The sequence below is a fragment of the Macrobrachium nipponense genome, chromosome 39, assembly GCF_015104395.2.
Source record: "Macrobrachium nipponense isolate FS-2020 chromosome 39, ASM1510439v2, whole genome shotgun sequence".
NCBI lineage: Eukaryota > Metazoa > Arthropoda > Malacostraca > Decapoda > Palaemonidae > Macrobrachium > Macrobrachium nipponense.
Window position 1 is genome coordinate 1,255,749 of NC_061099.1, and position 72,089 is coordinate 1,327,837.

Sequence of the window (72,089 nt, forward strand, 5' to 3'; positions counted from 1 at the left end):
TGGGGACTATTTCGTCACTGGAGCAACTCGTGAAGCTGAGAAGACTTCAGACAAGGACACTGTAGTTCTTTCTCAAGGTGAACTGGTGCAGGAAAACTCGGCCAGATTCAACATTTTCCCTATTGCCAATAAAAACAAAGTGGATCTCTCTTGGTGGCTTTCAAGGAAGTATCCCTTCATCATCTGAACCCCATCCTTCAGTTTTATGCAGACACGTTGGACTAGGTTGGGGAACCCTGTTGGGAGATTGGAAAGTGTCGGGAGTTTGGACAGAAGCTTAAAAAGCACTCTTGTCAATGTCAAAGTTGTATCATGTCAAAGAGTTGCCAGCAGTTTACCTGGGCCTTCAGGAGTTCAGGGAAGGATGAATGTTCAGGCAGATGAACTCAGCAGGGGTCATCAGGTGCTTCCATCAGAAATGACGTTGAATTCAAGATTATGCTGTAACCAGTGGACGACTTAGGGAAGACTGTCGATAGATTTTTTTACCACGTCCTTGAACAATCGTCTCCAATTGTTCTACTCCTTGGGATGATCTGGGAGGTCATCAGCAAAGTCAGGTTACATCAAAATGTTTTATCAGACCTTAGTTGCTCCATTCAGTCCAAGGAAGGATTGATTCCTGGACCTTTTTCATGTTGATAGACTTTCCTAGACTCCTTCCTCTAAAGAAGTCGCTGCTCAGACAACCCCATTTCCGTCGTTACCATCAATGGTTGTCTGCTTTGGCCCTGACAGGTTTTGGACTGTCAGGAGCCTTGTCAGAGGAAAAGGCTTTTCTCACAGGGCTGTGGAAGCTATTGCATGATGGGGAGACACTTCTTCTGACAAGCTTTACCAGCCCAAGTGGAATGTCTTCCAATGATGGTGCAAACAAGCTTAAAGTCTCTTCTTCTGGGACCTCTTCAAGTCAAATAGCAGACTTCCCTCTCTTATTTGAGGTCCATAAGAAAGTTGTCTCCCTCAACTATTAGGGGAAATTGAGCCTTGCTCAACTCTGTTTTTAAGCACAGGGGTCTTGATCTTTCCTCCAACAAAAATCTTTCAGACCTAATTTAGTCTTTCGAGACCTCGAAAGTTCCAAAGGATTGTGTAGCTTGGAATTTGGATATCGTTGTGAAGTGCCTTTCTGACACTCCTTATGATCTTCTGCATACGACTTCATTGAGAAATTTAACAGACGACGCTGTTTTTAATAGCTGGAGCGTTAGTGAAGCATGTGAGCGAAATTCACGCTACAGACGAGAGTGGGATTCGCTCAGAGAGATGCAGTCTGTTTTCTGGCTTTTCAATTTCTCGCTACGAACCAGAATCGGTCAGATCCTTGACCTCATTCTTTCGTCCTGAAGAACCATATGGACTTTCTCGGACTGGAAGAGGAGGAGAGGCTTCTCTGCCTTGTAGGAGCTTTAGAGTGCATATTACCTTTACAGGACAGAGAAAATAAGAGGACCTTCATCACATCTATGGTGTTCAGTTAAGGATCCATCTCGCCCCTTGTCAAAGAATGCTGTTTCTTACTTTTTTAGTCTTTGATAATTGAGGCCCACTCTCAAGTCAAAGAAAAATCTTTTCCACTTATCAAAGTAAAAGCTCACGAAGTGAGAACTGTCACCATTCAACATTTTGAAGATAAAAGTCAGTGCTCATTACATGAAGAAAGTATAGACTGTGTTTGAGAATTGTAGTACTCTCAGAACTTTATCCGTTGCTGGCAAGGTATTGGGAGAGGCAACATACGGGGTTATCTGTCCTAATTTTCCGCTTTGTGTCAAGGTTGTTCGAATCCTAGGGAAGTTTAGGGGGTGCTTGGTACCTGGAGTGCCCTCCTGTCGTATTTTTTTAGCATAGAGGGTATTCATTTTTACAACTTGGTGAAGGTGACTCTATTGTTGGTTGTTTTTTAGTCTGGGTTTTGCCCAGGGCAAGGGCATTATTACTTTGTGGTTCCTTGTTTAGTCAGCGGTAGAGCCCATGACTTCAAGGAACATGCCACTACTGTAGAGGTGACCCATGCTTTTGGTACCATTCTCTCTACTAAGTAAAACGAGCACCAACTAGAGTCAGTACTCGCCTGCAGCTGCTCACTTACAAGTCAAGGTATGACAAGTATATGCTCTGTTCTACCACACATTGCCTTTTTGAGAATTCTTTATTTTCAAGAGACATTATTTCCACATCCCTCCACCTTTCAATATGTAATCAGCTAAATAATTGCTTGGTAAGACGTTTGAATAAAAATGTATTTTTATAAGAAAAGCAAGTTTTATTTAATACTTACTAAGCAATTAAATAATGGTGCCCTCCCTGCTCCCCACAGATGGAGTTGGCAGCTGAAAGTCAAAATTGAGAGGTGCTGAGTTGTCATATCTGAGTACCAGAAGTGGGCGGTTACTTGTCACCCACAGTGGTGATGGCGGTGACACCGCAAAAGTTTTAATTTTGGTCTGCTGCGGTAGGGAACTAAGAGCTATGTAAATGCTGGGAAGTATTAAAACTTGCTTTTATTATAAAAATACATTTCATAAGTATCCATGAAATGAAGTACTACTGCATATTAACAATCTTCATTGCTTCTTACTTTGTTGAACAGTTTGGTGTTGTGTAACCTCAGGAAGCCATGAAGTGAAGTAAAGTAAAAGTTGAAAATGTTTGAAATTTTTTTACCCAGAAAAATTGGTAGTTCATAAAGATAGTTATTCACGGGCTTTTCCTTTCAGTGGTTCCAGTACCAAATCCTATTGTTAGAAGTTTACGTTTTTATAGGCTCTAATTGATGCAAGATGTTGAATATACAATGGTCCCCCTCCCCCCCGCAAATGTTTAGAATCTGCAAATAGTTGGAAGCCTTATAAAAACTGAAAATGGCCTATTTTGTTAGGTAAAACTCAGGAAAACTCCACTAAAAATTTCAGTACCTGGTTTTTTTTTTTATAGTTTTGTCACAAAAGTGCATTTTATGATGAAACTGATAAAAAAACAGGGATTTCTGGATATTTCTCATAGAAAAATACCGCGAATAGGGGAATTTCCTGCGAACAATGGGTAGATATGGTCCAGAGAGAAATCCGCGAGTCTGCGAATCGGGAGAACGTGAATACGGGGGCCCACTTTAATTTGAATTAGGTACTACTGCTGCATACAGTATTACAGTACTGTATTGGGTTTTGCTCAGCCAGTCATCATTTTTGTCCTATTATACTACTAAAGGGCAATGAATTTTTGTAGAGAACGCTTGTTGTGATCTTGTCCACTGCCGCAACTAATTGTTAACCCAATTTCTTGGAAAAAGAACAGGAAAAAACATTTTGTGTTCTATATGTACTGTGAAGCCTGGGGTAACCATTTTGAGATATTTGTGGTATGGTGTTTGTTGATAGTTATCATTAGAAGTTGTTGGTTACCATATTAGTATTTATATATAATATGCTGTACAATACTTGAAATGGCCATTGTGTGGTCAATTGTGAAAGTCAAAATGCAACTTGAGGCTTACATATGAGTATGGCATGCAAATATGTGGTACTACAGTGTCTAATGGAAATAGAATGCAAGTGTGACACCTGCTGATATTTAATTAGAAGTTTTTGCTATTCATGAAATTTTTTTATTATTATTTTGCCAATAAAGGCAGCCATTTTTAGAAAACTTTTGTAGTTTTCATCATGATGTTAGTTATCAGGAAAAAAGGCAAAGAAACTTTATCATCCTGGGCCCTATATGTTCGAGATGTTATATATTGAGAACTACTAAATACTATAGCACTCAAAGAACTTCTAAATACTTAAGCACTCGTGATGCAGTCTTTTTGTATGCGTAAGGTCTGTATAGTAGGGCTGTATAATTCCCAAAGTACCTTTAATTGTAGCATGGTATTTTTGAAGCCCGATACTTCTGCCATGATTTTGTGATCGTATTGGTTATATGAGAACTGTCATTTACCTGCTCAGGCATTGAATAATGCAGTCATTTTTTATGTATGCAACTTACCAAGTACAAGTTACATAGCTATAGTTTATAAACCATAGCTGTGTAACTACTTGGTAAGTATACTTAAAATCTTATTGTATTATAAAAATGTTATTTTTTTGTAGTACTTTAGATGTAAAGGAGATTATTTGTATTCACTGTGCAGAAGTGAAAAATTTGTACTGTATTCCTTTTGTAGTTGCGAGATAATTCCTTTGAATATTTCCTTAGGGGTCTTGACAAAGTTTGGGCAACGTGAACCATTAATGGTTATGCAGGGTAAACCTTTGTTGTTGTTATCATTATTTTTACATACAGATTTACATATTGTTATTCATGTTTCCCCTTTCTGCACTGAACCTTTGACAGTTATGATGATAGAACTTGGGATGTAAAAGTTCTGTGGTTGGAAACTTAGGTTCCAAAGTACTACCTTACTATTGCAGTGCCTCTCAAACAAGACCGTGAAAAAAAAAAAAAAAAAAAAAAAAACTAAGTATCTCATCTCCAGCAAAAAGCAATGGAGGAATTGCACCAGTCCATGGATTATTCAGCTGAAATTTTAGGTCAGCTACGCTGTTGCTTATCAATTTATTCTAGCTCATTGAAAGTGGTTTGGGAAATAATGATGGGAGTATAGATCAGTAGTAATAATTTTGCATTGCATTACTTTCAAATTCCAACTGTCATGGATGGGCTTTCTGTTAGAGTACATAACATTTTTTTTAAATTAGTGAACTGCTAGTCACATTTTCACATAGATTGATGAATTCGCATGAGACTACTTACCATTAACTTTCAAGGCAGATTAAAGCAGTGTTCCTGGAGATGAAACTAGGAAAATTCATTCATTGATTTGAAACTGAGTCAGACTGTTCAGATGCCCCACTTGAGATATGAATTTGATTTTAGCTTTTGTAGACCCAGACTCATGCTGTTATCTAGCTTGCATTTTCACATTGTATAATATTTTGTCTTTCCAGACCTGTGACTTCATGTTTGATAGGAATTTGTCCTTGGAATTAGTTATGGGCTTGATGTACTAAACTGTGCCATTATTATGGTAATGTAAAAGCAGTTTTAGTTAAAATATATTTAGTGTTGAAATTTTTAAGTAGATATTTAGGAAATATTCAGTAAGGGTTTTTTTTAGATTTAATGAGGGAGTTTGACAGTAATACACAGCTTGAGAACATTATTGTAGGACTGCTATAGAGAGATTACATAACAATCTTATACTTCTTCTAATGCTTGTGAATATATCTGTTAGTTTGGTGTAAGCATTTCATATCTTAAACGACTTGAAAATCTTTGAAGATCATTTATTATCCAGAGAGATTTTTCCACAATTCAGGTTTTGTCTGTTCCCGACTTGTGCTTTCAGGCTGATCACATTCTTGTTTAACAGTATTTATCTTTGTTTCATCCACGTAAATTGTGGTACAGTATCGCACTATGTTCAAAAAAAAAAAAAAAAAAAAAAAAAGGAAAAATGTATTAAAATGACAAGTTTAGGTTAGCTGAAAACAAATTCCCATAAATTGACAAAACTGTCAACAATGTAGCAGAGATACTTTATGCATTTTTGTTCATTGTACAAAACTAAGATATTCAGTGATATGCAGTTGTAAGTTTGTTGTTATTTATGACAGTCATCACAGAGTAAAGCGAAAGAAAAGTGTTTTTTCTTTATTGAAAAATTGATGCTTGACACCTGAGGTGCTTGCAGTAATTTTCTTTGATCAGTCATTGCAGTTTTATTTCATGGTTGGAAACCGATTTCGCAGTCATTTTAATGCTGAATAGTTTTCTTTAGTTTAGTAGGTGTTAAAGCAATTGAAATCATCCGAAATGCTTCCTTGTCTATTTTTCTTGTTACAGAGTAGAATTCTAATAACAAATAAGTGGAAATGTGCAATCAAAAGTCCAAGTAGTTCATTCTGTATCACAAATGCTCTGTAAAACTAGAAAAAATGTAGAAATATTGTGATTTTCACAGTCTAAAGCTCTTGGTACTTTAAAAGTATCAGTGATATTTACAATAGAGAGGGATTGTCATCTGTATACATACATGTGCTGTGAATTTATCGTCCATTTTAAAATGAAAATTAAATACAAGACATTAAAAAAGAAGGTAAATAAGAGTGTTTTCATAACACCAAATTCTTCTCTTATGTCCCTTGATCATCTCATGGATGTCCCTTAATCATGTTTTGCCTTGTTGCTATGGACAGGATATACCTTGTCACCTCAACTCTTACTCCTAAGGATTGAGAAGTCTTTCCTGTGCATGCCCAGACCTGCTCATGATATTCGCATCTCTGCTTGCTCTTTACATGCCATAGTATTGGGAAGGTAAATGAGTTGGTTATGGAAAAATGGTTTTTTTCACAACCCTGTTAATCATATGTTGTGTGATAGGCAGTTTGTTCTTGTGAGTCGGTGGGTGTTGTTGGAGATGAGTTCTGTGCAGGCAGTCCTCTGTGAGTAGACAGATAGCCAAGGCCAATAGAGCATTGACCCACTGTCAAGCCTTGCCCCAGGATGACTATGTCTTGACCAAAAAATCAAGGGAAAGGTAATTGTGTACGTACTAGTCAAAATATGGAACTGACTGAAATGCTTCAAAGAGGCCAATGATAAAAGAAGTAGTTTTAGTCATGGGGAGTAAGGATAAAGTTGGAAGTGGCTCATAAATGGGTCTGGTCTGGCTTTGTAAAAACAAAAGCTAAATCCTATCTAGAAGGTTTCTTGAATTAACTGAGGATGGGTTGTTCAAAGTACATAATGAATGTTATCTGAATTAACAAGATAAGCACTCAAGCCCAACCAAACAAGGTCAGAAGGTCAGGGCTAGAGGTGAAGGATATGAAGGTGCAGAGAGCTTGGAAGGTGTGTCCCCCCTAAGAGAGAGAGAGTTGCATTTGAAAAGAAGTAAGGTATCCATTAGCAGGGGAATCTGAAAACATGAGTTCATGGCGCACAACTCCAAACTCTTCTAAAGTAAAGATAATGACTAATTAAGAGACCAATTAACCACATATTGTACACAAGGAGAACACTGTTAATCATGGCAGGAGGGGATGCAAGTCGTGTGCAAATTAAATAAAGCATGTCCGGTCAGACCTTGACAAATATGCTTAGATATGCCAGAGTATTGCAGGTCAAATCATATAAGTACTGTATACAACACTTACTGGCCCACTGTTGTGGCAAAATTTAGGAAAATTAACAGAGAACCAAAGGAATATCCTGTCCTAATACAGGGCAACTTATGATTAACAGGATTTTAATGAAACAAATGCATAAAAAAAATACAAAATGTCATACCTTGTCGCTATTTTGCTACTAGAACGTATGTGATCCAGTATAAGGATTTTTGGTACTGCTGTGTGCGTAAAAGTATTAAATATTTTCCCTTGGATGGCTCTTTGTAATTGATATCAGTAAAAGTTTTATTAGTGAATACATAATGTTCTAATAAATTAATTGAAGTGTAACAAACACAATATGTCACATGTATAATAAAACACTTGTACATATAATGTAATCTATGGCGAGCATCTCGGTAGTATCGTTCACGTCATGTGATGATAGATTGACAACATAAATGGTGAATAAATTGAGGTCAGAATTCATATGATTTCTCAACAGATCATCAGAACCTCAAAGGATCAAAGCCAAAATTATGATATTTATGGCATTGTCTTCAAGACTTGTCTCAGCATAATTTGAAAGTAATACCGTTACAGGTAGTTAATAGTTTGGTGTTCCATAACTTCTTGTAGCACAGAGTGAGAGTAGAGTTAGGTTATAACCTTCCTAAAGTAATGTAAATTACTTGATGAATGAATTATCTCAGATTGGATCAAAGCATATTGTTACTTGACTGTATCACTGTAAATATTTGAAGTGACGTTGGTTTAGTGCAATTGCATGTAGTGGGTTGCTGGCCTGGGCTATATAAATGCACAAAGTTTTCCTTTCTATTGCAGGGGAGTCACAGCACTACTAAAACTAAATCCTTTGAGAAACTTCCATCCACCCTTTACTGCCCTCTCCGATTGGAGGTATTTAACATATTTCCGACTTCTAGAAAGTTTCAGCCTTATCCATTCAGCCCATGCAGGAAACAGATGTCGTTTATATCTTTTTTTCTCGTAAAGTACTGGTTATCATTGAATGAAATTAAGATTGAAGTGTAGCTTAACAATATTGTGCTCCAGTATATAGGATTTCAATTGAGGTATCATTAGGTGTTGAGAATGAAAGTTGTGCATTTAATGTTGTTTGTGTTGTACTAAAGGAAATTGAAAGACAGCGAAGACTTAAAGCAACTTATTAGATAGCATGAGATAGACATGCTTTCATTTACAGCTAATAAATTTTCACAACTTTTTCTGAACAAGTGGTTATTGAGAAAAGACAAGCTGTTGTTATTATTTACTGTTTATTAGTTTTGCTTATCTTCTTATGTTATGCAAAATTTTCCTTTTGGTTTTGGTGGTGTCAATGACCAAGTAAGCATTATTGGAGTTCAGCTGTTTAACCCCTTTTTGTGTCTGATATCATCTAATTTCTTTGTCACTTGGCTTAATGGTCTTTATTTTTATAGTAAACCTTAATTTCTGATATAAATGACAATCAGAAACTTTTTCTTTGTTAAACTTTGTGTTGCCCGTTTATAATGCCTGCTAGGTACTGTGCTGTATCACATTCAAGTATCTATTACTTAAATAGATTTTTTTTTTTTTGCTTTCCGATGGTTCCATCGTGCGTTGGCTATGCTCTAATAACTGTATATAGGAAAGCTAATCAACTGTGCCCAGTTTCATACATATTGCTTGCTAGCTATAGGTTTAACAAGTAACCCACACCATTATACCATTTCACTGAACTAGATATATATATATATATATTATATTATATATATATATATATATATATATATATATATATATCTATATATATATAGTATACATACTATATATCTTTTTCCCATTTTCCTTGCTCTGTGTTCCTAATGTTGAATTAAGGTAGGGCTGTTATCTTGTAAAAGTCATTTCTGAACGTAGAGCACCTGACTAGAAATTGATGCAGAGACTCTGTGTACATATTGCAGATGGATAAAATTATTGTTTTTTAAGGTGTGGCCGTAATCAATGTTTATCATTTTGATAATCGTTTATAACTCCGATTGATTCTGTAGCTTGTTACTTGTGAGTTGATAATTCTATATGGTTTAGTTGATTTCCTCCTTAGTGACAAAATGTAGTATGCTACTTGGCTGCAAGTGATTTTAATGTCTTTTGGAAGTACTACACTGTGTAAAAATTGTCAGGTTGAACAGAAGTAATCTATGATAGCTTGATTATACAACAGTGTGGGTTGGTGGTCAGATGCAAAACTTTGACATAAGGGATAACTGGAAGTGGAACTGAAAGTACCAGCATGCACCTAGAATCACTCATTTACAACAGTTAAAATATCATGATTTCACAGTTATGATGCATGTTACAGATATTTTGAATCTGATTCCTGTACAGTAATTTTGTAAGTTGCATAGCATTGCTTATTCCTTTGTTAGCCCTTTGAGAAGCAAGTTAAACTTTTGGCTTAAGATTTGTAGATTTTTCTGTTGAATTATAGATGCTCTTGGATAGAATTGCACGTTTATATGGAACCCCTTGGGAGTACTGTTTGAATTGTTTGATCTTCAGTGCATTTTGTCTCACTCAATTTGAAGTGCACCTTTTTGAAAAATTTTGAGTTTTTATTTGTTTAAAGAATCTAGAGACTGAAGTATTTCTCAAAGGGTTAATGTTAATTATTTTTCTCCCTTTGTAATTTGGATCCCGTGTCATTTGTAAGCTTCAGTGTTATTTCAGAATCCTATCTGTTCTGGCTCTTTTTCTCCTTTTATTTTTACTTTTGTTTATAAAGTTTTCATACTGAATTTAAAATTTCATTTATGTTGCCGTTTTTGTTTTTTCATACCATTGTAACTCATGGTTAATATAGATATAGGTTGGGAATTTGTAAACGACTAGAAAACCTGGACTTTAATTTTTCCTGTATACCACTCCTTTTGTAGATGTTCGACTGCATATCTTTAATAGACTAAGCGGTTAAGCCCACGTAGAATGTTGCAAAATGTGTGTTATTCCTTTAAGATTGCTTCAGATAATTGGCAAATAAGAACAGTTATTTATTCATTTTAGAGCATATTTTCTATTATAAGTAATAAAGGTCTTTGGAATGGAAGGATTAGATGGTTGTATGTGCTTGTATTTCAGTGAATTCATTCACAAGTGGATGGATTTATTTGGTCTTAATGAAATATCTTTACCCTTTACTTGAAACAATAGAAAGTGTGTGCGCGCGCGTGCATGCATGTGTGCTCTGTGTGTGGTTACATGTCAAGTATGAAATTCATGATATAAGTTAATGTCAGCTGTTTGATCCATTCTTTCTCTTTGGTCATTAACAAAAATGCAGTGTGGGGGCTGTACAAATAGTAATTTAAAGCTCATTGAACCAAGTGTGGAGAAACACAAGAACATAACCCTGGTGAGAGCTTCAAAATGATTGTGTGATGAGGTTCTGTTGGGTAAAGCAAAGGAGAGAATGAAGATGATGAGATTGAAGGGGAAAACAGATTGAAGAAGTGACACTACTACTACTATACTACTACAACTACTACTACTACTACTACTTTTGGGCTTGTATGGATTAGTGTGCAGTAGTATATGTGACAAGGGTGGCCACACTAATGTTGTGTCTTCTTCTCTCTTCTTATCGTTTTTACAGGTTGGCCCGACTCACAATGATCGCTTGTGTTCGATCCTTTTGGCTGATGCCCATCATCTATTGCTGCGTCCCAGACCTCCACACTACTTAGGGCAGACATTTAAAAACCTTTCATTAATAGAGCTTTTTTTTTATTTATTTATTTATTTTTCACTTTTTCCTCATGGACAAACAGTGCTGGTTTCATTTGACAAATCATAGTATATCCCTCTCACTGCATAGAGATACAGTATATAAGAAAAAAAGTTTTGGTCATGTGGAAAAGTTGTTCTATTTAGACGTTACTACATCCTTCACAAAGCAGTGTTTTGCCACAGGCATTTTATTTATTGGTGCCCTGTTGCTTTGTGATGGTAATTGTTTTTGTTTGTTTTGTTATCTTTGCAGATATTGGCGAATGGGTCAACTTTGAGTGATGCGTGGTGCACCTGCCCCAGTGTGTACAAAAATAAAGGGAATTGGATATGCTAGCCTATGTTTGTAACATAAAGACCCAATAAGAAAATAAAGAAGTGAGAGAGACTTAGGTTTAACAGTTAAGAAATGGATTCTTAGACTAAAGATAGATATACCTACTACCTTTTTTCTTCATGATTTGCTAAATCACTATAGTAGTCCACAGAACTTCGTTTTGGGCTGAGATTTTGATGTGGAATGTTAAGAAGTTAATGTGGGAATGAGTGCGTTCAGTAGTGTGTCAGTGGCCGCCGAGTGTTTTTTATATTCTACTCTTTGCAGAACACAGGTTGAGCAGCCTTAGACTACTCCACAGAGTACCTTGAAGACTTACGACGTAAAATGGCTAAGCCCCAGTCTCAGTTGTTTCAACTGTGACTGGCTCATCCTCATAATATAATATATATTTATATATTTTCATTATCATGATATTTCAGTGCCATTGTCACTAAACTCATCAGTCATAATACGAGTCTTTCATAGTATCAATCTACCAACCAAGCAACCAACCGATGATAGTATGATATCTCTCTTGTGTGAATATGTGATATGCCTGTTCTTTTTTTCTTTGTCATTTCATGGTGTAAGGTGGGCAGAAAGGCCTCAGCGACAGGGAGATTCAGCGGCTGACCGTTCGGCAGTTAGCTGGGGCTGCTATTTCGCATTGTAGCCTCCCCAGTGCAGTGGTAATGGTTTTCATTAAGGTGCACCTGTAGACCTGTATACTATACTTGTCTTTTGGCAACTGAACTCATATATTGATATCGTCAAAGTTTTTTTTTTTTTTTTTTGGTCAAGTGGATTGATTGGCTGTCAAATATATATATATATTTTTTTTTCACCTGAGGGTAGTGGGCTTGGTAGAAAATTCATATGGACCTCATATGAAAATGTATTTGTGGGTTAACAAGCCTAGTGCGTTTATTGTAGTAAAGTATTTTTGTGCTGTTTAAGTGGTTATAGCTACTGTTCAAGCTGAAGTATTGTACTTTTTGCCAAAAGACAGTCTAGTTCGCTGGGATATTGGAATAGGTGTGGCATTTGTTTCATCTTTTTTGTAGAATGTTTCATTCTCGATTCTTCTGTCTCTCTTAATATTACAGCATAAAATAATATTCATTTATCTTTTGTGAATGGGCAAAACCCAACACATGTAGCCAGTCCCTTTTAGGAATAAAACAGGGAATGTTGTAGATGAGAAATTGACTTTGTCTAGGCTTTGAAAGGCGTCAACATTGGATGCAATGTTGTCATCATCATTGTTGTTTAGGGAATGGGATTGCTCCTTTATATACATAGTGGGAAATTGGGAGTATCCAATTATAGCCTTTGGCCATTTTCATCCTGCATTTTTCAGATTTTGTGGAAGAATGCATTTGTTTATTGTTGATACATAGCTGCAATGATGCTCTTTTTTTATGATATTGGTTGTCCAAGAGTACTTTATTAAAATATTAGTATTTTATATTCATTTTATTACTTATATGTAATACAGATGGAGTTTTAACTTAAGGAAAGTTGTGTGAACTATACTTTTTTGTTTTACAGGACTTTTTGAAATTTTAAGCAAGGTTGAACAAGTGTTTGAGAATAGGAATTACTTTTTAAGTGATGTTATTACTTGGCACAGGTATGGGGTGCGCAATCAGCTTTAAGCCTATACATCCAACATATCAAGAAAGGAATTACGAAAATTATTGTATAACACTTTATCTTTTCTAATTTTTTTCTAAGTAGTGCAGTCAATTGACAATATGTAAGGATCAATTAGTGGTCCAGTACAACCCATTTTATTCTGTTGTCTGTGGTGTTTGGAGTTATTTGACCCATGAATAGCTTTTTCTGCCAACAGAAATGTTACTTTTTCAAGTTAATTTTTTTTAAGTGTGTTCAAGACCATGTGTTTTCATAGGTGGTTCAGTGATGTTCTGCTGACATTAGTTTATCAAGCTTTAACATTTTGCCCAGTCTCACACTGCTCTTTAACAGTTTGCATTCCCAGTCCAAGAAGAGCTCTTAGGGGAACAGTTAGATGTGTTCGCCCTTTAACTTTCTCGAATTTAAACCAAAGACTTCATGAGTTTTGCCTTCTTATTTAGGATGTTTGAGGCATTTCTTATCATGGTAACATTTTCTCAAGGATTGGCCTATGTAGAAAAATGGAAGATATTAATTTTTCAGGATTCTTGTAATCATATTATTAGGACTTAGAGTGAACAGGACTAGACACTATTCTTGAAATGTGAGTGCCAAGATGTCTAACTTGTTACATCTTGTCAAAGCTCTTCTGAAGTATTTGTGTGCTGAAGACAATATGGAATTGTATATATTTATTTTGACCAGTCTACAGCACTGCATATTGTTGCCAAATATTCTACCCATTTTTGTTTGGTCCTCAATGGTAATGCAGTGTTTCAACTTTACGTTTTGCCATCTTCACTTATGTGTTGAAGACAGTTATAACTTTTCTTGTATTTAATTACCCTACTTTAAAAGTTCACACACACTGCCTACCTGTAGCTTCTTGGAGTTGTTTCAGTCAACTCCATTAATTGTTATGCATTTTTGGTTATGGTTGTGTTTCCTAGTCCTATTAGTTTAGTGTTTGCTTCCTTGCAAGTTTCATTATGCTAGAAAGTGTCTGAAATCATTTTGTAGGTTCTGCCAAAATGTCTTTGCACAGGTATTACTGCGACAGATTTTTAGTAAAATTTGTTTTGCTGATTCCGTGTACTGATTTTAAAAGTATAATTTTTAAATGACATGTTCAGTCCCTATCTTGTTTTATTTGAAGATTACAGTAAGACAAAGACATATAGTTGTTGGTTAAGTGTAAAAAATTATAAGACTAATTTAAAATATACGAGTCCTGTGTTATCGTTTATCGTAAGCATTGGTCGATTTACAGAAGCTGTTGCCTGTTAATAACTTCACTTGTGATTTCAATTCTTGATATTCTTGTTCAGCCATAGGTTGGATGTAAAGGAATATTAAAACAAGCACCTTTTAAGAAATCAGTTGTGTTCAAGTGTGCTTGTATATGTGTATATTTTTATTTATTTATTTATTTATTTTTTTAACATAATGGCTAAACTCAACTATTACTACTGTGAAGTAATTAAAAATTACAAACTTTGAAAAATTTCCACATCTGTAATTGCATGAACTCTCCCATACCTTGGATGATTAATATGTAGGAACTACTGGTCTGGTTAAAGTATATTCTAGTGGTGTTATAAGAATTTTGTTGAGTTTCATTTTGAAGTTTGCATAGGTTCTAGTCAACAAGATTTTTAATGCGAGTCATGTTTATTGATTGTTTCTTGGTACTTCCTTCGTTGAGATGCCTGTGGGCAGAAAGTCAGAAAGTAGGGAGATTTCAGAATGAAAGATGCTCAGTTTATCCAGATTTCTTTATATTGCTGTATCTTGCCTGTTGTACATGAGTGTTGGGATAATTCCATTGCCTTGAAAGTGGAATCGTCTTAACATGTACAAGACATTTTAGGATTCTTGTACTAAGTGTATTGGTTCCTGTCTTTCCACCATTTTCCGTTTTGCAACTGGGTGTTTACATGATTCCTATGGGCAGGCTATATGTCAGTGTTGTGCCCAGTTTGATACAAACCACTAATTCCTGACCTTGATTTGACAGAAGGAGCCACTCGGTCAAGGTCACCTGTTCAGGATGTGGACCAGTCGGGAAATCTTGTGTTGGGTAAGTAGTCACAACTTTTTTTTTGCCACTTGACATTGATATCTAATGTGACAGTAATTTTAGGTCCTTTGTTCGTGTGGTTAACACTTATTGTTTCCATTTTTAGGTCAGGGTGCCAAGAAGGATGACATGGTTCACCTATTAGGCCAGAGCCTGCCTCGTCTTTCATCAGATCAGAAAGATGCAGTTGCTAGAGCGAAGAAGTATGCAATGGAACAGTCTATACGTCTTGTTCTTATGAAGCAAACTTTAGCTCACCAGCAGCAGGTCTGTGATGTGTGTAAAATATTTTTTAATTTTTGCTTAACTTTTTTTTTCCTTTTGAGATGATTAAATAACCAGTCAAATGCCCCAAGTGACACAAGTTTGGGGGAAAGGTCAGAATGTTAGGGAACTAGAAAGTGGTCAAAACTGTAATGTCCCAGAAAACCTCTCTATAAAATGGGAGAGAACTAATGCTTAGAGGTGAAAGAAAAAATTGTAATGCTAGAATTGCTCGATTTAGCACAACAAATATGGGCTAAGGCTGCTTAGCAGGCATTATTTAATTGCTTGAGAGATGTGAGGCAGCATTTTTCATCTTGACAGAAAATAATAAATAATAGCCAAATGTGAAGTAATATATTCAGGGTTTTTGACCTGAAAAATTGGTTTGATTACATGCCTTCTCATGAACAAATGTAGCACCCTTGTTGTATTGACAAATCTCTGCTTTTTAACCTGATGAGGTTAAACAGCGGGGAAGAGGAGAGTGCTCAAACCTTGAGGGTGGTCCTGACAATGTATGAGGACATAAGAAGCCTCGTAGCTCACCACAAGAAGAATGGGTTGGGTAGTTACCACCTGATGATGTTTCATTGGCAGGCTTGCGTGTGTGAGGGGGTCCTTAGCTTTTCTGCCGCTTCTGTCAGGAAGACATTAGAAAGTACTCTATATGATTATGAGTTTGTTGTAAGAATTTTCTTAAAGTTTGTTTGGTTGAAGAAAGTTAATTTTATATTTCAGTAACAAATTATTAGCTTTATATGCCATTAATGGCTATGAAATTATGGAAATGCTACTTTGTTGCACTTTTCGTTGGATATATGCTACATGGAAGTTGATCGTCATTGAAAAAGTACATTATAAGGAACTTTGTATGGGATAACAGAAACATGGATAATGATTACATTCTTTATATGCTTTTATCACATCTTGCAGTATATTAAGTACTAGTGAGAACAATTTTAGTCTGTCATGGCGTATTTTTTTTTTTTTTTTTTTTACAGCAAGCCAAATCACTACAACGTCACCAAGCGTTGGTTTTGATGTGTCGTGTTTATGTCGGCAGCATCAGTTTTGAACTTAAAGAAGACACGATTAGACAAGCATTTGTTCCATTTGGGCCAATCAAGTCCATAAATATGTCTTGGGATCCTGTCACTCAAAAACATAAAGGGTAATTATAAAATTTATTTGTTTCTGTAAAGTGCACTTAATCTTATATCTGTCCATGCAGTTTTGGTGTTTTAGATACATTGTACACTTGTTGATCATCTTTATGGAATATTTTTAGGTTTGCTTTTGTTGAATATGAAATGCCTGAAGCAGCGCAGCTTGCCCTTGAACAAATGAATGGTGTTATGATCGGAGGACGCAATATCAAAGTGGGAAGACCATCTAACATGCCACAGGTTAGTACGTACATATTAACTTTTGAAGGTCACTCGCACCTTATTTTCTATAATTTTAAATTGGTGATTTTAAAGTGGAAATGTGAATGGATAATATCTTTCTCATTGCCATTAATGTAGTGACTTAGAGAAGTTTTAAACCATCTATTATCTTCTAAAAAGAGATATGACAAACAGTGATGTATCGTCAACACGCAGTGGAACACATCAGAAGACAAGGAAATCAACTTTTAATTTATACAGATGGATCAAAGACAACACTGGAGTAGGAGTTTCAGCATTCTCAAAAAGATAAATTAATCAAATAAATCTTCCCCCAATATCATCAGCTTATACTGCAGAACTCACATCCATACAAATAGCACTAGACATAATATCTGAGAAGAGAGTAATTTCCACCATAATTTTCAGTGACTCACAAAGTGATGTCAACACTATAAACAAATCTCCAAATCATCTTGTGCAGGTAATCCAAATAAAAATCCATCAACTTCAATCAGGACTATTAATAAAAATATGGTGGATTCCAACACATATGGGAATTGAAGAGAACTGAAAAGCAGATACAGCTGCCATCAACAATTACACATGCCCCAGTATCAGACTGGTAAATTCATGAATGTCATTGTCTCAAAAAGAATGAGTTAAAGAAATTATATTAATGAGACTACTTATAGGCCATAATAGATTTTCACATGGCCGTTTAATGTCAAATCCACTTTCAGAACCTATGAAATGTAATACATGCCAAACACCAGTGGACTGTTGAAACCCAACAAAGATCTCTCATTTAATAAGATCATTATGTTCCTAAATAAAATGTTTTTTATTAAATAACCCCCCCCCCCCCTTTAATTCCTGAAAACCAGCCCAAGAGTCTTTATTAGACTCAGAGGTCTGGATAACTTAATCCTTTATGATGATAGTTGAACCATCTATGCAAAATATTTATTTTGGACCAAAATCAAGTGGCAGAGTAGCTAAAGTAGATTTAATACAGTGGTATCATACATTAAAAAAAATCATGGTGTTTAAATTATATTGAACTAAGATTTTGAAAGAACATCAGTTCAGAATTGGCCCAGAAATTATATTTTTTCAGCTAGAAATTCCTTCTGTTCATTTTTATTACCATAAAATATGCGTGGCAAGGGTTTTGAAGATATTTGCTAAATGTACTATATGGTCAAGAAGCCTTTTAATCTGTTTTTATGACCTTGACCAAACCATACAAGACCATGGAGAGTTACTTTAAAGCATGTTTAAGTGGCTAGGTGAAGGAAATCTAATACAATGTTTTTAAATATTCACAGTAGCTTTGCACTGATATCAACTTTTAAAGCCGATACAGATACCTGCTACCTCCATATTACTGTTATTTACCAGAATATATGTCACTAAAATCTTTCTTGTTCTCTGGTTAATGTATAGTAAAAGTTCAAAAGTTGAAAGGTCATATAATATGGTTATATAAACAATTTCAAAGGCGTAAGTTTCATGGAAAAAGAACATAAAGTATAACTATTTAGTATTTAATCCCTTTATTACCTTGATACAGTTTGGCTTATATTATGGCTACCATTAGAAGACTTTTAACACTAGTATGTACTTTTATTCTGAGGTTTAATTTATATATTGGCTAGAAACTGTTAACAGACTCATTTATTTATATTAAAGGTCCTGGTAATGGAGGGGTTAATCCTTTGTTTGGTGGGCTTTGTTAATATATACATTTTGGGAAGCCTAGAAGGATTTTAAATTCCTTTACTAATGACAAAAGTATCGGCTGGTATCGGCCAGAAATTCACCGATACTGCAAAAACTAGCCATTACCACTGATACTGATACTTGGGCACATCTCTAATTCACAGCAGAAAAGAGAAATGACAGACCATTAATTGACATTTCAACATAGATGGATTGTGTGACTGTTGCAACAGGAGATGGATTGTGTGACTGTTGCAACAGGAGTGAGTGAAAGAACCATACAGTGGACCCCCGTATTCGCATTCTCTGGATTCGTGGACTCGCCCATTCGCAGATTTTTCTTTGGAACCTATCTAAAATTTATTCACGGGAGGACTCCCATTTGTGGGGTTATCTGTGGAACATATTTAAAATTATTCGCTGTGCCCCCCGCTGTTCGTGGATGCAAATCTTTGTGTACAGAAATATTCTGTATTTTCATGTTATTTACTGTATAATATGTGTACATAATAATGTGAAGTCATACAGCACTTACTTCTGATTAATGTTGATTATAGATGATGATGATATTATAGCCGTGCAGCCTGATGAATGACGATTAAGATAGACTGCACAACAAAGTAGAGGAGTTACAGATCCTCTGAGGGCGCCTTGTCACCTTCTTCAGGAGGCGCTTCGTCAGGGATTTTAGGAGGCACCACCATCTTGAGGTAATTGTACATTTGTACAAACAAGTCAAGATAGGGCTTCACTATTTCATTTATAGTATTGATGAAAGTTGTGGCCCTTTTTTTATTTCTATCCCATGCCTTGACTCTTGTCTGTACATCCCTGATCAAATTGTAGAGACCACAAAATTTCTCAAAGGCCTGGTCCATTGATGGGATAGCATTACTAAAGAGGGAGGCGAGTTCTTGTCCAAGAATGGCCTCTCCAAGTATTTTGCCCTGCCCATATTCGATCTCAATGCAGGCGACTGCACTTTCAGTCACACGGTAATGGGCTGCTACTTCTCCATGACTTCTGCCCTCTTAATATGACTATCACGTCCATTTTCTCCTCAGCACTCATTAACTGTAAGGGCCTCTGACGCTTAGGCTCTTTGCCAGAAGCCGTAGGAGAAGCAGAACGTTTAGAGGACATTTTAAAGAATAAAGCTTCATCCGCAGTAATGTATACCGCACAGGCAAAAAATGCACAAATGAGAAACCATTGAACTTACGTACGTACTACGTATTTGGGTCAATTGGGTACGCATTGTGCAGACTACATTTTATGAAATGTTTTAAGATGATTTCTAAATATATATGTATTTACGTAAAGTTTTAGGGTGATACTAATAGTAGGCAGACCATATCTAAAGTATGTAAGACAACGGGAATATAGCAGGGTACATATGTTTTTGTCTGCGGCATGCAGTATGTGCGTATTTTTCATGCATACGTACTAACTATATTTTCATGACTAAATACATATTTGTGATGAAAAAAATTTATCCGTTTTCAAATATTAGATTTGTAATATTTTAATGTAAAAATCAAACAAGCAGGAAAATATAAAATCTGAGGTATATCCATGGGTTTCACGTCACAAAAAGAAAGATCTAAAGAAGTAATATTAGCAAGACTCTGCATCGGTCATACTAGATTTTCTCATGGTCATGTAATGACAACCCCACAATCTGACCCAGTAAAATGTAATGGACGCCAAGTTCCCATGACTGTCCAGCACTTAATCGTTGAATGCCCAAATTGGATTCGACAGAGGCGCATTTTTTTTTTTTTTTTTTTTTTTCTTTTTTTTTCCGAGATCCAACAATGTCGGGAATTCTCGCTGAGGGCAGGGATTTCTCACAAAACAAAATTATTATGCTCATAAGTAAAGTCGGTTTTTTAAATATTTTTTTGCTTATTTTCCCTCTGGCTAATTCCTGGGAAACAGCCTGAGAAGAGCCTTTTTAAGGCTCACAGGTCTGGTTAAACTAATCTTTTATCCTAACCTATCCTAATGCAAACACAGCAAAATTTCAGTAACAAAATTGGGTTTTTTTAAAAGATACTTCACCCAAGCCAGCTTTCTGCAGATAAACAAATATTATGATGCCGTGACGCCTTCTTAGAGCAGTACCCAAATGAAATGACATTCGACATGCTATTGGCTATTGTCTGCACAGCAGGCAGTCCAGGAGCAGCATTCATTTTCCTTGTTGCTCATTGGCTGTACACTTGGTGTTGATTGGTTGAAACCTGACCTCATCTTGCAGAGATGGAATTGTGTGTACATTGCGCATCTCCATCAACCTCACTGCGTAGAAAGTTACTGACATATGCGAACGTAAACGCGAAGCTGTTTTGCACGTATCAGCAAATATCTGTGCATCGTGCCAAAAATGGTCCCTAAAAAGTGGCCTGCTCCTTCTAAGGCTTCTGGCAAAGAAGCTAAAAGAAAGAAGACCGTAATGAAGCTTGACGAGAAGGTGAAACTTCTTGATATGTTGAAGGAGGGCAAAAGTTACGCCGTGGTCGGCTGCCTGAAGTAGTGCTCCTTGAATCGTCTGAAGAAGTGCCTCCCAAATTGCCTGAGTCAGTGCCTCCTGAAGTGCCTCCTGAAGGTGAAGAGGCGCCCTCAGAGGAGTTGCTTAGCTGTGCATTCATATCTTCATCGTCATTCATCAGACTGCATGGCTAATTCATCATCATCATCTTTAATCAACATTTATTACTGGTGAGTACCCTAATTACATATGTTGTACTAATGTAAAAAAAAATTGTTTAATGTTCATATGTATTTTGTCTCTCTCTCTCTCTCTCTTCTCTCTCTCTCGTGATTTTATGTACAAGACATCCAGAAAACTGGATGTCTTGTATAGTAATTATATGAAAGATGTCTTGTATAGTAACTGTATGAAAGAAATTGTGCATGACTGAATACAAATGGGGAACCAGATTATTTTCACATTCATAACAAGTCATGCAGTACGTACATATGTATTTATAACCATAAAACGTAAGATTTACTTTAACCCTTTAACGCCAACTGGACGTATTTTACGTCGACATTTTTTGTCTCTCGGGTGCCGACTGGACGTATTTTACGTCGACATACAAAAGTTTTTTTAAAAATTTGCGGAAAAATACTTATAGGCCTACCAGCCGAAAACTTTTGAATCACACGCCTTGGGGGATGCTGGGAGTTCACGGATCAAGGTGTTGTTTTGTTTACAATCGTTACGCAGGCGCGCAAGTGCGAATTTCTTTCTTGCCGCACTAAAAAGTATCGGTGACACATCTCTGAAATTATTTCGTCACTTTGACATAATTTTTGTACCATTTTAAATTAGCCGTTACATGGAGTATTATATATGGAAATGTGCGCATTTTTATGTAGAATACAACAAAAAAATACTCATGATTGTAGCTTTTATCAGTTTTGAGATATTTTCATATAAATAACGATAAGTGCCAAAATTTCAACCTTTGGTCAACTTTGACTCTACCGAAATGGTCGAAAAACGCAATTGTAAGCTAACACACTTATATTTTAGTAATATTCAATCATTTACCTTCATTTTGCAACAAATTGGAAGTCTCTACCACAAGATTTCGATTTATGGTGAATTTATGAAAAAACGTGTTCCTTACGTCCGCTCGGTAACTCTTCCGAAAAAAATCATGCGTGCGATTGTGGTAATGTTTGCACCATTTTTAATTAGCCGTTACATAAAGTTTTATATATGGAAATGTGCGCAATACAACTAAAAACAACCCATGGTTGTAGCTTTTATCAGTTTTGAGATATTTTCATATAAAAAATGATGTGGCACATTTTCAACCTTCGGTCAACTTTGACTCTACCGAAATGGTCGAAAAACGCAATTGTAAGCTAAAACTCTTATATTCTAGTAATATTCAATCATTTACCTTAATTTTGCAACAAATTGGAAGTCTCTAGCACAATATTTCGATTTATGGTGAATTTATGAAAAAAATAACATTTTCCTTACGTCCGCGCGGTAACTTCCGAAAAAATCATACATGCGATTGTGGTAATGTTTGCACCATTTTAAATTAGCCGTTACATAAAGTTTTATATATGAAAATGTGAGCAATTTCATGTAGAATACAACCAAAAATAATTGAAGGTTGTAGCTTTTCTCATTTTCGAAATATTTGCATATAAATCATAAATAGAAAAAAATCCACGTTCGGTCAACTTTGACTACCGAAATGGTCGAAAAACGCAATTGTAAGCTAAAACTCTTACAGTCTAGTAATATTCAGTCATTTATCTTCATCTTGAAACAAATTCGAAGTCTCTAGCACAATATTTAAAATTATGGTGAATTAAAAAAAAAAAAAAAAAAAAAAAAAAAAAAAAAAAAAAAAAAAAAACTTCCCTCCGCGCGCAGATTCTCCCCCGCAAATCTCTGGAATGCGTACGTCACATTCTCGGAATATTTGCTCCATTTCATATTAGGCATTTCATAGAGTTTTATATATGAAAATTTGTGCAATTTCATGTAGAATAAAACGAAAAATATTTGAACGTTGTAGCTTTTCTAATTTCCGAAATAATTGCATATAAAAGAATATATAAAAAAATTTGACATTCGGTCAACTTTAACTCGTCAGATATGGTCGAAAACTGCAATTGTAAGCTAATACTCTTACAGTATAGTAATATTCAATCATTTGTCTTCATTTTGAAACAAATTGGAGTCTCTAGGACAATATTTAAATTTATGGTGAATTTTTGAAAAAAATATTTGTTTACGTCAGCCCATTACAAATTCATGCATCATTTTGTGATAGTATTTTCTCTCTGTTGCTTTTATCGTTTTACAATGTGTTATATACCAAAATGATCGCAATTTAGTGTACATTACAACGGAAAAAAATTGAACTTGTTACCTTTAACCGTTTTGTGCATAGAACGATTTGAATACAATTGTATATGAAATTTTGTTTTCGCGCAATCATATATCGCATTATTTATATATGATAATGATAATTTTTTTCATTTCTGATGGTTGCATACTAAACTTCAGGCAATGACAAAAAAAAAGGAGCCAAAAATGAACTCTTTAATCTTGAAAACTAAGCTCGCTGTGAATTTTTGAAAAAAATATTTTTTCTGCTTCCGCGCTCACTCCGAGACTCCCTCGGCACACGGAAGACGATTTTTAATATACCCCTTCGGCGTTTAAGGGTTAAAATAGTATGTGTAATATTTCAAAGATTAATATGAACTGTAATAGGATTATATTTTAATGTATATTTGATATAGGATAGTAGTTTTAGGGATACTTTGGTGTTTCCACATTCAAGATAGGAGTTTATAAGCATTTTTGGAGAAACATTTGAGGGGTTTTGGGGGGGGGGGGCGCGTCAGGCACTCATCCCCATGAATAAGGGGGGACCACTGTAATTGTGGTTTATAAGTTTGAAATAATATATACAAAATTGAATGTCAAATATCATTTACCTTCTCTTACAAGTAAAAAAAAATCACTAGAAAATATTCCTATTGTATATACTTAATGTAGTACGTACTATATGCGTAACACATTTACAAATGATACTGAAATAACTGTGAGCATTAAAGCTCTCTCCTTCTCTCTTGGCCAAGGATCTTGAAGTCTTAGATGAAAGTAACGGTTTAAAGGGATTATCTCGTCCAGAGCGGCAAGGCTGGCAGGAAAAAAATCACTCATACCCCAAACACCAGAATTTAACAAATCTTAAAAGATGCCACAACCAGGATTTAGTCATAATCATTAACCTCTTGGATGTATGAGTCAAGGCCAGGTAGAAAGATTGCCCCAGATAAACACAAATGTTTTCCAAAGTGAAATTTGTTAGGGTTGTATTAATCCGTTTTAACTTTACCTGCAACTCGAATTTGGTCCTACAATAGTCTTTGTGGGAGAAAATCGTATTTAATTTATACAAGCGTAGAAAAAGTTATGCAGTGAATGCAATAAAGAAATTAGTAGTACTTAAAAGTCGTATATTTCCTGTACCTGCCCTTTATTCTGATTTGCCTTGTTAAGTGACAGGTTTTTTAGAGTTGCTAGTCATAGTATTACTTTCATGTAATACTCCCCAAGATTCAGTTATGTATCAGTGTAGTTATAATCATCAAATGAATTATATGTCTAGATTGATTTGATTTCTGTTAAATGTAAGGAGAAGAGAAATGAGGAGGACATTATGTACCAAGGATTGAGATATGTTTGTTAAATACTACAGGCTTTGTTGTTACATAGACATTAGTCATGATATGACAGTTAAACTATTTATATATAAGCTTTTGTTAAATTGAGAATGATTTTTTTTGTGAATATTAGTAGCCAGCTAGGTAGAGAAATTATGAAAGCACTGTAGATTAGACAAGAATGGATGGTTGATACAGATGGCTTTGCTCTAACCTGTAAGTGGAAGTAAACTCAACTTCTCTCTTTCATTGATCTTGACAAAATTTTCTTGGCAAATTGAGTGTTACTTTAATTCAATGTGTTACCTCTCTTCCAGGCCCAGACTGTTATTGATGAGATCACAGAAGAAGCTAACTATTATAATCGGATATACGTTGCCTCGGTTCATCAGGATCTGTCAGAAAATGATATTAAATCTGTTTTTGAAGCCTTTGGGAAAATTAAGGTATGGGTTTGGAATTTATTATAAGCAATTTGAAGCACATCAGTGATTTAAAATTCAGTAAAATGCATGTGTTAGGTTTATGGCCATAATATTTATTCTGATAATTCAATTGTAGACACATCTTTGAACATTGGCATTTGTTATTGTAATGCAGAATAACCAGACTATGGAGTTAAATGTGGGTAAGAAGTAGCTTAAAAGATTTTAAAGATTAATATTATATGGGTATAAAGTAGGTAAGAAACAGCTAAAGATTAATATTATATGGGTATTTTGCTTTAGGAGTTGACATATTCCATTTTAATTGGTTTTTATGTGATGTGTTCTCATATAATTCATAATTTTTATTTCAGCATTGTATGTTGACACCAGGAACAACGCCGGGTAAACATAAGGGTTATGGTTTTATTGAGTATGAGAGTTCTCAGTCAGCACAGGAAGCCATTGCATCTATGAACCTGTTTGATCTTGGAGGACAGTACCTGCGTGTAGGCAAAGCGATAACTCCCCCAGGATCTTTCTATGTAAGTGATTTTAATTAGCTTGTGTATATATAAATCATGCACCTTTCTTACGGGGTATACATTTTTACAACTTAATATTTTTCCAAATTTTTTAATGACAAACTTACGTTTGGTGTATAATAAATTGAGTAGATAGATGGTTATTAGATTGGTTTAAGTTATGTATAATGTATATTTATAAATAATAATAATTATACGTTGTTTTTCTGGATAGTATCATAATTAAAATCCTAATACAGTATGCCATGTAATTTCTTGTTGAAGCCACTGCAGACTCTTGGATTTAGTTTTTTGTTTTCATTTTTAAATTTAATTGGATTTCTTATTCCTTCATTCTTTTGAACTAAAAGGATTTTATTGACTAGATTTATGAAAAGATGGTTAATCCATTTATTTTCTTCAGGGACCTTTGACAGCCCCAACGCAGATGCCAACAGCAGCAGCAGTGGCTGCAGCTGCTGCCACAGCTAAAATACAAGCTATGGATGCATTAGCTACAAATGCCATAGGATTGGTTCAAGGATTAAGCACATCCCCTTCCTCGTCACAAATACCACCAGTAGGGGTTGTTGGAGGAGTTTCCTCTGTGGGTTCCTTAGGTGGGGGAGCTTCAGTACCTCCAATTGGAATGGTGGGTGATTCCCCTACGACTAGTACCATATCAACTCCTTCCTCTGTTCCTCCAGTTGGAGTCGTCACTAGTTTACCTACCATCAGTGGCTCTGCCACCTTACCACCACCAAAAGTTATTACATCGGTTCCAGTTCCTGGCATTACAAATTCTAGTACTTTATCACCCACATCTAATAGTGTTACAACAATTGCTGCAGGTGGAGGGTTAGATGAACTTAAAGCAAACCACCAGGAGGAGTTAGCCAAAAAATTGATGGATGACAGTGAGCCACAAACTCTGCAACAACAGGAAACTATGTCTATCAAAGGCCAGTCTGCGCGCCATCTGGTCATGCAAAAGCTAATGAGAAAAACAGAGGCAAGTTATTTGATTTTTTTTTTTTTATTTGCTGTTTAATATTTTAATTCTCTAATAACATCCCAGTTACTTTAAAATTCCTTTGGAAGGACTGGCCCTAATGGCGAGACAAATTTGACGTACTTACAGGTTACAGATGATTTTCTTTATTCGTTTAAAAAATTTATAGTTCATGGTACAATGTTGATTTGGTCATATTTTAAGCTGATTAGTAAAATGCCCTAATGAAGTAAAGGGTGAAATTGAAATTTCTAAGGATAATTTGGCAATTGCACGCCAGGTGTTTTAAGAAGGAGCATGAAAGAGTTTTGGTATAAAGCAATTCCATGTCTCTGAGGTTACATGGTGAGATTTAAAAGATATTTTTTATCTGTTTGCAGTCATCAGTTGTTATATTGAGAAACATGGTTGGTATAGAGGAAGTGGACGAGTTTCTTCAGGATGAGATAACAGAAGAATGTGGACGGTTTGGTACTGTCAACCATGTCATTATTTATCAAGAAAAACAGTCAGATGAAGATGATGCCGAAATTATAGTCAAGATTTTTGTTGAGTTCTCTAGTCCAAGTGGTAAGAGAATGTGTATTTATATTTTAGTTCTATATTTTACATGTACGTACTTAAACTAACTTCATGAAAATATAGACAAGTGCCCATTCAGTCTTTGGCCAAAATTCAAGACACATTTTGGAAAGTTTTATGGTTGCATGACAGGTTCCTCAGAATGCATTTAGAATAGCAATTTGAAAAACAATGTTTAGCATTACTGCTGCGTAAGTTTTATCTCCTTTTAGAAAAGATGTTGAAATAATGAATGCTAATAAGTTTTGTGAGAAGACACAAGTATTGGTTGTGAGTTAATGACGTGTAGTTTTTTTCCATGAACATATTACAGACACTTGACTTTTCCTTTCAGAATCTGTTAAAGCGCAAGAAGCCCTCAACGGACGATATTTTGGCGGCCGGTTAGTGAAAGCAGAATTGTATGACCAAAATATGTACAATCATAATGATTTGTCGGGATAGAACTGTTATTTTTTTTATCTCTCTTTTTTCTAGGTATTCAAGAGACTTTACGGAAAAATTAACAATTTCTTGGTGAACATACATTTTAGTATGCAAATTACCATCCTTGAAAATAGTTTAAACCGATGAATTTGTGTATATATAAATATATATTATTTTGTGTATAGTCATTCATTTTGTTATTTTTATAGTGCTAGTTTCACATCCCCCATTCCTACAGAACATTGACTTTCGTTTCATAGTTGTGTTGATTTTAGGTCATCAGTCATCCTTTCATGATATTGCTCATCAAAGTCTTTCATTCATTATTTTATATTTAATGGGTATTATGTATTTCATGATTTCATGAATTGTTACAAGCACCTTTCTTGTCTTCATGTTACCTCATAAGTCTTCATTTTGTTTAGTGAAACAAATTTGAATAGAGTATTAAGAGGTTGGTATTATGCAGTAATAGGTTGATCATTGCAGTTATTTCTGGAATTAATATTTCTTCCATTCAAGTTAGTGTTGGACATGAGTGTGAAACAAAGTTCTATGCAATTTTGACATTTGAGAAGTCAGTGGTTTTAAACTGTTTGTAGTTAAGAAGGTCAGTGTTTTTGTGTTCTGAAGATATCAGTATATCATTGTAGTATATTTTTTTTTATTTTTATCTTTCATGTCAGAATTTAGGAAACTTGAAAAATTGGTGATTTTTTAAAGAAAGGTACCAGTTAGGAACAGCTGTAAGCTTCCCATAAACTAGTAGAAAGAACATGAGGTGCTAGTTTCCTTCATCTGTTTGTTTTACAAAACTACCCTCTATTTCAAGAGAACCTTTTGTTAGGAATCATTTCAAATTTGTCTTTTAAGGGATTAGCTATTTTAGATAATTGGAAACTACTCTCTCAATTTAATGCTACTAAATTTTATTTTCTACCTATTTTAAAAAATGTGAATTTGAATCGTGTTTTTTTTTCCCCCCCACCGTAATTTAGGCACATGCTTAGGTAAGGGTTTTGTCACGGTTGGAGATTAATGAAAAGGTAGCAAAGAAATAATAGGAATTAAAAAAAAAGGGTTGCAACATCCACTAAAAAAGTGTATGCAGACCTGTTCTAAGGACCAGTTATTGGATTCAAAACTAACTTGACAATGATTTAACGTTTCTTGCAACGTACAGTGACGGTGGCAGAATGAAATGAGAAAATAAGCCAGGTACTAAGGAATACATTTAACAGCAGTTACATGATACTTTATAATTTTTTTGTCATCACATTTGCCAATTTCATCACCTATAACATAATATCAATGTTGCTGGTAGTAAGTGGAAATAAGTGACTTTACCAACTCCCAATACAAACCTAATATGAATATTTTATAAAAATAATTTTATCCATTTTCAGAACTATGGTTATATGGTTTCCACTTTATCCATTTTCAGAACTATGGTTGTGTGGTTTCCATCTTATCCAATTTCAGAAATATGGTTATGATTTTCTAGTTTTGAAGATTCCATGAGATTTATCAGACTTGCATTTAGTGATGCCAATGTTGTTGACTTAATTTTCTTTACAGCTTTTTCCACAGTAATAGATTTAGCACTCGGTGCTATTAAATGAGGCTGGAAATTTTGTTTCCTTCAATGAACTTAGCTTTTTTTTCTTTTAATATATATATATAGGGTATAGTATGTATATCTTTCAGTAGGTATGCTTTAAAATATTTTGTGTAAACATTTGATTTCACCCATAGGTTTGGCTTTTTTTTTTCTTCTTTGGTGGCGAGGCACTTTCAAGTGGCCTTTCGTTTATTATTTATTATTATATATAATAAAAATCGTCTCCCGTATGCCGAGGGGTTCTCGGAGTGAGCGCCGAAGCGGAAAAAATATTTATTTAAAAAAATCACAGCGCGCTTAGTTTTCAAGATTAAGAGTTCATTTTTTGCTCCTTTTTTTGTCATTGCCTGAAGTTTAGTATGCAACCATCAGAAATGGAAAAAGATATCATATATAAATATTGCGATATATGATAGTGCGAAAACAAAATTTCATATATAAGTGTATTCAAATCGTGCTGTGAGCAAAACAGTTAAAGCTAACGAGTTAATTTTTTTCGTTGTATTGTACACTAAATTGTGATCATTTTGGTATGTAACACATTGTAAAACGATCAAAGTAACACAGAAAATATTCGTAACGCGAGGACGTAAAAAAGTTTTTTGTTCATGAACTTACCTGTCAGATATATATATAGCTGTATTTTCTGAAGTCCGACAGAATTTTAAAAACTTCCGACACACGCAGTGGTCGGCCAGGTGGTTAGTACCTATTCCCGCCGCTGAGAGGCGGGTATCAGGAACCATTCCCATTTTCTATTCATAATTTTTCTGTCGCTGGTGCTGAAAACACCTGTTTTCAGTACCTCCGTCTTAGGATTTTGGAAACTTCATTGCCGCTAAGTATCCTAATTGTCTTTTGATTTATTTACTTGGATTTGTGGGATTTGTGGCTAGGCATACGCTATCTTAAATTGATTTGAATTTGATTCATTTTTGCATAAAATATCTGAATCTAGTTAGGCTAGTTTCAGACGGGGTTGTCTGCAAATATAGGGTGTGGCTACCGAAAACTTCGGTAGATCCGCACTTGGTATGTACGAGGGGTATGGGTCTTGCTTCTTTGTTGAGATTTGTCATGTAAGGAGTGTGAGACTTTGTCTATTCCGTAAGGAAGACGTATGATTCGTATGTACGCAATTAATCAGTAACAAAAGTCAGGGTAGTGAACCTGCTAACCTTCCTGTAGACTTTATTTTGCCTAACCCTGTAGTATGGCCTAGGGCGGGCTATGAATATGTCTACGAGAGGTGCTCGCTCTCCTTCATTGCTGTGAAGTGCTACTTCTGTAATTGTTACTCCTAACCCTGCAGTGTTGCCTTCGGGCCCTAAGCAGTGTCTGTAGAGGAATTACCCTTTCTCTGATACTCTTTCGATTCGTATCTTAGAATCGAAAGTGCTTGCTTTAGAGAGTAAAAGTGAAGTGCAGAAGTGCAGTGATACCCCTTGTGTAGTGGAGGGTGCGTCAGATCGGCCTCGTTTCGCCTCTAGGCCGGGACCTCTGCTTGACTCCCAGGACCCGGGGAGGGAGCATGTCGAAAGCCTAAGGAGGGTTACAAGGAACCCCACCGATCTGGTTTGGGTGCCTTCGGCAGTTTTCTGAATGAAAATCCCCAGGACTGCCAAAGTGCGTGCGCGTGCACGAATCCTGAAAGATTGCTTCTCGTCCTCCGAAGCGTCCCATGCCCCATGGGTTAGGGAGCTTTCGGAAGGACTCGCGCCCTCTAAATAGAAGCTTTATAGAAGAGGATGCTTCACGTCCTCTCTCTCTCTCTCGTTATGCGTTTCAGTGAGAAGTAAGAAGGCGAACGTCGCCTGAACTCGTGTCCGTCTTTCCACCGAGAAATACGTAAAAGAAGTCATAGTAGCAGGAAGCTTTTGAGAGCGGACGCCCGGGACGCTCGGATGGACTCCAGGCGCGCGCGGGCGCACGCCAATAGTGCGCGCCAGTGGACGCGAGCGCGATCCAGTGGACGCCGAGCGCGCTCCAGTGGACGCCGAGCGCGTTCCAGTGGACGCCGAGCGTGCTCCAGTGGACGCCGAGTGCGCGCCAGTGGACGCCGAGCGTGCACCAGCGCACGCCAGGTGTGTCGCCTGGCTGAACGTTCTGTTGAACTCTTCAAGCTCTTGTTTCAGATATGGGCCTAAAGAATGTTTACCTCTACCTCCGGTGATACCTTCTACCTCACCTGCAAGAATGTGAAGTAGGCAGTGCTTCGGAGGAAGTTTAAAGTGAACAGACAACTTCTTCTTCGAAACCCAGCAAGACATCGGGTTTCGTGAATTCAAGAGGTCTCTGTCAATTAATATTGCTTTTCGCATAGGTGGATGGAGTTAAGGAAAGCTCAAGGGAAGATCTCGTTTGCTCTACCGCAACCTTTGCCATTCGGCCAATAAATTTAAGTTTTGCCACTACCGCAGTCCAAGAGTTTGCGATAAGGCAGTTACGGGTTATGTAAGGCTCGATGTCCTGCACGTCAGGACTCTCGGCAACGTTCAGTGGGATTCTTGCAAAGGCACTCATCAAAAGGACGCTCTTCAGGAAAGCGCAAGACAGGACTTCCTTTGCCATACTGCCAATAAAATTTTAAGCTTTAGCAGGCATTAGTTGTGATACGGGAGAGGAAGCTGGTTGGAGAGTTTCTTCCTCTTCCCAGGATAATTTTGCAAGCTTTTTTAGCCCATCTGAAAGGGTTTTTCAGATGATAGATTTGTTAGTTTCTAGTCGGGACTACGCTGCCGAATTGAACATCGTCGTTCTACCTGCCGTAAGCCCAGTCTCTTAACAGGATTCTTGCCCCTTCCTCGTTTGAGACGGGAATCGAAAAAATTAAATGCTTGAACTCCCTGGATTACGTTTTGTCAATTCAGTGACTTTCCCCCATTGACAATATACTTTCGTTTTGTCAAGTAAGTGGGTATCCCCTCATTGACAAAATATCTCTGTCCCGTAATTGGGTGGGTTAGTTTCTCATTGACAAACATCTCATTAACTTGATATTGCGTAAGCGAATAAGCTCTTATTGACAAGATTCGGAAGAGCTCTCATTCGTCATTCGCAGACTCGTACAAGAAATAGACTTGTAGACTACGTCAATGAACGCTTATGTCCAGGAACATAAGAAGCTTGAGCTGACTGCTTCGATTCTCTTAAGTTTTGTTCATGAAACTTGCCTGTCAGATATGTATGTAGCTGTATTTCCGAATTCAGCTATATATATGTCTGCCAGTAAGTATGAACAAACTTTATATCTGATATAATTTCATATTTTGCCTTGCGTTATTTTACTTCTGGTTGGTTCAAGTCATATACGCTTGCTGTAGTTACCTCTTCGGATGGCAAACCGAGAGGTCTATTGTCTATTTTAAGGACATTTAATCGTTACTCCCTGCAGCCTTCCAGGAGTTTCCGATTTATCTTTTACCGTTGTATGGTAGTGTTCTGACGACACAAACGCTTCTATATATTTAGCGTTTTCTGTTTCGCTTAAATATACCAGCTTGAGAGTCTTTCGGCTCAAAAAATAACAGACCTATTTCTTCGTAGAATAGGGTAGCTGGCAACCCAGACATAAAGTTAAGAGACGACGTTCGTAAGCTGCTGGCTGCTGCTGTCACGCTGTGTCTGTCTTCCAGTCCAACCGATCCAGTAACAGATCGGGCGCTGTCATGCGCCGTAGGTTACGTCTCTCTCTCCTGCGGGATTGACTGACTAACCGTATCTCTGTGCTGGCGGTTACGTCTCTCCTGCGGATTGACTGACTAACTGTAACTCTGCCCTACAATCACGGACTTTAGCCTAAGATTGAGGGGATTTCTTACGTGAATGAATAAAACGTTGCATTCGTTTGTCCTTACTATGTTCAACAGAGTTATCTCTTAATCCTTTCGGTGCTCGTTACCGCACGGTATAGAACTACGAGTCTACCGCAACATTGCACTTTTGTATGCTCTCCTGCTTAGGCAAAGCGCAGCCTTATTAGGGAAGTAAGCATACTCGGGGGAGGGAATGGATGAGCTTGCTGGGGACCATTTCCTTCCTGAAGAAGTTTGTTTCCCCGAATAGACTGCAATTCAGACCACAGTTTTTTCCTACCGGGAAACTGAAATATTATTCAAGATCTAGGAATGATTCTGAACATCTCTCAGTGCGTTTTATCAACTGGGTGATAGAAAGAAGTGCCGGACATCTGATAGGGTTGCAGATGTCCTGGATCTTAATCTGAAAGAAGTAAAAGCGATTCGGTAGTCCTCCAGTCCTCGTAACGAGTTTTGGGAACTAGTGGTCCAGATCAACTCTGATATTCCACAGCTCTCTCATATCTTAAGAAGTATCTTCTCTCGGTCCCTGTTCGAGTTTACGAGAAAGCCTATTATAACAACAGGCGTAAAATGTAACGATCCTCTAGAGGTTCGTTACCGGATTGCGAAAGTCCGTACGAATCGTCTCGATCGACGGCAGCAACTATTGACTTCCGAGTGGAATCTTTCTTTAGAAGTAAGTTGAGAGTTGTGGAGACTTTAGGGACGTCCTTTCATTCTTCTCTTCGATATGTTGAGGACGAAGAGGCTTCTTCTTCTCTGCTCCCATATTCTCGATCCGGGATCGGTACCATTAAACGCCATCCTATGATATTGAACGGGGATGGATATTTAGTCTCTTTTCCCCTTTTTTCAATCGCTTAGGAAATGTAATAAGAGGATTTATGACGTCACAGGGAGCGACAATGACGCTGATCGCCCATGTTGGCCTTCAGGATCCTGGATTCACAGAGGTCACATACTTCCTAGTTCACTTTCCAAGGACCTTTTCCGAGAGAGTCGGTCTACTCTTAACTCGAAAGGTACCTATAACCTCTCCGCTCTGAGTCTTGACTACGTTCAGGCTATCGAGATGTTGACAGGAATAAGATTACCGTCTTCCATTTCCGTCTGAAGAATGGGATAAGCTGGCAGTCACAACTATTAAAGAATACGCAAATATGTTGTTGACGGCCTTTGGGCTCAGAGATTTGCGTCTGTCAAACAACAAAGCCCTTCACGATCTTTGAGTTCTGTGGAATCTCGAACCTCGCTCACCATCTACTTTTTGTCTCACCTGTTTTCTCGGAGTCAGACACTCGTGCGAGATCAGGCGACATATAGTAGCCCTGAGTTTCTTGTTGACGAAGTCGGTTGCGTTTATACACCCCGATGATCGTGTAACATGAGACCAGGTTGGACTGTCAGGCATTCTTCCTTCGGGACTGAATCGCCTTTTTGCTCCTCGCTCCTTTCTCCTGGCACCAGAAGCTCGAGTCAGGAGTTGATTCGCTGACGACGTTGGGTTGCGTTGATACACCCCCAAGGTTTGCTTAGATTGAATCGCCCAGGCAGTCCAGACACTCATCCTTCAGCGAAGAATAGTGCCTTATGGTCTTCAGGGTACAGCCTTGCTGTCCTTGATTCGTCTGACTGGTCAACTGGTCGGTCACCTGACTTTAGTACAGACGGACTGACTGTGCATGTCCAGATCGAAGCTTTCAATATGGAACTTAGACGTAGTCTGAAGTTCTTGATGTTAAAGCATTCGAATCTCTCCTACCTGTTAACTTCTTGCATGTGATCAGGAAGGCCTTCTTCTAACCACCCTAGATACGACAAAGAGGGTTAGTGAGATTTTAAGCCATCGTCACAAGTTTTGGCTTTAGAGAACACTAGGCGGTGTGCTCTCTAACCCTTCCGTTGTGGCCTAAGAATGGTAACCCACCGTTTTGTCCTTGGGCCAGGAGCTTGGAAGCAAGGATGGCACAAGTTAGTGGGCAGGAGCCAGAGAGAGTCCTGTGCCCTGTCGGGTCTCTCAAGTTTTATCTACATAAAACTCAAGAAAGTCGAAGTCAATCGGGCAATCTGCAGTGTTCCGAAAAAGACCAGACTTGCCCCTATCGAAGAACAGCCTGGCTTTAGTGTTAAGGAGTTCTTTCAAAAATGCTCCTTCATTGTGTTTGCACAAAGATTTGAAATCTTTTATCTGAATACTCACGAGGTGAGGGCGCGGCCTCGGAAGCATTTCAACAGAGCATGGCACTCAGCAACATCCTGAGTACCATGTTTTAGCGAAGCAACTCTGTGTTCACTTCACACTCCCTGCGAGATGTGAAGATGGCATATGAGATCTGCTGCTCGCTAGGGCCATACGTGTCTGCAGACACAATCTTGGGGGCAAGAAGTACCACTCATCCTATCCTGTAGAAAATGGTTAGGAAGAGCTCTTAATTTAGTTGTTGAGTCGCCGACAACGGCGACTTCTTAACTCTTAAGCCTTAGTTAACACACCTTAACTTTGGCTAGGTTGGTCAGGTGGTGATATATATATTTATATATATATATATATATTTATTTTACTTCTTAGCCCTCATGGTATGGTCAATATGGTCTAGTCACGTCGTGGTCTCGCCCCTGTTGACAGATCATCTGGAGTGCACCAGCTATATAGGTCTCTACCTCGCTGGCAACTCTAGTAGCACAAGCAGACTTGCGTGGCAGTAACCACGAAGCCAGCTATGCTAACAGGTGGAACCAAGATGTAAATCATCTGCATGCATTTGTTTCCCAAAATCCTTCTATTCTGTCCCTTCCCACCTCCAAAGGTGGGATTCAGCTATATATATATCTGACAGGTAAGTTTCATGAACAAAATGATATTGTTATGATACAATAAAGTTTGTTCATACTTACCTGGCAGATATATATAATCAAGTACCCACCCACCTCCCCTCAGGGGACAGTGGAAATAAAAATTATGAATAGAAAATGGGAATGGTTCCTGATACCCGCCTCCCAGCGGCGGGAATGGGTACTAACCACCTGGCCGACCACTGCGTGTGTCGGAAGTTTTTAAAATTCTGTCGGACTTCAGAAAATACAGCTATATATATATCTGCCAGGTAAGTATGAACAAACTTTATTGTATCATAATATCATTTTTAAAAAATTCACCATGAATCTAAATATTGTTCTAGAGACTTCATATTGTTTCAAAATGAAGATAAATGATTGAATATTACTATACTGTAAGAGTTTTAGCTTACAATTGCAGTTTTCGACCATTTCGGACGAGTTAAAGTTGACCGAATGTCAAATTTTTTATTTTTTTTTTATATGCAAATATTTTGAAAATGAGAAAAGCTACAACCTTCAATTATTTTTTGTTGTATTCTACATGAAATTGTGCACATTTTCATATATAAAACTATGAAACGGAGCAAATATTAGGAGAATGCGACGTACGCATTTCGGAGAATCAGCGCGCGGAGGGAAGGAAATTTTTTTTTTTAAATTCACCATAAATCTAAATATTGTGCTAGAGTCTTCAAATTTGTTTCAAAATGAAGATACATGACTGAATATTACTAGACTGTAAGAGTTTTAGCTTACAATTGCGTTTTTAGACTATTTCGGTAGAGTCAAAGTTGACCAAACATGGTTTTTTTTTTCTATTTATCGTGATTTATATGCAAATATTTTGAAAATGAGAAAAGCTACAACCTTCAATCATTTTTGTTGTATTCTACATGAAATTGCACACATTTTCATATATAAAACCTTACGTAACAGCTAATTTAAAATGATGCAAATATTACGACAATCGCACGAAAAAATGTCTTGATTTTTTTCGGTCGAGTTACCGCGTGGACGTGAGGATTTTTTTTTTTTTTTTTTTTTTTTCATAAATTCACCATAAATCAAAATCTTGTGGTAGAGACTTCCAATTTGTTGAAAAATGAAGGTAAATGATTGAATATTACTAGAATATAAGAGTTTTAGCTTACAATTGCGTTTTTCGACCATTTCGGTAGTCAAAGTTGACCGAAGGTTGAAATTTTGGCACATCGTTATTTATATGAAAATATTTCAAAACTGATAAAAGCTACAACCATGGGTTATTTTTAGTTGTATTGTGCATGAAATTACGCACATTTCCATATATAAAACTTTATGTAACGGCTAATTTAAAATTGTGCAAACATTACGACAATCGCATGAAAAAATTTATCGGAAGAGTTACCGCGCGGACGTAAGGAAAATTTTTTTTTCATAAATTCACCATAAATTGAAATATTGTGCTAGAGACGTCCAATTTGTTGCAAAATGAAGGTAAATGATTGAATATTACTAGAATATAAGAGTTGTAGCTTACAATTGCATTTTTCGATCATTTCGGTAGAGCCAAAGTTGACCCGGGCTTTAAATAGTTACGCGGTGTGTAAGTTTTAGGTAAATAAAGGATATCTGGGTGTACATTTGCAACTGAAAAGTGTTTTAATAATTTACTGTATGCGAATTACATCGTTAATATTCGGAATAGGATATTGTTATTATTGTGGAATGTAAGCTGAATGTAAGTATCTAAAGCCCGAGACACAGTTTTACCATACGCAAACACCACAGGCAGGTGGACAGATGGAAAAAAACCGAGTATAGTACAGAACGGTTTATATTATATTTTTTGGTGATCATGGTCATTATGTTGGGTCAGAGTTCTGTAAGATTTTACTAGATCAGTGACACTTACCATTAGCTATAACTTGACTTCTTCAGTTGCCATGCCCACACACTTGTATTTATATTGCTGTTCGTTTGATCATGCATGGTGATTTTGACCACTTGGAGAGATTTCAGTATATTAGTTTTACCCATTTGGTGAAACCACTTTTTCTTCTATATAAGGAGTATCCTTCAGCATGAGCTGGACGTTGTTGAATCTTGGTAACATGGTGTTACCTGGAGGAGATGGTGGATGAGGGGGATTCTCTCACTCACCCATCGTTGCCACTGCACATTTTCTTCAGCCACCAGACTGAGAGGACACATGATTTCTCCATACCATGTGCACGTTAATTTTGGATTGTGGATGAGTAGCATGCTACTATTTTCCATCTTTCTGCTGGTTTGTGTCCCATGTTTTTATTTCAGATTGGAGAAAAGGCCACATTGACACCGGTGTGTGGACTGGAAGCAATTATGTGGTCATCACGTTTCCTTAGTTGGTGGATCCATGATTTTTGTTTACTGCTTACCACGTGTCCAAATAATCTGGCAAACGGATGATATCTGTTTGCCAGCCACCGGACACCAAGCTGCAGTACCGTTTGTTACATCTCTTCTGTACTTTTCCTAAGGTGAATTAGCATCTTTGTCTTAAATATTCCAGATGGTTTCTATCACCAGAAATGAATTCCTCTGATTCTTTGTTGGCAGAGCAGGGAGTCAAACCAGGACCCTGAGATAGGTAGTCAAGCGTGTAACCGACTCGTCCAACAAGGACCTTCAGACCATAAAACTCTTGCTGTATTTCAGGTATCACAAAACTCTTGCTGCATTTACTCTTTGCAATCCTAAACATCATCTTCTGGCTTCATGTTACACATGTTCAGTACACTGTGTTTTCCCTCGTGTTTCAATTGACTGGCTGCCTTTTTAATTTTGCTTCCAGTGATACTTAATCCTTTCCTCCATTCCACCCCTATATGGCAGTTCTATTTTTTGGATTTCTTTGCTCTTACTATATTTATGCTGCTTACAGTACTGTGCCGTAGACAAGTAATAACAGCAGTCCAAAGAATAGAATAATTGCAATGTAGGGAGTGGAATTGAGAAGACAGGACTGAATCATTTTAAGGAAAATATGGTCATCAAAAGAAAAGAGGAGAATGTGCAGGCTGCGCATTCACTTTGGATGCTGTGGAAAGGTCTGAGGGTCAATATTACGATGTATTCAATGGAACAAGCAGCCAAAATACATGGCCAGGATTACAATTTGTTAATGCAGTGTGAGGTTTTTGAGCCTGAAATGTTGACGATCCAATGGGAAAATGACGAGTTAGAATATTTGAGACTTATAACAAACAATTGCAGTTATGTGGTGGTGTGTGAATGTTAAATCGAGTTTGAAGATCTTTTTTGAAATGGGCACAAGGAGTAAATGTACAAACTACAAGAAAGAAGCATGAATAGAGACCACGGGGAAGGCAGATTAATAATGTTCAACCATAAGAACAGAAACTATCTCTACTACACTATAAATTAGGTTATTAAAGTATTTTTCAACTTTTAAATTTATTCGAATCGAGTATAAAGTATGCAGACTACTGGAGGCTACAAAGATAACAGAAATAACAATATGTAAATAAGATAACAAAAATAAAAAACATTTCTCTGAAGAGACTAGAATAATACCTTTTACCCGATTAACAGGCTGAAAAAATTACCAAGAATTTTATATATAATTTAAAGGTAAATTTCCTCATACAGTGGATTGCTCAAGAGAAATTATACAATGGAAGGCATCTAACTAGTATTTTCATCATCATTGATGAGACTGTTAACAAGATGCTTTTCCTTTAAATAGCTAGACTGCCTTTTTATAAGAATGAAGTGTTGAACATCATGAAAATAACTATCAAATTGCATTGATTTTTTTTTAAATCTTTCTAGGAAATGGGATGAGTGGTGATACTGAAAATTCTCAAGTTGCATTTGTAAACACATCTTCAGGAAACTTTGAAAAGTATACTGTTAAGAAAAAATTAGGAAAACAAATTACCAGAGTTTTTCATCTCTTCAAATAACTGATGACACTGACATTATATAAGTGGGTCTATTTCTACAGCACTGTTAAGAAAAAGTTAACAAATTTCAAGAAGGAAAAAAACAAATGTGAAGAACTGAAGAAACAAAAACACATAGTATTGCAGTTTGTCACTGCAATCAACTAAAAAAAAAGAAAGAAAAAAAAGTATTTACAGAACAATAATAGCGAACCTTACCACTGCTAGTGTATCAGAAAAATAAGGAATATAAAAAACATTAAATTGATCCAAGTGAGGCTAGATTGTTCTTTTCCAAATTCTGCAGTAGTTTTAAATAGTGATCTCAAAAAAAAAAAAAATCAATATTCAGCATTGGTACGAAGAACTTGGCTCAACAAGAACAGACCTCAAGGCATTGCTCATATCCTAAATATTATTTAATCCTAAACATGCTCATCCATTTTTTCTTCATAAAATCTATAAGTATGAACATTACATCCTAAAAGGCACCTGGAAGAGCAACAACTGAGCAGCCTCATATACAAAAAATGCTATTACATATTTATGGAAATATAAGGGCTTAACACATGAGTAACGTAATGAGAGAAGTTAACACATTTCAAGCACAAATGTGACCAATTAACTTACAATATGCATTATGACAATAAATGTAGATATCTATGAAAAACACTAAACCTAACATACTTTTAGATGCAATACACTTTAGGCAACCCAATAACTGTATTGAAAAAATTGAATATCATGCATTACGGAAGAGCTTGCCAATCATATAATTCTAGTAATGGACCATTTTTATGTATCAAAAAGGCGTATAAAAACTGTTTGAAAGGAAAATGAGATTCAATGGACCCTTTCATAAGCCACTCTGACCTAGGAAATAAAACTTTTCTATAGAATATCATCTGGCAAAACTTATCACAACCCTCTCTATGCAGCATTGTTACCATTGTTGTCATCCTCCTCAGTGGTTGACATGGTTCTTACCAGCGTCCATTTTAAATCTCTCTTCAGCAGAACGGCTGCATCCTCGACATCACTTACCTGTTGAAATGTAACCCATTCATTACTATTTCTAGGTAACATAACTAAACAAAAACAGTAAGATAAATTGCAAAAATTTTTCAGTGGGGCTGGCTACTCAGATGCTTAATATTACATAACCCTTAAAATTACAAATTCTTGGTAATTTGTATTTTTCCTAGCTATACTTACCCCACAGTACCGACCAGAAAAAAAAAAAAAAAACGGTTATTCCTACCACGAAGGAGGGCACAAACTTATAGGAGAGATCTTTCCACCGTTTCGAATGGGAGACCACGTAGGAGAGGCCATGAAGCTCCCCCACCTGCTTGGAGGAGGCCAAGGCCAGCAGAAAGACAGTTTTGAGGGTAAGCGCTCTGTCCAGGATGTCCTTCAGAGGCTGAAACGGGCTTTCTTAAAGCATCTAGAACTCTCGCCACGTCCCAACGAGGAAGCCTCTAGTGCTTTGGGGGGGGGATGCCTGTTCAAAGCTCCTAATGAGCATCGAGAGGTGTCTGGAGTGCCCCAGATCCAACCCTTTTAGGTAGAAGACCTGACTCGGTGCTGCACTGACTCCCTTAACGGCTGCTATGGAGATCCCCTTGTCGTGCGCGCCTCAGGTGAACCAGGAACTCTGACACGGGAGGTACTTTGGCCTGCAGGGGCTCCAGGTCCCGCTCCCAGCACCAAGCCCCCAAACAACTTCCACTTGGCCTGGTAGACAGCCGCGGACGACTTCCTCAGGTACCCTAACATCTGAGAAGCCACCCTCCAGGAGAAGCCTTTCTTGCTCAGGAGGCGCTCGATAGCCTCCACCCGTGAAGGGAGAGTGGGGGGAGAGACCCTCATGGTTCCCAAGGTCCCAGGATGGTTAGCTCTAAAAGGTCTGGGAACCAGTCCTTATCTGGCCACAAGGGGGCCACTAAGGACATGAACGTGCCCTTGGAGTTCCTCAGTCAGTTGAGGACCTGCCTGAGTACTCTGAAGGGGGGGGGGGGGGGCATGTAAAGATCCAGACCATCCCATGGGTGTCGGAACGCGTCCTCCCAGGCCACTGCTGGATCTGGAAGTGGGGAGCAAAAGTCCGGGAGCTTGTCGTTCAGGTCCATGGAGGGGGAACCCCACATCCCGATCAGCTCTGCTGCCACTCCAGGGTGTAGGGACCATTCTGCACCTGGCCCTGCCCTGAGCCCGTCGGCTATTACGTTCTTCTTCCCCGTGATGAATCTTGCTGTTGGGGAGGTCCCTATGCCTTCCGCCCACTCTAGGATGGATTCCGCTAGGTCGCAAAGGTAGCGTGACTTTAGCCCCCCTTGTTTCCTGATGTACGCCACCACTGTTGCACTGTCGCACATGATGCCACCATCCTGTGCATTATTTCGGGCTCGAAAGCCAGAATGGCCCGCTGCTGCTCCTGTTCCGACCACTTTCCCCCTTCATTACCGACTGAAGGAGGGCCCCCAGCCCTCCCTGATGTGTCCATGAACAGATGCATCTCCGGAGGGACGTCCGAGAGGGGCACTCCCTGGAGGCTGTTTGTCCTGTCCAACCACCAAAGCAGAGCTTCTCTCATGGCCTGCGAAGGAGGACGAGTTCCAGGGGTGGGGTGATTTTCTCCCGATGCCCATCCCTCCTCCAGGTTCCACTGGATGGGTCTCAGTTTCAGTCTGCCTTGAGGGACCAGCTTCTCCAGGGAGACAAGGTGGCCTACTAGTCTGCCAATCTCTTGCTGGACGGGGGGGGCACCTTCCAGGAATGGACGAGCCACCCTTTGGAGGTTGGCCAACTGCAACGACAGGAAGGCCCTGGTTGTTACTGTGTCCAGGGTCCATCCCCAGGTACACCATCCTGGTGGTGGGCACCAGGTGGGACTTTTCCCAGTTCAGGACAATGCCTAACCTCCTGCAAAGGCTCAGGAGTTCGTCCCTCTGTGCCTCCAAGCATTCCCTTGAGGAGGAAAGGCGCAACCAGTCGTCTTAAGAACCGCAGGAGACAGATCCCCCTCCTGGGAGCCCAGGCTGACATGAGGGAGAACACTCTTGTGAAGACTTGCGGTGCCGTCGACAACCCGAAGCAGAGGGTCCTGAACTGGAAGGTGTTGCCCTCCCCTCCAGGGACATCATAAAGTCCCCTTCTCTCAGGGCCGCTAGGACCGATCGAGGGGTCTCCATCTTGAAGAGGAAGGTGTGAGACAGTCTATCACCAGTCTCCATCCCCCCGAAGCTTTCGCCACTAGGAAGAGGCAACTGAAGAACCCCAGAGAGTGGTCTACCACTCGCTGGAGGGCTCCCTTCTCTAGCAGTGACCTGGAATCCGAGGCCGGAACACCCCACTGTGGGGCTCCTGGACAAAGGCCTTGTCCTCGAAGTCCTCCAAAGGTGCGGAGGGATCCGCTACTGGCGGGTGAGGCGAGGGCAGGCGGCTCCTACCAGAGCCCTCCGCTGAGAACTGACGCACTCACGGTGGGTAGGTTCTGCCTGAGCAGGAGGGGGCATCATGGGCCACCCTCTGGACGGGGGCCGGGCCCGCCCGAGAAGCAGGGAGGCAAGGCGAGGCACTCCGCTCTGAATGCAGGTTGGGCGGGGAGTGGAGGCTCGAGGCAGGAGGGAGCCCGCCCGGTCCATGTGGAAGCCACCTGGGCTACGGGATCCACCGGAACCCCAGAGGGATTAACCTGAGGCCGAGCTGAGTAGCCCACACGCAAAACTACCGCGGATTCGGGTACTGACCTCGGAGACCTAACAGTCTGGGAGCAGTACCGCCTGCAGCATGATCCGTCCGGGTGGCAACCCCTCCTACTCCGACCTCTGCAATCGCGACTACGATGAGAGGAGCGGGAACAGCTGTCCGGGGAGGAGGAGGAAGAACTCGCTCGATCATTCCTGCAATGCCGGCTCCTCTTGGACCTACAACTCCTATGGAAGGACCTATCCTCCAACAAACAGCATCTCCTCTTATCCTTTCTACAACAACAACTGGGTGAGAGTGAGCCAGGGGAGCCCCCTCCAGGGAGGCCACACCACCTGAATGGTCCGCAGCCCCGCACGGGGGGGATGGAGGGGCCCCAGAACGGAAACACCACCTCCCGCAGGTGGGACCTGCTTGGGGTACGAGGGGTCCCTGACCACGGACTGAGGGCGACACCTGAAGACTCCATAAGGCTCCTGACGCTACCCGGGGAAACCCCCTTCCTCCGGGGAGGTAGCCGAGATGGCAGAGGAGGAAGAGGACGGGCCTATGGGAACACCCATGAGCACGAGCAGCAAACCCCACTCCGCTAAGGGAAGGAGATACTTCATCACACGCAGCGCTGCCACCAGGGCATCTGTCGACGGGACGCCCTGCAGTCTATCATGGGACCAACACTCTCAGGAACGCAGAGTCCCCAGACAGCACAACATGTGGAGGTAAAGAGAGAGACTCCTCAGGCCCCTTGCTGGAAGGGGACAGGGGAAAAATTCGGACACGGGGAAGGACTCTTGTAGGGGAGCTGGAGAAGCTGAAGGGCCTCCCGGACCACAGCTACTGCTCCTACTGCGAGAGACCTCCAACGCACACAACTTGGAGGTGGATTTAGACTTCTTTTTCCTCTTGGGAGAGGCGAGATCCCACTGGTGGTCTGTCGAGAACAAGGACGGCCCTGACACTTGTTATACAAAGTGTGGGGATCAATCTTCACTGGAGACAGAAAGGCCCCCACAAGCCCTACCCTCAGTGCTGGGGAAACACCGTTGCAAAGCACCCATCACACACACACAACGGAGGGAAAAAACACTTAACACAGGAAAAGGGGTAAACAAAGGGAAAATGGGCCAGTAATCGGATGACAAGCTGGAGTGTGTGAACGCGACAGCGACCAGGAAAGGACTGGAGCTCAGGTAACAGGTCGCGTGGTCTTCGACCCCCAGGGCATTACCTGGCCTGGGTGTGGGAGGAATAACTAGTTTTTTCTGGTCAGTACCGGACTGACATACAGGTTTCTCCTACAATAGTAGTTCAGGGTAAGTATACGGCGTCGGAACAATTAAAAATTCAACATGGTTGTGCATGTAATCAATAGTCTTCTTGTCCTTGAAATCAATAGTCTTGTTGTCCATGAAGAGACAGTACTAATTATAAATTTTCTGCAGTTACAACAAAATGTTTGGTGCAAGTGCTGCAATCAAATGAACTTGGTTAGCTGAGAAATTACCTCCCAAAAATATGGTTGTTTGTATGGTGTTTTTACGTTGCATGGAACCAGTGGTTATTCAGCAATGGGACCAACGGCTTTACGTGACTTCCAAACCACATGAAGAGTGAAATTCTATCACCAGAAATACACATCTCTTAACTCCTCAGTGGTCCCAAAAATATGAGCATACTACTTGCTGTTTATGAATACATGCATTATCTTTAATGAATTTATAGCAACTTAAGTTGACATCCATCTTAAGAGCTTTGTGAGCCACATCCCACAAAATGTGCCAAATTTTTAAGGCAATTTGTATTTTTCCCTGGTATACAAACAACAGCCTGTCATATATGGAGTATCCTTCTGGGGATGCCTATTTTCACCAGACTGATGTTAACCATAATTCACCCCGCCTGTATTTAATATTAAATGAAAAAACGAAGCTGGGAGCACAAGGCGCGTTCCAAGTCACATATGGAGATTCACGGTTTAGGAAGGAGGTAGTACTTAAAGGTAGGTAGGCCAAAGCATCTTTATGGGCGAGACTGTCACCCCACTCCTCCCCCCATGTTACACGCCAGAATCACTGGTATAATCCAAAGACATTGGTTGGCAGCCTTTGCTCTAGATAAAAACCTAAATATTGCTTGCCTGCCTACACTGATAAAGCGGGTTAAGGAATTTCTATCTCTTCACTGACAATTTCACCAGAATTCTACAAACTTAGTAGTCTTATGATCTTCCATGTTCTAAAAGGCAAGCCTTCAGCTGCCCACTTTAGGATAGGAATGGGGACAACTTGTTGCTGGCAAGTGACCAAGGCCTAAGGCCGTTTTACACCAGATGCAACGCTAAATGCGCTACCCTATGCTACAGAGCTGTGCGTGTGTTCACACCAAAGCTATGAATGCTACATATGAAAGCTATGTTGCAGACATAGGTAGCATAGCTTAGCAAACAGTGTCAACGGCCTCGCTTAAAATAATGCCAGCAATTAAAAGCAACATTCCACAGCATGGCTACCATAACATGGTGCACTTAGCATCACATCAAGTGTGAAAAAGCCCTAAGTTGCTACTCAGAAACATCTCTGAGAAAAAAAAAAAATTTTAATTCTCTCTCTCTCTCTCTCTCTCTCTCTCTCTCTCTCTCTCTCTCTCTCTCTCTCTCTCTCTCTCTCTCTCTATCAGTAGATTGTTTCCTTTTTACAAATACATTATTGAATGGTTTTAGTTATTTTAAATAGATGTAAACTTTTATGTACAACAATGCCTAATAGTCATAAAAATGTCATATTTGGGAAATAATAAAGTTTAAGTTTACAATTAGAATGTTCAGTAACAAAACCCCTTTTCTAACATGGCAAGAGACAAACTCAATGAGGAAAAGAGAAATATGAGAGCGATGGATATATGGTATACATTTCTAACAGACTTGTGCTAATAATGTCACAAGTTTTGGAGATGCAAACTGATTAGATTATGCAAAGGGCAAATGTGAAATTGTAAAACAAATAAATGAGCATTGCATAATGCTGACCCAGCTCAAGTGGAAAATTAAAAAACTATTGAAATAAAGTTGTGGGCTACAGAAACAAGAGAACAAACATCTGTAGTCATTAACAAGTGCTTAGAAATATAACTAGCACATCAAGAGGTCATGCCTAGCCAATCCTACACTTTTAAAAGATCTGGCATTTCCTTTTGATTTTCAGACCTGTGGCTTGGGGGCAATTACTCTTTGCAGACAGCTTAGATGAATCATGCAGAATCATTACATTTGGAAAGGAATGTAATGCACATTTTCTTTAGTTAGAAACTCTATGGTGATGTTATGTACTTTCAAAATAACACCACCACCACTTTTTTTTGTCAAGTTTGTTATTCTTGCTGAGATGCACAGTAGCAGTCATCCGTATTTATGCGCTACTTCCCAATAAACTACTACATGCAACCTATGGCAAAATGTTTTGTATGCTTTTGGAAATTCAACCCAAGTTACAGGCAAAAACAATATATATACTAGTACTGTGATTTTGAAATAGGGAATTACAAGTCTCCAATACCATATCATTTCCCACTTCCTAAAATTAGGGGCTACTTCACCACTGCACAAGATTATATATATATATAAAAAAAAAAGCATATTTGGGATTATCTCAGCAATACAATCTGATACTTATTTTGCTATGCTTGCTAAAATGTTAACTGCCATGGCATTTGTTCTGCCAGCACTGAGCTTCCAAATGAACTTCCAAGAACTTCTGGTTTGGTTAGATTACGTACAATTACCATTAGAAGACAATTATGTTGGAAGAATGACTCTGCGGTCAGTTGGCCATGGCCACTTGTCCTATACCCGCCCACTTTTATTAAAATTCCTTATAAAATAAATACTACTATAAAAATTGGAGCCAAGGAAACTTTCCACAAAAAATTTCAAGAAAAGACCTACCTGAAGGTATGTAGGAATAGAATTGAGAGCATTTTCACCATTTTCATTCAGTGTCGCTACCAGTCCTGTTAGATATTGCCAGCTCTGGAAGAAAGAAAAATGGGATTTAATGTAAACAAGATGAATTTAATTTCAAGGAAATATTAACACCAAAAATAAATAAATTTATCAACACCAAAAATAAATTTATCAAAAGACATTTTTGCTTTTGACCACTATCCTTCATTGACAGGAATGTTTACTAAACAAGAACACTTGATCAGTTTTGAATTAACACCAAAGCTTACTTGAAAATAATTTCTTGATGTAGTTGTGTAACAAAAAGGTTAAAAGACAAGATAAAGAAATTTATGTTAGATGTATCACTATGCTAGTTTTTCTGCTTTCCACTATTTCATCTACAGTATACAGAAGTTTACTATGTAGTTTACTTACCTATATTCAAGATCTAACACTTCAACTATGAAAACAATTTATCTTGTATTTTCCTATAATAATAATAATAGCTTAAATCCTCTTATGATGGAATCAGGTATGGACTTAAACTGAAATACTGATCCCCATGAAAATATAAGGTTTACTTGTGTGAGATATATATATATATATATATATATATATATATATATATATATATATATATATATATATATATATATATATACTATATATATATATATTATAGCTATATATATAGATATATATATATATATATACACATATACACACACACATATATATATATAGATATATATATATACTATAATATATATATATATATATATAATATATATACATATAGCTAATAGATATAGATATAGATATGATATATATATATATATATATATATATATATATATATATATATATATATATATATATATATATAGATATATATATAAAGGTAAATTGGAAATAAAACTCTATTAAATTAAAACCCCTATACATGAAATGCCTAATAACACCAACACAATAAGCCAGGAGGTTATGAAATACACAAAGAACAAAACCAAGTGGGAAGTAAGGACTGTCTATCATTTATTTTCAGTTACACCTTGCCTAATATGTAAAATATAAATGTGACCCATTTGTGGCTGTTAGTTCATAGTTGACCTCAGTGTCTGTTATCCTATTCCAGTTGGCAACCATATACTAATACATTTTACAACCAAGGATTGTGCCATATAACAATCATGGCTTTTCAATCTTAAGTTTGAGATCGCTTTTGAAGGCAGTACTCTCTCAAATACTTTCACAGCATTTAGCAATCATAAAATGCTCTATGGTTTTAATTTTGTTTAATACAATCAACTAGTTTATTGTTATTTGTTATATATAATAATATATAATAATATTATACTTGGTAATTATTATATATTGATATATATTATATATATATATATATCTATATATATATATATATTATAATATATATATCTATATATATATATATATATAATTATATAATACTATATATATTACTATATATATAATAGTATATATATATTATAATATTATATTATATATACACAGTAATTCAATTCTACTTGTTTCTACTTTATTGGTTCCTTTTTACTCAAGCATCCTATTCTTTGGAAGCCAGGCTGTTCTGTTCATTCCAAGTTGTATGCCATTTGATTTCCACAATAATTAATGATTCATTGGTTGGTTATCATTCATTTTAACCAATTCTTGTAAAAGTTAAGGGATAAAGGATGGATTTAGTTTGTGGCCTATTAATGAATATACTTACATGAAAGAAAACTTAAGTTGAACTTATACAGTACTTAATGGCTTTCTTTCCACTTTGTTAAAAATGAATGCCTAAGATGTGAAGCCAACAAGAATTAACTATGTAAACTGAAAATTCCACAATACCAGTTACTCAACAGCTGCAATGTCCCACGTGAAATATATAAGTAAAACTACTGACGTATAAATGGAAGGGCACAATTTGTCCTTGTAAATCACCTGATTATAAAGCATCCAACTTAGCTATATCAATTCTGATTGGAAAGGTCACTGAACATGAAAATCGTCTACTGTACTGTTACTTCAAATAGCTACACAAACCGCTAGCTACATTATACACTACTCAATAAACCTTATATAAACAAGCAGAACTGCACCTTCTTAATAACCACAGGTGACTGCCGCACAATCTGGGACCAGTTGCTGGGTGTTTGGCGACTGAGAGGTGATGCAGCACATTGCACAAGGAACTGGCGAGTGTAGGTGCAGCGAACAGGAGCAGGGTCCGACACAGCCTCAAGAGCAGGACAAGTGGTACCAGGAGTGGAGGGGCCAGCATCATCCCCATCTGAGGAAGAGCCATCTCTTGATCATGACTACAAATTTCTAGCCTGACTTCTCCCACCAAATATAAAATGACATCACCGCACAAGGGCTATTACCCCGTGAAATGAAAATCAGTTATTAATGTTGCTCTCATTAGAAAACCCATCAGAATAGTTCCCTATAATTGTTTCTATACTTTTGACTAAAAATGCACCATACCCTTTAATATGATGCCCAGGAAATATTTTCAGTACAGCTATTATAAATTTATAAAAGAGCAACACTTAAAAAAGATAAAATACAACTGAGTAATCTGCATTCACCTAATCATTTACTAATTCATGCAGATATATTTCTATACAGACTAAGATGCTACAAAATAAGCCCTCCAATCTAGTCGTGGGACTATGCATTTGTCACTTACATATCCCTCCACTCCAGGTAGCTTCAGTCCTACAGTTTCAACATCATACTAAAATTCACAATTGTTAATAACTTCAAAAGTTCCAACTACTTATCTAATGTTAAGGTGTTAAAACATGCACAATAAAAGGGCATTAAATCCACTAATGCATAATACAATACTATAAGGAACAGTTCAAAACAACACGAAGCCATGCTGGGTCTGAATTTATTCCTTATGCAGTATAACAACAAAATTATATTTACATAGTACTACAGTATCTAGCAAAAAAGGAACCCACAAAAAAATTCACCTCTTCCTAACCTTGTGTTTCATGCTAAAACCTCACTACTTTCACTGCTGAAAAATGACCTATTCTTCACAATGTAGGATCCTAGTTTCTACTAGCCTCCCTTCCCTGTCCTTAAAACACTTGTTTCCTATACATACTATTTTTCAGTAAGCCATTTCCCTTTACAAAAAACCACTTGTTTTATTTCTTATCAACAAAACTAAGCACTTGTCTTGCCAACTTGAAACCTTTCGCAGTCTAAACTAAATTCTATAATTATTAGGAGACCAAGCTGGGCCAGAGACCAAGCTGGACCAATCTTTATGATCTGTTGAAACTATTTTACTAGCATCTTTAAAGAATTTGCTTTATTTACAGTTTTTATTTTGAGTGTTTATATCAACCTCAACTGCTAAAAATATTCTTGTCAATCATTCATCCTCAAACTTTCTATAATAGTAGCAAAATACTGCTAGAAATATTTTAACAAGAGCTCTACTTTTTTCAGTGATTGATGAAGATTTCAACCCATCAGTGTACATTGCACAGTGTAAACCTCCATGTCTTAATTGTTCTATTGAATGTTCTTTATGATGTTCTGAGGTATGTACAGTTTTTAGATAAATATTTAAAATATATGTACAGGTTTATACCTAATGCATAATCTGAGGAGGAGATATTTCTATTAGAAAAAAATTATATATTTACAACTGCTGACTCAAAACAGTCAATGGTTTTTTGGGGGGACAGATGGTGAGTGATTCTTTATAAATGAAGCTCTCTGATTGAAGTATTTTGTTGTTGAATCATGCAATTGTATTTTACTGCACTATGTATGACATATTTAGTAACAAAGGGTTAGAGACAGCTCACCCTTCCAACTTGAATGGATATATGTTTTTCAAAGCTGTACCTGATGCTGAAAACTATATCTGATGCCAGCAGTCTAGAATAGGCATACCAGTTGCTTTATACATTAATGTAAAGATTGGTCTGTCATTTCCCCAATTTCTGTGGGATAATTTTGTCATCAAATTTACTGCATTTTTGTAGTTGCCTTTCAAAGAGGCTATAAGGGCTTTCCAGATTAAGTGTGCATCCAAAGATTAAGCCTAAGAACTTTACTGTTTGACTTAAGGGCATATGATGATCTTTAAGTAAAGTTTGATTCTCACATGGTCACTTGATGTCAACACCACATGCTGACCCAGTGAACTGTAACAGATGTCAAATACCCATGACAGTGCAGCATTTGCTTGTTGAGTGCCCAAATTGGACCCAGCAAAGATCTATTTATCTGCGGAGTTCAGAAATGAAAAATATTCTTGCGGAAAGCAGGGATTTTTCAATTAATAAAATCATAAATTTTTTAAATAAGACGGGTTTCTTAAATAAAGTCTAAATTTTTTTTTTTTTTTTTTTTTTTCCTCAGGATTGATCCCTGAGAACCAGCCCGAGAAGAGTCTACTTGAGACTCAGAGGTCGGGAAAAGAAAAACTAACACCTAATTAAGAATAATAATAAGTAAAGTTTGACTTATGGGCATATGATGATCTTTTAAGTCAATCTCTTAACTGTTTATGAACACTGTTATGAATAGAGGATTCGGTGCTCCAAATATATTATTCATGAGACATATGGTATGCCAAATGGATCATAATATAAGACCTTAAAAGCAGGTGTGGGCAAACTACGGCCAGCAGGCCCCATGCAGCATTTGTTACCAAAGCAACGCCAAATAATATTTTGAACATCAACACTTTCCCCGCAAATGCCTAATCGAGCAACTTAGTTACCGTGCCAAACCTTGGTTTTCGTATGCCTCTCTTTTCGTACATTCTGGTTTTTGTACACCAGGAAATGCTCCATCTGGGGCCCAGCACTTGACTGGGTCCCATATCAAGCACCCAAATAAAGTACCCCATCTTCTTTCATGACCCATCTTCTTATATGACCCATTCTGCTTTTGTGTTCTTTGTTTTTGTGCTTTTTGTCCTTTTTTATTCAAGTGCAACTGCTAAATAAGTTATCATGGGGCAAAAGAAAGTTCTGCAAAAAAGGCGAGAAACACCATAGCATTTAAGAAAGAACTCGTAGCAAAGTATTGGAAGAAGTTGCATGCTGATCTCAAGTAAGAAAATTCCTACAAGAAGCGCTGCTGTTAGTGAATTTAAGGCCGGCACAGGCTGGTTTGAAAAATTCCAGGGATTACGGACATGTTTGCAAAGTCGAATGATGTAAAAACTTTTGTGGAGAATTATCATCCCAACAAAGAAGTTGTAATCCATGTCTCCAACATGTTTAATGAAAATACCATGTGTTTAACTTTATGCAAATTTTAAAGAAATGCCAGAAACAAATGTCTCTGGACAGTGTTGTTGTGCTACGGGTCCAGTAATGCTCAAGCTAGTCCTAGTGTCAGTGACAAAATGAAGTCAGTGAAAAAATGAAGAGGGGGAGTAAGCTCAGATAGTAACAGTTAAAAAACAAGAGAAGTAACCACAGATGGGTCCTTGATACCTGAAGTCCTTCTAGAGGGAGATTCATTTCATTAGTCATTTATATTTATTTCTCATTGTTTTCTGTATGTAACACTGTTTTTTCCATATAAAATGTATTTTTTGTTAATATTTTGGGGGGTCTGGAATGCATTAATTGTATTTACATTATTCCTTATATGGGAATTATTGCTTCAGTTTTCGTACGTTTCAGATTTCGTGGGAGGTTCCGGAACGGATTATGTACAAAAACCAAGGTTCCACTACAACTGTTTTTCAAATAAATGTTTTTCTGCCTTATATTAATTGATAAAAATAATTGCTTACTCCTTAAAACAAGGTTTTGCCCATTACTGTTCTATAATTTTTATATACCATGGTTACAATGCTGTCAAAAACTCAAAAATCAAAACTTAGACCTCATTTATACCTCTGTTCCCAAGAACAAAGTACAATGTGTGTTGCAAAGATTCTATCTGTTAATCCTAAGGTACACCAAACAGCTCTATACTCAGTAATACAACTAATTACATTTAGGAAAAAATTAAATTTGAAAATATTTACAAATGATGACAAATGATAAAAACTAAAACTAATAAGTTGGGTTCTATATGATCTTTAGAATCAACAGTGTGTATGTGTCAAAGGGCAAGTGTAGGGGATTACCAAGTTGCCCATATCAATTAAACAACTAAGTGAACCCATCTTTTCCCATGACAACGAAACACCTAATATACTTTAAAAATAACATACCTTAATTATATACTGGTCAAGTACTTTGAGCCCCTCTTTCTTATTCTAAATACTCTACTATATCAAAACCACCAGAACTGGATTAAATGTCTAAATTACAAAAATCTCCTAGTTGATAAAGTAACAAAAATAGAGTGTGTATTATCTCACCTTGCATTTGAAAAACTTGCAAGTTCAACAAATAATAAGTCCAAATACTTACTCATTGCTCGGTCTTCACTTGTCTTCTGGAACAAGTGTCTGCGATTCTTGGAACTCAGATCTGCAGGCTGGACACCACTTTCAGCATTTTCAATGGCCTCCCTAACATTAGAAAGGAAAATTAATGGCTACCAAACTTAAGGTCTACGTTCTTCTAAAAAAATACAAGATAACACTTAACTTTTACACATATACTAGTATTAAAAGTGAAAACAGTCAAATGTGCTGCTTACTGTATAGTTTGCAATTTTTTAAAATGCATTTATACAGAAAAGTTTTTCATTCAAACCAATAAAAAAAAAACTATATAGCACAGTACTTGTCCCAATTGTTCCCAAGTTCATGAGCTTTTTCTCTAAGAGAGAGAGAGAGAGAGAGAGAGAGAGAGAGAGAGAGAGAGAGAGAGAGAGAGAGAGAGAGAGACGAGAGAGAGAGAGAGAGAGAGAGAGAGAGAGAGAGAGAGAGAGAGAGAGAGAGGTACTCATATATGATTAATTGGTTTGTAAAAACAAACTTTAGTAATAAAACATAGGGTTGTTTCATTACGCCCCCATATATCATAAATATGTCTGAAATACTATTTTCTTAGGATAATGCAGTGTTGAATCCTCCAAAGTGTTTTCACATGCCTCTCGGATCAAGTAAAAGTACTTGGGGTGTAAGGAATCAAGTCCCTGGTAGTTCACAGGTGTAAAGAAAGGTGCTGGTATCATGCTGCACATTTCAGAATATGAACTGTTCACTTATTATCAACACAAGACAGAAGCCAATAAACCTGTTAGTCAAGTCTCCTGATATGTGCCTTGTATGCAAATTCCCATCTTCTTCCCCTAAAGGTAAAATGTGATTTATGAGGCCCAAGAAATACTAATCCAACCATCTATGGGAACCTTATTTCAAAAGCAGTAAATGTAAACTAACATCATTATTGTGCACCAGCAATATACAATGGAAGTAACTTTAAATTTTTCTTATAGGTAACAAAAACTGCAGTCTGACTTGTGGGCTCATGGAAATAGTATATATTTTGCCTTGCCATCTGTTACATTGCCATATGCCTGTAAAATCTCTTGCCTTAGCCTACAAGAGACCCTGTTCCTTCCTTTAGCCTTTAGAGAGCAACAGCCCAAAGGTTTCTTAGAAAGCGTGAATCAAACTTCCATAACTAGTATGAATTGAACTGTCATAACTAGGAGAGAGAGAGAGAGAGAGAGAGAGAGAGAGAGAGAGAGAGAGAGAGAGAGAGAGAGAGAGAGAGAGAGGAATTTATGGCATTCTGAAGTCCATTCAGAATATCAAGTAAAACTACAATGAATCATATTTTTGATGGCAGACATTATTATTACGTACACTTTAATCATACCACTGAGCTATTTCTTCTTCAGTATGTTACACAAAAGACTAAGTCTGGTAACACAAAGATCACGAATGCAAGCTTATGTATGAAAGTCAAGGCTGTAATTAGCCCACCAATAAAGCCCAAAATACTTCCCCTGAAGCGAACAATCAGACTGTGCTTACTTCGAAGAAGAAGGGAACAATGGTTGACGAAGAACTGTCACTACACCCTTGAGGATGTCTGCGGATGATTCACTTTCAGTGGTAGGGGTTTGTAGAGGTGATGACTGCTTGACTGGATTCTGTTGCACGACAGTTGTTGGGGACTCTACAGCCGTTTCAGTGCTTAAAAAAGCAGTTCAAATAAGTTAAATTAATACTAGTCAACATATGAATTTACACCTAACATTATCCTGATATACATACTAATAACATTTCACACACAAAGCTAATATTACTTATCACATTTATCTTAGCTAATACAGTACATAAAAAGCAAATTCAGAAATCTGATAACTTTTTAAGAATATTTTCTGTGAATATATCCAACTAGTATAAAGCTGACAAATTATCAAGATCTTTTGGAAAAATGTTTGCAGGTTTTTAACCCTTACCTATATAACATAAATAATACTTATATAATGTGAATGCTAATTTTGTACAAGCAGTATGATCTTTTCAAAGTAAAGAAGTTTGGGGACACAGACATTTCACTAAAAATTAAGATACAGTACATGGAAACACAAACCTGCTGCTGATATCTGTGCCAAGAAGTTGAGCTATATTGTTCAGGTTCCTCTCTCCATTGAAGAACTCATCCAGCACCAATTTTGCAGTCTAAAAAGGCCAAAAAATTATCTTTAAGCATCATCGTTTTGGGAAATTAAATCAGGTCATTATCTAACAGAAAAAAAGCATGGTTTTATAACAAAAGTATTCATACAAACCCATTAATTGTGATTAGCCTTATTCAGTGTAAAACATACCCAGCTACAGAAGCCTGAAGATTTGAAGCACTGTGCATTGCAAGAGTACATAAAAGGCAGAGAGGGTGAAACCTTAGTTGATATTTGGGACTCAAGAATATGCACTGACCATGGTAGGCTTAAGAACAATAGAAGAGGTTATTCTAGAAGTGTTTTTCATGTTGAAAGGAATCATAACCATTAACAGCAAATTGAAATCATCACTTATATGGCCAAAAACAAGTGGAGTAAAGAGAATTATCCAAAACCTCTAAGTTAGTTTGTGCACCATCCTAAATCAAAAGGGTGCAAATATACCTAGACCATCCCTATACAACAATAGCCCAACCTGCTGAACTTGGTTGCACAGAACAAAATCTGTGGAGCTCTACAGGCATTAGCACGCAAAAAGGGCCTACTCACCCATGCTTTGGGACTTCACAGACCTCTAAGTGAAGAATCATACCAAAAGAATGGAACTGACATTAGATGTGGGATGAACTGGAGCACAACCGAGACATACTCTAACATAAATGAAGAAATTAATCACCAACAACCAAAGATACTTGATCATCACTTTCCATACATGCTGGGCCACAGAGGAGAAATAGAAGGCCATAATCACAAACGTAACTAAGGCTGTGTAGCCGAGTCCATTTTTCATGGAATACGGCTAATTATCATTGATTTTCTTATAACACTTATGCTTAACTTACATTGGTTTTCAGCAACACACAGCTTGCATTGAGCCAAATTAAAATAATGCATTAACCAGAATATCTTGTTTACCTACCCTTACTAGATGCAAGTTATTGCCAGTGATCTTCAATGCATCACTACCACGGGTAACTGTGTAACGATACTCGCCAATGGGCTCATCCCCCATTGACTGGCTGTGCACAAGTGTGTTCCTTTTTGAACCTGTATAAAAGAAAAAATAATTAATTCCACTCCAATTGTCATTAAAGGAAATGTATCTACATTACATATGATATTACAAGCTATGATCACACACATACATTACACTCCATATTCACTGCTGATCAACTTGACCTACTTATACTTAACATACATACACCTCTCTTTGAAACTTAAGTCTAGTAAAACTGAAAAAACTGTTACCTCAAAGATCCACATTTTGTATAGATCTATTCCCTACTTACTGGTTTTTTTAAAAAGTATATAAAGAAGAAACCAGAGCTAAGGAAGAACTAACATAAATTTACAATTCAACATAAATGATACCTTATTTTTTTGTCTTCATTTTATCTTTTAATACTGAAACATCAAAAAGTAAAATAGTACTTATATAATAGGAAAAAATAGCCAATAAACAGTTGTGAATTTACAGTACATCATAGTACCTGTTCAAAGAAAAAAAATTGCACGAAGAAAAAAACTACATTTTCTCTCACTTTTCAACTCTCATAAACAAAATCAATTACTGGTACTTTAAAACAGAAAGCTACTACATATATTTTACCATTGCTTATTCACTTTACTGGAAGATGAGGAAAAATGGGGTCAGTTTTGTGATTACGTATAAGCTTGCTCTTTCTCTTATAAACTAATTTCTTTTAAAATAATTTTGAATTAAAATGCACTGTATTACCTTTATATAATTTTATCACCACTAGTGACTTTATTGGGAGATATATAAGGTGAAACAGTTACCTTTCATATTTCAGGAGGGTTTAAAACTCATCTACAGTAAAATACACACCAATCTGGTTACTCCTTATAAGCTTGAAGGTACTAATTATAATCTTATTTTTCCCTGTAAATTTGGTTTTCATGTCAGGAGGTTACTTTTGGTGTATTTTGAAGCCAAATTATATTCATTTACTTTGATGTGTTAAAAAAACTCAATCAGAACATTGTGTTCAAGTTAGCATGAACAGAAATATTTGTACTTTTTTTACAAATATTAAAAAAACTAATGGAAATTCATAAATTCTTTTACATCATGAAAAATTAAATCTATTCAAATATCATACCTGCAACTGATAAAATATAATTTATGCTTAATGGTACAGTGGTTACCAAGCAATCACCACTAATAACTTCCAGGTCTTTATGAAAGTAAAGGGCTGACCTAATAAAGCTATCAGACACTGGCAAGGCAAAGCAAACTTTAACTACCTAATATGCCTTATTGTATATATGACCAAAGTTTAATTAAGCAAAATAGCGCAGCAACTCTGTACATTACTTCTATTCTTTAGTTTCTAAGGTTTTTTATTAAAATATTTGAATGCGTGACCAACAGTCAGTAAGTCATAGTAGTATTGTCAAGATGAAACTGTACTTAAAAGTGAAAGTATTTATGGAACTAAATTTTTCATGTACTCTTCATATGCTAAATAGACAGGCTCACTGTAACTGTGTCTCCTTTTTGGATCCAAAGACCGCTCATTACAATATTTTTGGCAACATGAAGGGTTGGTATTTTGGGATTAGGGAAGAGGTGAGGCAAAATGGTTCATTGTAAGAGGAGTCTTTTGGTTGGCATCTTTCTGAAGCCAACTGTTTAAAAAAAATGTCTGTGACTGACCACTGGTAAGGAACTACATACTTGACACCCCTTCAATAGCTTTAGTTTTCAATGTTGTTCCTTTTATGAATAAACTTACTGCCCCATCTCCCCATGCTTACAAAAACTTCCCCGTTGCTAAAAACAACCGTTTAACCCTTAAGAGCCCGGCTAAAAATACATGCTGCACCCCAGGCTTGGGGAAACTGAGGTCAGCCAATTTGAGAGAGAGAGAGAGAGAGAGAGAGAGAGAGAGAGAGAGAGAGAGAGAGAGAGAGAGAGAGAGAGAGAGAGAGAAAATCACTGGAAAGAGGAAGATACTGTACTATGAAATGAACATGGTGTAAGAAAAAAATTCTGAAAAATTTCTCCCCTCCTTCCACGAGAAGTTGAAAAAGACTATTTACAACCAATTGTGGGGCCTCTTACACAAGACAATCGTAAATTTTACCAAGTTATACATGTTTTTTCTAATAAATACCGTAATTTTATTTTATTTTGTAAAATTATAATTACTGCTTACACAATATCAAAACAGATAAGAAAAAAAATCAGTAACAAATTCTGAGTACGTATATTCGTTGTAAAATATTTGCGCCAATTTACAGAGATCAGAGGTGTAGTAAATTTTTTGGATTATACATGCCTTTTCTAATATTTCTTTGCAATATTACAATTATAACTGACCTACTATCATAAAAGATAAGAACTAAAACCAACAGCAACCCTTGGGTATACTTATGAGCAAATAAATTAAAAGATGTCTGGGAGGAGGAGGAACACAACATGCCCCCTTGAAGTCAAGATCACAACTAACTTATGAGCTGCCTACTTCATTGACCTGAGTCAGTCTGAAAGTTGCCATCAGTGAATTTATGGGCTATAGAAGTAAAGGAACCTCTTTCCCAAAATCGATGGTGCGTAATATTGATGCTCACCATGAGTGAATCCGACTGCCAACCAAAACATGTTATTGCTATTCATGAGGGTATTTGTCCATTAGGGGTTAATGGACAATCTCTTAATCACAGAGGGAGCCACACTTACCATGAGACTGTCTGCCTGTGATATGCATATACCTGAAACTTTTGTAATAACCTTATTTCTATGAAAAAGGAAAAAAGATTAGAAATGTTATAATTCTTACCAATACAACTTCAATCTTGCATGTTTTTATTATGATAATTTACCATATTATGATAATTCATCATATGCTATGGATTATCTGTCAAACTACATACTTTACAACAATAAATTAGTACTACATATGCATTTCTGTCTGTCACTCATTTAAATATGTTAATCATAAATTATTTACAATGTTGAACTTACTTAGGTTTAATTCATCCAGTGAGAGTTGCTTTCGGAGTACTACTTATAAAAGTGGAAGGCTTATAATTACTATTCTCTTTTGAACTGTATACAGTATAATTAATATAATAAAACTTAAAGAAAGAACACACTCATCTCAATTTCAATATATAAATCGTGGAATAAGAAGGAATGGGGTTTTCTCCAGGCAATTATGCTGACTTTATCATTTTAAAGGAATTTCAAACCTCCATCAAATGAATACGATCTCTCTTATTCATTAATATGACTCCTATAGTATTATTCTCTATTATCATTACCCTATGTTGTCAGTTAAATTTTTGTAGTTCTCTTAAAATTAGGTACTTCAAATCTTCTACCAGTACTAAAACATTTATTGAAGATACCAAAATTAAAAGAGCTGTAATGACAAAATTTCTCAAATGTGCCATGCTAAAAACGACAAATTTGCCCAGACTATATACCAATTCTTTCATACCTCTCACTATGATCAGTAAGCACTGGCAGTTTATCTTACAACTGTTTAAAAAAAATAAAATTCTGATTTGAACTAGAAGGGTATTATTTATTAATGACATATTAAAAGCATCAGCTTCTTTTAAGATTAAATTTTATATTAATTATTCTTTGACAATAGAATGTGTAAAAATATATGGGAGAGGCACTTTAAATTTGTACTCCATTTTTAAAGAAGGCATTAAAACTTACATTCAACTACATAAATAAATTGCAGTAATTGAAAAGCAACTGAAATTATATTCAAGTTTATAAATAAATTGCAGTAATTGAAAAGCAACTGAAATTATATTCAAGTTTATTAATATTCCAGATTAAAACAAATATCAAGGGCTATTTCATCCATCAAATATAAAAAAAAAAATTGTAATTACCTTGCAATGTTTCATCGGAAGTATGGGATGAAATAGATGATGAAGAGCCACCAAGAGAGTTAAAGATTGATCCACGCTCATCACTACGAACTGGGGATGCATTGCGACGGATGGTTTCCTCAATAAGGTGCCTGGCTTGGCTGGGGGAAAATGAAACAGAGTACTAATAGAAAATGTACGCATCACTTGAGCTATGTCTTAACCTACTCTACCTCAACTCAACTTATGTTTCTAGTCTGTGTTCATATTTGGCGTATCAGCTGTCATAAACTTTTTTCTCACAACAAATACGTATACAATTACTACTAATTTATTTATTTTTATCAGTGCATACCTGTTTTACATGATAAATAAGCAAACATGAGATCTTATTGGAATTTTGGGCAACTTGCCTAGGCCATTTATAAAAAGTAATGTAAGGTAGTATAAGGGGCTAACTTGTAAATGTGCACTTGTAAAATGGTTTGTCACTTTTGAAAGGTAATATTTTTGCCAAATAGTCAATTTGTCACAATAACAGTATAAAACACCCAAATAATGAATATGGAGAATATGAATAATGATGGCACAATGGAAAAATCTTAAATGGCATACTCCTAGTAGAGCAATGATGTTCACTAAGAAGTCGTAACTAAAATGGAAAGTGGAGTCATATGCAGGTCTAGAGCCTTTAAATTTTAAACAGTTCAGTTGAAGCGGCTATGAATCTGATGAAAGGAAGTAAGGCAACATATGATTGACTGGGTTGTAGTGAACTTTGTTCTGTAAATACCACCCACAAATGTGTGATGAACTTTAAGACAAAGTAGTACAGGGTAATGCCTATAAAAAAATCTAATTTTACCACTTACTTGATGTTTTCCTCTGCTGGGCCAGTGATCTGTACAAGACGTTCCCTTGCACCAGGTGCCACTGGCAAGAGATAGAGATTATTAGTCAACATATATGTCAAAGAAGTATACATGAATTTCAATAAAATCTGATATTTCAATCAACTGAGTTTCTCCTGATTAGCCACCATCAAAAGCAGAAGTGTATTTTTATATTTGATGAGAGAAAAAGAGACCGATTCTTCAATATCATTCAAGGAATACAATAATCTAAAAAAATCAGAAATCCATTAACCTTTAATGGCAGGTAAGCAGCAGGATGTGCTGGCAAGATTTCCAGTAATTTATTAGTATTATTTTTTTTTTACAAAAAAATACGTACAAGTGGGCAAAATGCAATTAACTTTGGATTATTATTAATAGGGGTTAGTTTTTCCAGACTCTGAGTCTCAAGTAGACTCTTCTCAGGCTGGGAGATCTGAGCAGTGCCATAGATTTAAACATTAAATTTCATGATGTAAACCCCACAAAACTGTCAACATTCATTTCACAAACTAAACCCCCTCAAACTGACTTAATTATAATTCCCACCTCACAAAACTGAGGGTGGAAAATAAAGCCATAAAATAATAATCTATGATTTTTATCAAAATATTTTTTCTCAGCGTACTTTTAGAGAACAGAAATTATGTAAACACTTTTTATTTGGTTATGGGAAACCTTAAAAGCCACTGGCTAGTAACTATAAAATAATGGTATAATATGTAGAATTACCACATGAAACACTTCAGAAATAATGTACATAGTTAGCATTTGCTATATTTACGAAGGTATAAATTTAAAAATTATAATTTTTTTCTTGTAAAAATATACTTGGAAAGAAAATCCAGTCATCAAAACATCATTAGTTTAGCAGTACCATACTTAAAGGACTTTTACTATTAGAAAAGAATAATATTTTGTGCTTCTCTATAGTACAATGTGCCTAAAAAGGGAAAGAGAATGGTAACATAACCAGCAGCTTATCTAACTGCTTTAAAACTGTAAGAAAGATTAGTTCTTTAATAGGATTGTTAATTGCTTGTGGAATTCCTAGCAACATTACTAAAGCATTACCTGCGAACAGGAAATCATGCACACTTACCATGATAACATTGGTTATATACAATCATGCACAGGACAAAGAAATTGCATTAATTTATTACAGTAAATGGAATTAAATTGTGAAACATTTTCTTTCCTGGATATTTACCATCTTATTGGAAGAAAGAAATTTACTAAAACTGTGGCATTTGGGGGGGGAACAAAACCCTAAAATTACCAGACAATACCTTAGTACCACCCAAAGTAACCGCATCCTTAGAGGAATTGGGTTGCCAGTGTACAACAATGATTAAACAAGACAGACAGATTCAGCTGAACAGTTAAGTTTTTTGCAAATGAAGACAACTTAACATGTTAGTTGATTCCAAAAAATAGTTTCATAAATCAAGCCAGAAATACACTAAAGCAGTTCATTCACATTTCAAGATCGCTTTACTTTAAGATTCTTCACAATCAAGAATGCTAAAAATAGGAAACAAAATATACAGAAAAGTTTTCTGAGACCAAGAATGACTACCTCCACTGATCACTCAAGTGATTCTGACGTGAGGAAAAAGGCAAAAATTTCTAAATGTCTCATGGGTTACTAGAAGGCATTTTCCATGGCAACCTGGGGTTTGGAACAGAAGAGCAAAACACCAGGAGCTTCTTGTAAGTGTGCAATGAACATGCAGATTCTTAGAATTCAAATCTTGAAAAACTTTTTTCCACACAAGAAAGTAGGGATTAATCTGTCGACTAACTGCCGCTGGTGGTTCAGCTAGTCCACTAAAACATTTCTTTTAACTGGAATGCACTTGGCTGACAGCTCAATGGCATGGCAAACTGTCCACTCATGCATCTGCATCACAAAGTAACGGAAGTGAAAAGAAACCATACTCCCCTGCTTGTTTACATAAGCCACTACATACTGTCAGAATGTTGCACATCAACATTGCAGTCACTCATCTTGTGACTCTGGAATGCTTGAAGGACTAGCCCCATTGCTCACATTTCCAAGACAAGGATTGTTGTCTGTCCACACGTTTGAGGCAGACAGACCATCAGGGTAAATATGTATGAATGCCTTAGGCTGTCACTAATCCTAAATACAGGGCTTTGAACTGGTAAGCAAATCTAGCAAACACATGCTAGCACACTACTAGCACCAATCAAGAATAACATAACTTTTTCCACAAATACCAAGGATAATAAGTAGCCAAACATGGACTTATATCTTTCATAATTTTCATTACTATTCCCTTTTCTTGTTTGAACTGATGTAGAACAAAAAATACAAATACCATACAACTTGATGGTCAGTTACAGTGTATTAAGATATCTTAACCATGACTGCTGACAAAATGGCTGGTGGGAGGGATTGGCTGCCCCCCGCCCCCCCAACTTGCCTACCTTCACCAATCAGCCACTGTCTTAACAAGTTTCAACAACCAATTTTAACTCAAGCTTAGGAATACTTTTATATGCAAGGCAGCATTTTGTATTCACATAGGATAAATTATGGTACAGTATTATTAAAGAATGGTAATCCAAGAGATATTTCTTGTTTCTCAATTATCATACAAAAAACATTACAGGGTGAGAATAACAGTTGGGATGAAAAACCACCAAAGTATGAAGCAAGAGGGACAAATGATAAGTGTATGTATACAAAGTAGCTTGTTAATCACAAATGAAATTGTTAAAATCCACCTAATATAACTACCATACACACTAATACTCAAAATCCACAACACCACTTACCTTAATAAATGTAAAACCTCAATGCAACCATTAATATTTACAATAGAATTCAGGAACTGAAGGAGTACCATAAAACTTATACCAAAAGATCCTAGGATGTTTGACTCAACAAGCACAAACAAACTGCTAAATCTACATCACGGAATAGTTGTTAATTATGAAAAAGGAAGGTCAGTCAATGCAGGTCAGGTCATTTGTGAAAGCACCTAAAGCATAGAATGCAAATACCAGCCTATAGTAGTTAAGCAAAAAAAAAAAAAAAAAGAAAATAAACAAGACAGACTCGGATAACAGTAATGTTTTACCTCTCTGGAAGGAGATGATGGTTTCAGAGAGCTCCTCAATCATGTGCACCCGTCTCCCCTTTATGCCCATAACTGTGCCAGGGGATAGACCAAGAGATACAACTTCAGTGTCCGTAAAAAGATACACACACACACGCATACACAAACACACACAAATTACGTCACATTAAAGATAGTTAACAAGTGCATACTCATCACCCATGAAAGAAAAAGGAGGCTCTTATCATTTAAGGTGCAGAGAAATCTCCTACTTTTTGGTATACACTGTAAATCTGAAAACAAGCACACAAGCATTCAAGTGAAGAATGAGCTTGAACAGTTTACCCCTCCAAAAGTTTACTCGAGAGAATGCAGCCAAAAAACACTGTAAAGAAAGTATGAAACCATACACTATTAGGACAAGTCTTAAATAACATAGCCTCGCAGTCTAAAAAAACAAGATACAACTTATGAAAAAATGCATAAACTTCTAAAACCAGATGGTCCACTATCTGCATTATAATTCTATCACAAATATATAAAAATCAACTAATAGTAATAAAGGGTTCCTGGAAAACCTAAAATACTTGTTCTATACCATGGAGGCAAAAAGTATCGTAAACCCTTAGCAAAACACTACTTAAATAATATGCACCCACACAAACAATAATGGACACCATAATGCCTATACTGTACTGAAAATAACCGAGCCTTTACTTTAAGTGCACATTGCCATGTACCTTAATGGATCTGAAATCTTATCATAACAGTTTGGAATAATTTACATATTTTAAAAGCTACATGATTCATGGAATTTATACATATGACTAAACTATGTATTTTACAATCTAAATACTGTACAAATATTGTAGGATAACATTTTTTTGTATTTATATACCTAGTTTAGTCACCTAAAATTCATACATTTCTAATATGCCCAAGTATAACCTATTAAAAAAAAGGAAAAAAAACAAGTTATGAGCACATCAGCAGCTTCCTAATCACATTTAAGTATCCTATCTTACAATTTTCCTACATATAATTCAAATACAGAATTGTAGTAAGTTAACATAAACCAATGATTACCCAAAGATCTGAGCCAATACAAGTGTTAAATCTATAAGATTCAACATATAACTCTTGGGGTAAACACAGTCTAGACTTGAGGAAGGACTGGGTGAGTGATTATAACTATTGAATAATATAGAAACAACAACACCACACAAATATAGTACCAGACATCCAAATGGCACACACAGAACTACACTAAAAGTCTGTCATGAACACAGTAATTTATCCTCCTCAGAACAGTAAATTCTTCAGCTTCTGTGCAGTACAGTACAGTGTATCTTCAGAAAGTCTACATCTGCAAACACTGTAACAAAGTAAGATTTTAAAGCTCATAAGAAGGTAGATGAAAAGTTACTGACCTTTTCCTGAATCAGCGTTTCGAATGACAACTTCATCCTTGCAATAGTTTTTGCCTGGTATCCGTGTTGGTTTGGCAAACTTTCCAGAGCTCCTAATAATCTCCCCAGGTCCAAGAAGTGTAGGGGTTGGTGGATGGGGTATTGGGGTTTGTGCCTGATTGGTCTGATTGTAAACCGTCTGCTGGTAAGATTGCATTCCTGGAATCATCATCTGGGGAGTACCTGTTGGTGTCATTATGCTGGCGGGAGTTGTTGAGCCAGTCAGATCACATTGTTGGTCTTCCAATGCTGCTTCTTCAGCCTAGAAGTAAATGATTTTTTAATTTCATATTAAAGTAATACAAATTGAAATGTTGCTGCTAAAACATAATGCTGTCTGCTAGAACTAGTATAGATAGTTTTATTTCGCAACATAATACAATTTTCAATTTTTTTTACTTTGATAAATTCATTCATGGAAGTCACAGAAGTTTTGCATAATAGCAAGAGCTGTTCTATTAGTGTGTACGTACTACTTTGGTATCAATCTTAATGATGAAAAATAAAAGGATAAAAAATGTCACACACAAACCCCAACAACCTTCTCTCCAGTAAGAACTGGAAGCTCTCTGTAACACTAACTTTCACCTTAAATAGAAGGATTGGAATTACAGAAAACTACACCCACATTTTATGTCGGTAAAGGTTTGAATAAATTTTGAACATTTTGTTTTTTTCATTCTAACCCCAATATTGCAAATTCAACTGATACCTCATGTAAAATAGGAAGAATATTTCTTGACCTGTTAAATGCTAAACGAACTTGAAAAATTATTGACTGTGCAATTGTTCTGTGGAATGCAACCCTACCAAACACCTACAGCAATTTGTACTTTTGTTATTGTTGTTAATATCATCTACAGTAAATTAAGCTGATACTTGCAGTTCCTAACACTAACACTATGGGGGAAAAGGGGAAAAAAATTCTTTATCTAAAGCAAATGGACTTAAATTTCAATTATTTAAAAAAAATTCATGATGAAATAAGATGAGACACTTACTTCAATTTGAACAAGTTTTTGTTTGTAGTAATTTATAAGGTTTTCATTGGGTTGCCAGTGCATTGCACGTAGTTCTATCACTTCAAGAAGGCGGTAACGAGCTGCCAGACTCAGACGATCGTCACGGCAACCGTTTCGAAGAGATATGTAACACTTATCCAACTGATCTGTGTAAGGAGAAACCAAACAATATTATTACACTATGTAACCATGCAAACTTTCCTGCCAGCACAAATTATTGCTTGGATGGAACAAACTGTAAAATATATTCTGTAACTGAATGTAGGGAACTATGAAGCTGACTGTCACAGCTCCAATTTTTGTACCAAGAGGTCTGGTTCTCTTCATAATACTCTATTCACAGGCTCTTGTAACTTGAACCTTGTAGCTTATCTTCTCAGGCCATCAGCATCATCCCCAAGTGATTTTGTGATGAACAGCTCTCATTTTTTTTGCAGTTAAACGAATTCGTATACGAATATCAATATAAATTCTAGTTTCCTCCTCATTTTCCCTTCTTCCTTATACTATCTGGCACTGCTGAATAAGTTGTACCTGGAAGCGTGTTCTGCACAGCATAAGGATATGTTATATGATGAATATGTCTGTATGAAAAAGTTTTATTTATAATATTTATAGTTGCTCAACACAACTGTAATAGCAACATAATAAATTAACAAAATGGCAATACCACAATCATACAAACTGAAAAAATAAAATTGACATTTGGATATGAAACTACAAGCAAGAAGTAAAAATTAGACACAAATCATCACACTATCTTATACGGCTCAACTCACTCACCTTTATATACATTTTCAAGCTGAGGTCCAAACATTTTTAAATTTTCACAGAGTGCAGCGATGGCTGGGTACACGCTTCGGTCATACGTGGAGGAGTTAAGATACTGCGCCACTAGGTCCATTTCCGACAGAACACTCTCCACTGAAAGGCAAATTTCAAATGTTCCAGATGATAGTAGTAGTAGCTACAGCACTGTCACAGTACTGCAAAAGGCATAACTGCTATCACAATTAAAGGCTACGTGGTAACTAACAAAAAATGTAAATCCTACTAAAGGCCCAGCAGTTTTGCTCTTCAGTAATACCTAGGCATGTCTGTCTACTTGGGTGAAAACAATAATTGTCAAAATACTTAAGAGGTATTTCTACAGAATAGTTCCGCACGGACTGCAAGGAACGTAATCGCGGATACGACATCCACAATGTATTTCGCCGTGTTTAGTACTGGCCCCGGGGGTTACAGTCGTCCGAATACATATTTAAAATTCTTGTTCAGTAGGTAAAACTGCATAGAAAAACCGCAACTGCCATAGTCTAGGCCGCCGCGGATAAGTACCCTAGATCTACCGACCACTAAAAATCGTATTCCTAACTGAGAAATCACTCTTTTACAGTGTATTTACCACCGCTAACCACGAACACGTGGGTCACAGAGGATCTCCAATCGGCGTCCAACGAAGGTACAGATTGACAATGACGAGAAATTGACAACATGAATGCGTTCTCTTTAAAAGGAAACAATTCGTGGCTTTTAAAAAATCGAGGGAACATTTTCAAAAAGTGACAATAATAAAAACAAATAACTCATTTACGATTAGGAGGAGCACATTGTAAAATATGTTACATTTACGGAGTTACGGTAAAACCAAAATAGTAACCTCGAATCAAAGTTCAGGTTCGGGGTTGAAGCTTTTTCCTTTGCAAATATTTGTCTTGGATTTAGCGCTAGGCCAAAGGTCGAGTTCAAACCACCACCACCACCAATAATAATAATAATAATAATAATAATAATAATAATAAGAGCGTTCATTTTTCAGTTGCTGAATTAGGGTAAACCTAATAAACCCATCTTATTTTAAACTCACTCTAAGGGAAATTCAGCAAATTAAGACAAAATGTATCTTTGACACTCTTCAATAATAACAATAGGACACCTAGACTTATCTAAATCTACTGATTAAAAAAGCATTTTTTTTTTTGGGGGGGGGGGCTGCATGGCAGAATATTTTACGTCAATTATTATTTTCTTTTTCTTGGGGGTGGCTAAAGTGACAGCTCTGTAAGAAATTCTGAAATTCTGCAGTGTTGTATTATTTTTTCTCCGGAATTCAAACGGCACTATTTGCTAACGGTTCCGAAAGCTTACGGGGACGCCTTGGAACTTAATCTTTTCCATTATGGTACTAAGGTTCCCAACTCTGAGGTTAAGCTGTGTTGAAATCTGACGAAGTGTAACATGACACATATCAATGCAAGTTCACAACGAATACTGACTTAATAAAGATGAGAAAAGACCACTTACTGGACTGGTCTCCCAGAGTGCAGATCTTGAGAGGTCGGGGCTTTTCAATCTTGCCCTTACTCTTCCTGTTTGGAGCCATTCCCAGCTGTAAAAAGGAGAAGAGAGATAATAGGTTAGCTTTGAATTGAAAATTACGAGAAAGACAGCTAACATGACCTGATAAATATGGAATTCATAACCTGTCTCCAATTCTACCTGAAGAAAAACACAAAGATATTAATTAATCACTGTGACCATCATGCAATAATTACCATGACTAATAAACCGCAATGTTCCAATCTGAATTGAATTAACCTCTTGGTGAGAAAGTTCGTTGCCTTATTCGAGAGAGAGAGAGAGAGAGAGAGAGAGAGAGAGAGAGACGAGAAAGAGAGATCGAGGAAGAGAGAAGAGAGAGAGAGAGAGAGAGAGAATCTTGACGTAGATGTGTACGATTTTTTCTGAGCAAGGAACCGTTCACTATAAACAACTACGGAAATACCAACTCAATGTAATCTCAACACCGACCGCAAGAGCTGATAAATATTTGTAACCCCATAAGGTGATTTGCTCTACCCGAAGTACACAGAGAGGCGCCAACGAGTCATAAACACCAGGACCAGGTTTAAACTTCAGCCCTGGGCTCGAAACTAAACTTTCGAGCGCCGTTACAGGCACTTGATGCTCTTATAGGACCATAGGCAATGAAAGAACAGGAAAATGCTTTGTAAGACCATTTTGGGTTTCATGTGACTTATAACGGAGTAGATACAAATGGGTTCGTTACTAGAACAAATAAATGAGAAATTATGTGTGTGTGTGTGTGTGTGTGTGTGTGTGTTCTGCGTCTATGCCAGAGAGAGAGAGAGAGAGAGAGAGAGAGAGAGAGAGAGAGAGAGAGAGAGAGAGAGAGAGAGAGAGAGAGAGAGAGATGGACGAAACCCTTTCGATTAATATATCATGTTATAACCAACGCACCAGCAAGCGCACGAGGTTACCCATAAGCACCCTCGTGTTGGATACGTGGTCAGTAAGAGGAAATAAAATGAAGAAAAAAACAAACAAAACACGAGCGTAGTCTAATCCATGTGGGCATTTAAACCACACGTGACTGAAAGGAAGCCCTACCAATTACAAGGAACTCGGAAACAATGACGTACTCACGCGCGTCTGAACTTTTATATCGTTATCGACGAATATATATTTCCTATCGTATAAATACGAACCAGAACGTTAATATTTCAAATCAATTTTAGTATTTTAGTAAGAGACTCTCTCTCTCTCTCTCTCTCTCTCTCTCTCTCTCTCTCTCTTCTCTCTCTCTCCTCTCTCCTGCAATACGACACAGTTACCGCCTCAAGAGAGAGTAAAATAACTAATACATCCATCAAAATCGGATGTCTTGATTACAAAGCCGGCAAATGGCCATGCATGATCCGAAAAAGACCTCTAATTTCAACCTCTCCGGGATTAAGCCACTGCGCAAAACGTTGGCGAATTAACCGTAGGATACGGGGATACATGATACGGTAAGGGGATAGGCGATGTCGCAAGGTGGATGGATATACATGATAACGTAGGATACACTTAGTTGTAGGTAAGCAGTGGGTCCCTTACTCTATATACCCTTGCAGTAGACATAGTCCTGCAAACGGTGCACTTGGACGAGAATTTTTATGGAAGCAGAGAACAGACTCGTTTGATATTATGCTTTAATAATATCTCTCTCTCTCTCTCTCTCTCTCTCTCTCTCTCTCTCTCTCTCTCTCTCTCTCTCTCTCTCCTCTTCCGTCAGACACAGGGCGTGTAACTGTAACCAATTCACCAATTCAGATATAAAAACACTTCCTGGAACTTGTTTTCGTGATCATCTGCTTAATAAACATTTGTTCGCAACGCTGAAAAGAGCGTATATGTTTAACTGAAATATGAACCCCAAGATATGTAAAGTAACTGGACAATAAGCACAGAACAAATGGCAAACAATACATTTCTGTCCAGCGATTAACGTTACCGAAGCCTTACAGAGCCACACCAACACCTTCATCCAAAGCAGAACCATCTCTTCTTCTTTTTGAACTTTTAACCCCCAGCCCCAGCAGCCCTCAGTTCGAACCTACTAGAACATCCTATTCTTCTTTTCGAAGGTTTCTTTGGTGATTTGTTTCGAATATTCTTAAAAGGGATTGCGGGCTTTAGACTCATGTCGGCTCGTGACGGGTCTCACCGAGAGTAACTTTTTTGTGTTAAGAGGGTTTTCGGATATTTTTAAGGCTTGGGCACGGCCTGACACAGATTTCAGCTGGGGCGTGAACGCATATTCTGTTTAGCATCTTTGTGTACTCTGTGTATTTTTGAAGAAGACAGTGGGTGAAGCCGTGGCCTCGTTCAGATGAACTAGGCCTAGTTTCCTAAACATGAATAATTCATGTGATTGCTAATCTGTACTAGAATTACTCAAGAACAGATTAGCAAT

General features: G+C 37.0%; 2 protein-coding genes across 12 annotated transcripts in view; one reads left to right on the forward strand and one right to left on the reverse strand.

Moving 5' to 3' along the window:
• The first annotated feature begins 817 nt into the window (after nt 1-817).
• On the forward strand, nt 818-28,483 carry LOC135209995 (poly(U)-binding-splicing factor half pint-like). 7 transcript variants are annotated; one of them, XM_064242728.1, is made up of 13 exons: nt 818-8,039; nt 10,780-10,871; nt 11,167-11,921; nt 14,891-14,953; nt 15,060-15,229; nt 15,818-15,904; nt 16,222-16,391; nt 16,509-16,626; nt 24,867-24,995; nt 25,349-25,519; nt 25,923-26,510; nt 26,891-27,080; nt 27,427-28,483. In XM_064242728.1, the coding sequence occupies exons 5-13, from the start codon at nt 15,083-15,085 to the stop codon at nt 27,534-27,536; spliced, it is 1,710 nt and encodes a 569-aa protein (XP_064098798.1). In that variant the 5' UTR covers nt 818-8,039; nt 10,780-10,871; nt 11,167-11,921; nt 14,891-14,953; nt 15,060-15,082; the 3' UTR covers nt 27,537-28,483. The 7 variants fall into 7 exon arrangements, with proteins under 7 accessions (XP_064098798.1, XP_064098797.1, XP_064098800.1 ...); XM_064242727.1 differs by having other exon boundaries at nt 10,780-11,921; XM_064242730.1 differs by lacking the exon at nt 818-8,039 and having other exon boundaries at nt 8,981-11,921; nt 24,873-24,995.
• Nucleotides 28,484-39,217: 10,734 nt separating this feature from the next.
• LOC135209997 (eukaryotic translation initiation factor 4E-binding protein Mextli-like) overlaps nt 39,218-72,089 on the reverse strand; it is a 122,640-nt gene continuing 89,768 nt past the window's right edge. For 2 of the 5 annotated variants that reach the window (XM_064242734.1, XM_064242735.1), the window contains exons 2-16: nt 69,635-69,719; nt 68,114-68,254; nt 67,310-67,476; nt 66,270-66,570; nt 64,861-64,932; nt 61,730-61,790; nt 60,879-61,018; nt 59,989-60,027; nt 56,917-57,044; nt 55,907-55,995; nt 55,342-55,503; nt 53,822-53,922; nt 49,505-49,695; nt 47,379-47,462; nt 39,218-40,771 (exon numbers count right to left, since the gene is read on the reverse strand). In XM_064242734.1, coding sequence (XP_064098804.1) covers nt 40,658-40,771; nt 47,379-47,462; nt 49,505-49,695; nt 53,822-53,922; nt 55,342-55,503; nt 55,907-55,995; nt 56,917-57,044; nt 59,989-60,027; nt 60,879-61,018; nt 61,730-61,790; nt 64,861-64,932; nt 66,270-66,570; nt 67,310-67,476; nt 68,114-68,254; nt 69,635-69,719 — 1,875 coding nt within the window. In that variant the 3' untranslated portion in view covers nt 39,218-40,657. The remainder of the gene's footprint in view (nt 40,772-47,378; nt 47,463-49,504; nt 49,696-53,821; nt 53,923-55,341; nt 55,504-55,906; nt 55,996-56,916; nt 57,045-59,988; nt 60,028-60,878; nt 61,019-61,729; nt 61,791-64,860; nt 64,933-66,269; nt 66,571-67,309; nt 67,477-68,113; nt 68,255-69,634; nt 69,720-72,089) is intronic. The other 3 variants (XM_064242737.1, XM_064242738.1, XM_064242736.1) reach the window with 3 other exon arrangements.

Excerpts from the sequence above, each read along its gene's own strand:
- LOC135209995 (XM_064242727.1), top strand. The coding sequence starts at position 15,083 with ATGGTTCACCTATTAGGCCAGAGCCTGCCTCGTCTTTCATCAGATCAG. Across the intron at positions 24,996-25,348 it reads AAGCCTTTGGGAAAATTAAG|CATTGTATGTTGACACCAGG; the intron begins GTATGGGTTTGG and ends TTTTTATTTCAG. Across the intron at positions 26,511-26,890 it reads AGCTAATGAGAAAAACAGAG|TCATCAGTTGTTATATTGAG; the intron begins GCAAGTTATTTG and ends ATCTGTTTGCAG.